General features: G+C 44.5%; 1 protein-coding gene and 1 pseudogene across 1 annotated transcript; both read left to right on the plus strand.

Moving 5' to 3' along the window:
- Window positions 1–19,060: 19,060 nt before the first annotated feature.
- LOC146202031 (histone PARylation factor 1-like) lies at window positions 19,061–45,240 on the plus strand. Its single transcript, XM_084600051.1, has 6 exons — window positions 19,061–19,335; window positions 19,401–19,437; window positions 19,536–19,760; window positions 20,065–20,254; window positions 41,015–41,069; window positions 44,603–45,240. The coding sequence occupies exons 1-6, from the start codon at window positions 19,216–19,218 to the stop codon at window positions 44,948–44,950; spliced, it is 975 nt and encodes a 324-aa protein (XP_084456177.1). The 5' UTR covers window positions 19,061–19,215; the 3' UTR covers window positions 44,951–45,240.
- A 20,524-nt stretch (window positions 45,241–65,764) lies between these two features.
- LOC146202032 (uncharacterized) lies at window positions 65,765–66,957 on the plus strand (annotated as a pseudogene).
- Window positions 66,958–72,089: the final 5,132 nt, after the last annotated feature.

Raw genomic sequence — 72,089 nt, forward strand, 5'->3', positions numbered from 1 at the left:
AGAGTTCTGAAAGTCTAATGCCATTACGTTCAGTACATTCCCGCACCGATTCAAACAATTCTAAATGCGGCACCGAATAGAACAAATCCTCTACATCAATAGAAAAAAGTACCCAAGATTGGTTTGATCTTTTAAAAAATTAATCACTTCAAAAGAATTCTTTGTAGCAAAGGGATCATCAAACTCCAAACCTTTTAAATCTTTAAGAAGATACCGGCTGATCTGCTGTTGCCACGCATCACATTCACTCACAATACATCTGAAAGGCGAGTCCGGTTTATGAGTCTTAACAGTTAAAAACACATCCAAGCAAGCCTTCTTGCAATCACTGTTCCCCTTTGTCAACCTGGTTAGCTGCATATCATTACTTAACGCAATAGCTTTTGTTCTGCTAACTTTCTTCTTCACTTTAACAAAATTTTTCTCAATTGCAATTGTCGCCTTCTCTTCAAAGAGTCCAGCCGGTAGCACAGTAAAACCCCCTTCTTTGTTCGTTTGAAGTTAATCGAAGATTATTCCTTTCAAAAAACGTCACCACTTCTGCAGTACATTCCTTCGGTACCAGGTTCTTCTTCCAAGACGTCCTCAGGATACCATCAAGCCCACCCAGTAAGCATCGGTCCTGATCTTCACCAGCTTTATCTGCTATCTTTCTGTTCAAGGACAGAAGCTCACAAGCTGGAATCTTGGGCGGTACACTATATTTCGCGCCCTTCTTTAGGGTATCAGCAACTTTTTCTGGAATAGAGATATCCCCCAAAACAACCAGCTGTTTAGGCTTTGCATTATGCTTTTTCATTTTTGTTGGCAACAAAGCCACATAACGTAGCCACAAAAACTCTGTTGTCTGGGTCACTAGATGCCATGTCTCCTTCAATTTTCTTTCCGCAACCCACGCAGGGTGTAATATGCGTAACATATAATACGAATCCAGTCTTTAACCAGAGTAGCTTTGACCAGAGTTTACCTGAATATTGTTGCTACTGTAAATTATAAAATACGGTACCGGATAGAACTTTGGGGATGTTTTGTAATGCCTGTTCCCAAGTACACTGAAGCAATTAAGCTTACGCGGCTACTTTGGCGACAGCCGTTCGCACCCTTCTACGCACAAGGTCGCGATACTGGTGCCTTTCAATAGCAGTATTAGTGTTAGAAACGGAAAATTCTCTTAGAAAGCAATGCCTAGCATCTATGGGGGCGGCCAAGGAGCGAGAGTGAGCGGCAGGAGCGCGATTTTGCGTCTGAATATCAGAGGCCTTTCAGTCACTCTAGGGATATTGTGTCAAAAAACCATCACTGTTCAAGTGAAGAGAAGAAGCACCACCTGATTTCAGCAGCCGTCTGCAGTTTTAAAGTTACTTCCAATATGAAAGGGAATACATTATCAGCATTCAGCAAACGAATGCCTCATATTAAAACAAGCACATTTTCTCGCGTGTTCTTTGTAATCATGCTCTCTTAGTACGCAAATAGCAGACAGTTTTTTTTTTTTTGTGCCTTATGATACCTGTGCATTTGCAGCATTTTGAGATTTATTTGATATATAAATTTATATAATTCATAAGCATTACATTTCTTGCCAGATGTTCACATTCTTTGCTTTAAATTTGCATAATCTAAAATTATCCATCAAAGAAAACTGCTAGTCCTAGCCCTAACAAGCTTTTCATGTAACTGTGGAATGTGAAGGAGTAGTTTTTTCTATGCAAGGTAGAAGTGCCAATAGTTCGCTCAACGAAATTGATTTTGGCCAATCATTACGCCTATTGTACTAATGAGCCACCGGCATCATTAGAGAGTACAATAGGCACGATCTTTGAAATTTGTGGCTGGGCAGTCATGAAATTATTTAATCTGCAAATCATTCAGTTCAGCTATCATGTAACGGCAGTTTGGTTAGAGCATAGCCGTGGCCGTATAACGATCCCACTTGTCCTCGGGCAGATGTGCATGTCCAAAATTGAACACCTTCCAAGACAAGTTAGCAGACAGAGAACAAGCATGCATGGCTTAGGAGGTGATCCTAAGGATACCACTTAAAGGGCTGCTAGTGTTGACCACTGTTACCCAATAACTTTAATTTGTATTTGTTTTAACCCTGTTTAGCAGGCAAAAATGTTCCATTGCAGGAGGTGGGGTTTTAGTGATTTGTATGTCCTGTTGGCTTCTTTGTGGGTGGTGTTTGGTGGTCCTACAATTTTTGCTTAGAACAGTCACTGTTTCTTAAAATGATATTCATTTCTGGAGGAAAACTTCGCTGCAAGAGCGTGGTCACTGCAATATCAAGGTGGCGAATATTAGTTGCCCATTACGTCTTGAATTGGTTTTTGCGGCATTTCTAATGCAATAGTCTAATCTGCTTTCAAGCTTTTGGTCTGACATTACTAGAACCTGTGAAGTTTGTGCAGAAGTTTAGGAAAGAATGGCTGAAGGACGATCAAGACTAGGTACTGGAAGTTTCAAATGCAAATTTGTGTAGTTAGAGTCGCCAGTGCCCGTAATGGAAATAGGTACACGTGAAAAAATTGCTGCCTGTCCAACTGTAATAGATACTTTCATCAGCTGGAACAGCCGTGGAAGCTGAGCTTTATTATTGCGTTAGCAATACTGCGCCAGGTTTCAGCCCGTCACATCGTCCCGGGAAGGGCCACGTTTGACCTTGAGAGGCTCAAGTTGGCAGCTCCTGCCAGCCCACATATAAAGCCCCGCTTTAACCAAGCTGTATGAACGTGCCTTAGTGGCCTATAGGGGTAATGTGAATGCCAGGGTCCTAGCAGGCTGATTCTGACATAGCCGTGCCATGTGAAATGAGAGACCCAAGTTGGCAGCTTCTGCCAGGACCACGGACACGGGCTAAAAAAAAAAAAAAAAAAAAGAAAAAGAAAAAAGAAAAAAAAAGGAAAAGACTAGAGAAGGAGGTACACTACATGCTGAACCATAAGCGCAGCCATGGAGGTATTACTAACACAATTCAACCCGGTTTAACCAGAGCTAAACCACAGCCAATTTTTTTTAGATGAAGTGAACTATAGTACAGGGATGCTTCCAACCAAAATCCCTTCTTCGAGCAGGCCGAATTTGCTTTCTCCATGCCGATGCTGCTCTGGTAGAACGTGACGTATGTTCAGTACCTAAAGATTATGAAATGTAAACAGGGTGAATAGAGACGATGATTCTCATCTAAATTATTCTAGCCGGACTCTGAAGGCAAAGTGTAAATTCTGCATAAACTGCCAACTGCTTGCAAATCTGCATAAAATTGCAGAGAGTACATTATAAAACTGTTGAATCAATCGAATACCTTAAAAAGCAAGCTTTTCATTGCTCAAAAAATTGGGCACTTAAAGTTCAGTATTTGATCTCTGAGATGTGTGGTGCTAGTTAATGCTCAGTGTTGCCCTGCTTTCATGACAGGCCTAACTGCCTTAAATGAATAAATTGCATGCTTCCTGAGCAGAATAGTTAGATATCCTAATTGCTACATAGTCTTTGCTAGTGCATATAGCAACACGAAATGACGACTTGGAGCCGTGTGACAAATGTAGGCTAGAGATTCAGTCCCACAAAGTCATACCATAGCTTAAAAGAGTTGATTGGTCCTATGGGTGGATTGTAGTCTCACTCTTGAAGGTCATATTGGTTGAATAATTAAGTGTATTACTTCAAAGTACGCATCACCTAAAATTTTTGTTGCGACTTCATGTGCAAGCCAGGCTGAACACTCATTTTCTGATGCACATTCACAGGGTTCCTGTATTACTTTGGCGAAACATTCTTGACTAGAAGATAACTATTCTACTGGATCTGCTGTATAAACAAATACTGAATGTGCAAAAATTGCATTTAAGAAGAAAAAGCTTCTTAATTGCAAAGACTATTCATTGGTCAGGTTGTTTCATGAAACTACAGATATCCTAGCCACAAAAAGAACTATCCATGGCAAACTATGAAAACTGTAAATGCCTAGAACGACCATGCTTCAAAGGGCAGTGCATTACCATGGTCATTTAATTTATCGAGGGAAATAAAAGGAAGTTTATTTGTGGGAAATAATTACTGGAATAAAAATGCAGCTGCTTCGATTTTTTGTGCTCGTTGCCCAGTCCATTACTTAAAATGGCTCTACTTCTACTTTGCTGCATTCAGCTTTCGCACAGCAGGTTATGACAAGTAATTTTTCCTTTAAGTTATGTGCTGCATCCTGTATTTTGCTGCTTTTGAATTCAGTGTCATGTGAAATGACCTAATGAAGCACTCAACATTTACACTGTTCCAGTATAAACGTTTTGATTGTATGGCTTCATGCTGGTTTCTTTATTTTTTATCTTCCTGCAGGTCATTCCCTCAGACATATGTCAGCAAATGGTCATCTTGGTTTCCCGTGCCTGTTTGAGAGTACCGGTTGGGTTCGGTGACTGTGGAGTCCCTTTCTACGGGTAACTGTAGCGAACCCAAGTGCAGTAAATAACATATTTTAATGCAGTAGCATCAAAGGCCCTGTTATACAGAAAATCTGGTATTGGCATTGTTAGTTCAAAATCACGGGCATGGCTCTGGCTGGTGGTAGTTGGCCGGTGACATGGTCGTGCTCTGATTGGTTGTTGGGTTGTGTGACGTTATGAGGCGACATGACACGGCTGAATTGGCAGGTGCTGCCAACTCGCTTTTGCAGGTCAGAGGAACTAGTTTTCCAAGTTCCTCTGATCCCAAGTTAGGCACGCACCCTCCTTAGACCACACCAGCATGTTCGTATGGCTGATTGAAAATGGGGACTTATGCCTACTTCGGGTGGTCTGTCAAATGATGGCATACCTTCCAACCCTTCTGGTTTGCACAGAAGACTTTCGATGACACGATCATTGCTTTAAATCTTCCAACAAGTGGTTTCTGCCTGCTTAAGAAGGCTGTGTCGGTTTGGACCCATGGCAACGTCCTTGTAGGCAGCAATTTCGGCGGCAGCTAGCAGCGGTGGGCAGTTAAAGGGCGGCCTCTTAGCGCACTTGGCGGGGAAGGGTTATTTCTGTAGCTTTGCCCAAACATGACGCCATCTGATCCTCCTATATTGCGCTCGGACGCGTGTCTCATGTTACTGAGCTGCGCTATGCTTGTCGATGGCATGATAGCTCTTCTTTCGGAACCATCACGACCAACAACAGTCACAGGCAGAATTGCGTATGAAGGGGCTAATAATGGTTTCACATTAAACTGAAACGGTGCACCGATGACACCGAGAGAAAACGGCAATGGCGCCACGCCGATCAGTTTGCGTCGACCAGCTGCGGATGTGTAGCGAGATCACTCGGTGGCGGCGTGCAGAGGTCTCTAGGACTCGCCTTTCGTGCATGCTGTTGCTGCTTGTGTTTTGATTATCACTCATTGGACGCTGTGTCCTGAACGTGCCGCCCCCCACCCCACCTTAGCGCAAATAAAAAATCTTCCGATTTTTGATCTCGCCAAGTTGTCAGATATGCGATGGGATATTTTGCGATTCTGTGCTAATGAGTGTGCATGGGATAATAGGTGCACAAATAAGACTACTGATTAGGCAAGTAGCAGAGTGAGCGAACGAATAAGAGGGGCTGGCAAATGGAAGCCATTAATCATTAATGCTGTTGCGTCATACCTTCAAAGGCTGAGCTGGAGGCCCCCCCCTTTTTTTTTGTCTGACGAGAGTTGAGATTTGGGGTCACAGGAGGCATACAAAAGCAGTGACGTAATAGCTGCGTGTTCATTTGCATGATAGACACTGATCGACTGCTGAAACTGATGACTTGCTAGTAGAAATTGAATCGTGTTATTTGGCAGAAAGTTCTCAATTCCATGCTTATTTTGTAGTGTCCTGAATCACTGAAACAAGAAAGAATGATAGCTCGAAATTTGGTGTCAACACTCGCTTAAATTAAAACAATAACATGAACACCTATGCAATGAAACAACCTGTATAGTTAAGGCTTTCTAATGTCCCAGCTGAACCTCTTTCATATCTATGGCACTACAAAATGAAGGAATGTCAGCAGTTGTTACTGCTTTACAATGAACTCACATAATGAGGCTGTGATTGCCGCCCACTAAGCTGTGCTGCATATAGGGACTTGGTTGGGGAATTCAATTTTAGTTTTAAGACGTCAATGGCTCCAACCAAGTTCTTGGTTCGTTGGTTGGAGTCATTGAACTTTACCTTAAAACTAAAATCATGACGAACGACACTAGCACTATACCTGCCGCCAGAAAACGTAAAACTAGGCAAAGCAATCTTCATGCTCCCGCTCGCTGGTAGGCACTGGAAAACTGTGAACAGCAAGTGCGAACATGCCGATCGAGCCGGTGGATGTAACTGGCTTTTTTGCATCGATCCAGTCCGAAGGTGACAAACTGACACTTTAATGAGCACTTGCCGGCATTTCCCTTCTCCCTGCTTTTTTGTATTTTCTGTACTTTTGTGTTGCTCTTGGATTTCATCATGGAGCATGCCATGAACCTGGATATGATAAGGATCAGCTACAGATGCACATTCTGTTAGAAGAAGTGCCCAGCTAGAAGAAAATTGTTCCATAAAATAGGTCTTCAGTTGACAGTAAATAAAGGTTTCCTTTTGCAAGACATGCTTACCGTGCTCTATTTCATGTGATACAGTGCTCTGCGCATGACTTTTACAATGAAGTGACCTGTATTATGAATGATTTTCGAGGTCGAAACCACTTCATTACAAAGGCACTTGATTGCACTAGCATTGTATTTACCCGAATGCATGACTACAGACATTTTCAATTCTGGCTGCTTTTAGTAGCATCACATATAAATAAGTTTATCCTTGCACTTTCATAAAGTTTTCGGCAAGATTTCAATAAAGTGACGTTCTGGCGCGGTTGCTCCATGGTTAAAACACTTGACTGCTGAACCAGAGAACCCAGAATCGAATCTTGGCTGCTGCAGCCGCTTTTCGGTAGTGGCAGTAAGCAAGGCACCCTTGTTCTGTGCGATTTCAGTTTACGGAAAAGAACCCTAGGTGGCTGAAATTTCCACAGCCCTCCACTGTGGCGTCTCTCACAGCCAGAGTTGACATTAAACCCCATAATTGAGACTAACCAATAAAGTGATACTCATCCTGCTTGTGAATCTTACTATGAATGCTATGCATCTTTAAAAACGATGGAATCATTCAGTCCAGACTTGAGCAGCTACTTGCAGTGTTTGTCGATCTAAAACTGCCCTTTCAATTTGCGTAGCTGGGACATTTGAAAGGGTGATTGTAGTGAGCCTTCACTTGGCACTCTCTCATGCCTGTATACTTTGTTAACTGCGTATGCAGATTAGAGTGTGCCATAGTAGGGTGCAACTTAAGAAAACAGCAGTTGCTAACTATGCTGCAACTGCTGGCGCATGTGTTAGCCATGATGATGGTGTTTTGTACAGTAGTGTATATCATACAACACATGGCCCCCAAGTTTTTTTCGTTTTTTTTTAAGAAAATTTTGGTGCCGGCTTGGCCCAAATTGCTCAAATTTCATAATGTGGCAGCATGGGGCAAGGTAAGCTTTGTGACTCAGTTTAGCATAGCACTCGCATCACTGCAGTCAACTTTCTAACATGTTGTGCAGAACATTCATGATTCTTACAAAAAGTGGCTTCAGTCCAGCTGGCATCTCCATTTATCGGAGCCTGTACAGAGTCTGCACCTTTCTACCATTTGTTCAGCATTTAGATTTACGCATGGTCTTGATACATCCGCCTAAAAAATCTCATGTTCACTAATTTCAAATGGCTTGGAACAATATGAATTGTATTTCTTTTTTTTACTGTATGCAGACCCCTTTTTGTTATGTTGTGCACTTGATGCATATCATTCCTTAATGACTTGGGCCATTTCCTTGAATAGATTCATTTCAACCCGTGCATTTACTATTTTTGGTAAGTACTATACTTGTGCACAGCCGGTCTCGAGGGACAGCGGACACTCTTTCCTGTGGTTTTCTCAATCGCCGCAAAAGCAGTGGGAGCGGTTCTCTTTTAATTACGTTCTCCGGCGCTGTAAGTTGTGCCACCAGCTCACCGTTCGCTTTGCACCTGTTGCAGCAGCAGCGGGTGGTTTTTCCCTAGTTTCACGCTGTCATCCACTGGTTTCGTAAAATGCGCAACACCGAAATAAAATAAAGCACAGCGTAGTTGCTTTAGCTGCATGTCACCAGTGTATTCCACATGTGAATAAAGTCCTTATAACAAAATCTGGCAGTAAGAATCATCAAAAAGACGAATCATTCTTCAAAAATATGACGTGCATATATGACGGATACTGCTTTCTTAAATGCAGATGATGGTGTATTGATCCATTCTTTGCAAATATTCATACTGGGCTGACAAGTACTATAAGTAAGCTTGTTAATGTAAGGTTAGCTTGGTGGCATGTCTATGTGGTTTAACGTTGCAAAGAACCTCTGGCTATGAGAGGCGCCGCAGTGGAGGTCCTGGAAATTTCAATCACTTGGTGTTCTTTAATGTGCACTGTGTTGTGTAGAAGATGGATGCCTTGACGATATTGCTTCCATTGAGATGTGGCCGCTGCTGCTGGGATTGAACCCGAGAGAAATGAAAACCGAAGCTTTTCAAGCTCACACTCCTAGATATCGCCCTGTAAAAACATCTAGGACGACTACGGCCACGAAATTTCGGTTTTATTGACACCATTAGTAACTTTATATTCTCTAATATGCATGCTGGCAATTGCTGTCAAAATTGACCTAAATTGAATTTTCGTGGACATCACATTTTTTTGCGAGTTGCGCATAGCTCATTCAAAAATAGCTCTATCGAACAATCTGTAGAAAGAGCAAATAATTTAGAAAATAAAGTGCCTCTGAGTCTAACATGCGTCTTCTGTTTAGAACTGGAAATGCGGTTTCTCCCGTGGTGGGTGTGTTTATTTAGATGTTTTACGTTCAATAAATCCCTTATGCTCATATGGAGACTCTATTGGCGCATTAAAATCTCTCCAGCGCGGTCAGGTGCTCTGTGCCGAAACTCGCCCCGCAGGCGAGCTACTTTCGAACCACTGTGTAATTAATTATGATTGCAACAATGCTAGAAGCAATCCCCTCCCCAAAACACACACATGTGCACACATGCCGTCCTGCCACAGATCATACTTAAGTGAAATAATGGACAGAGCTATAAAGGAATGTTCAGTTTCTTGAAGGGGAATATAATTTTCTCCTTCGTTAAATAAGTTCAGTTCAGTTCAGTTCAGGCGTTCAGTCGTGTCCGACTCTTCGTGACCCTATGGACCATGTCACGCCACGCTTTCCGGTCTCTCACTATCTTCTTAACATCACATAGCTTCATCTGCAATGCCTCGAGAATGCCATCTAACCATCGCGTTCGCTGCCTACCCCTTCTCCGGCGACCCTCAACCTTTCCCAACATCAAATCTTTCTCCAGTGACTCCTCTCTTCTCATCAGATGACCAAAGTAGCTGAGCTTTAACTTTAGAATTTGACCCTCCAATGAGCAGTCAGGGTTTATGGTCGACAATATCGACTGATTTGATCTTCTGGCAGTCCAAGGAACTCTTAAGAGTCTTCGCCAGCACCACAATTCAAACGCGTCAATTCTTCGGCGGTCAGCCTTTTTCACAGTCCAACTCTCGCATCCATACATCACAACTGGAAAGACCATAGCACGGGTTATACGGATCTTGGTTGGCAGACTAATGTCTCTGCTCTTTACTAAGCGGTCAAGGCTAACCATTGCTCTCTTTCCCAGAAGCAGGCGTCTCCTAATTTCATGGCTGCAGTCTCCTTCCGAGGTAATCTTGGCGCCCAAGAACAGAAAATCTGTCACAGCTTCCACTTCTTGTCCATTGATGCTCCAGGACTTGATAGGGCAAGACGCCATGATCTTCGTCTTTTTAATGTTCAGTTTAAGCCCAAACTTCTCACTCTCTTCTTGTACGCGCATCAGAAGTCTCTTGAGATCCACTTCACCTTCTGCCATTAAAGTGGTATCATCCGCATATCTAAGGTTGTTGATGCGTTTTCCAGCGATCTTCACTCCAGCTGAAGACTCGTCCAGACCGGCCTTCCTCATGATGCACTCTGCATATAGGTTAAATAGGCAGGGCAACAGTATGCAGCCTTGCCTCACCCCTTTCTCAATCGGAAACCAATCAGTAAGACTATGCCCAGTTCTGACTGTGGCCTCTTGCCCTTCATAAAGGTTCCTGAGGAGACAGATGAGGTGAATTGGAACTCCCATCTCTTGGAGAGCTTGCCACAATCTGCTGTGATCTACGCAGTCAAACGCTTTCGCATAATCAATAAAGCAGAAGTAAATGGGTTTCTGGAACTCTCTTGCTTTTTCCATGATCCAGGGTCAGCTTTAAAGGCGAATGATCTCATCTTGCCCGCCGCTCTCCTTACTTCTGCACAACAAATACTCATGCCCGACGTCGTGATCAAAAGTTGTGTCAGTCGCGAGACTACATACTCTTTCAGCCGATTGATATTGTTCTGAATACAACATATTCGGAACTTAGTGAAAAGTTCACTGCATTGCACAGCCGCAATTTCAACTCTGAACAAATTTTTGCTCTTTAACTTCAGTCTGTGAAGCACCAGGAATGATTGTTAATGCCGCTTTTTAGCTAGCTAAATAAAACGGCATCGATTGAGATTCCAGGATATTATTTGACTTCAGAAGCCAAGCAAACGCTTTGAGGATGTAATTCGACAGACTGCACATATACATATAAATTTTGTGTTTGCTCAAAATTTAGAGGCAGAAAGCTGTGATGACAGTAGATCAGGAGGTTCATGCAACCATGCAGTCGCACTGAGAGGAGCGCCTGTGCACAGGATTTATCAGCATTTTATATCACATAGATCACAAATCTCACAACGCTGGCTGCACACTGTTTGTATGAACTATAAAGATTGAAATGTAAGGACTTGCAGGTTGCAAGTGATGCGGGTGGGGCATGGAGTGGGGGTGCGTGCTTTCTTTGCTCGTGAACGGCGCTAGCTGAAGCGGAGCGGTGAGGTGGTGGCGACCCTACCGAGATGTGGAAACCGACCCCATTGGGGAGGCCGTAAGAAGCGCGCTTTCCCTCGAGACAGGCCATGACTTGTGCTGCTACGTGGGTAACTGGCTTGGTCTAAATAGAGAGGGCAGTGTATGCACATTTTTTATCTTGATGAAAGCTTGAATAAATTTTCATTTGAAAGTTAGCATTCATAGCAAAATTCTCCTACTTTGTCCTCTGCTTTTCACTGTGGTGTTTTCTTGAAGCGAAGGGGAATGACAGCAGAATAGTGCCTCCACTGCCAGATCAGCTTTCAGTTAATGTGTTGCTTTTGTTGCCTTACACAAAAATATGCTGTATATAAAATTTCCTAGGAGTGATTGTGGCTTTACAAAGTTCAGGTTTACGTGCCAGCCATATTGGTTTGTACACTATATATTACAGCCAATGCCAATGCTGCAGGTGAATTGGCATAGCCCTACCACTGTTCTACTGCAAGAATGAATACACAGAATGGCATGCAATATTCTCGCCATGGCAGCTATGCTGGATGTATTGAAAGTGTATCGTATGTGAAGGGTTACAAGACGCAAAAAAAATAAAAAAATAAAATAGACAAATCTTCTTTGTGCTGTGTATTCCTCCATTCACAATACACTAATTAGCATAGAGCTTTAGGCGATATTCTAGGGATCCTACAGATGGAACCTAATCGTAACTGTGTCGCTAGGCCCACTGCTGGAGTCTACACAAGGAGTAACATTGACTGGGTGGGCCACTGGTTGCCGATGCAGAGACAGGCCGAAGATAAGAAAACTCATTTATTAATGCAATATCTTACAGTCCATATGAACAGGAAAACGTGGTGTTGGCAGGAAATTTCATGCTTGGTGGAGAGGTCAGGTCATGTATATAACCAAGCGCTGATTGGTTGGCGAGGAGTATGATTTCACAAGACTATGCGTCTTGATCTCCCCAGATTGGGTGCAATCTGCATTAATTCACAAAAGTTCCATACCGTTTCTAAAAGATGTATTTGACTATGCGTTGTGCAAAGTGGTGCAGGCAAACTGTCACCGAGTCAGTGGGTACTTCGAAAAAATAACAGCAGAATCCAAGGCAGTTTGTGTGCATTAAGGCTGTTGCTGTTCCCATCCAAAAAGTGTCACCAGTTGCCTGTCAATTAAAAAGAGTTGACTTTTAAACTCCACAACTTGAGCTTTCTGTTGGCAGGCCGTGGTAGAAGAGCGATTGTCGACATTTACTGGCAGGCATGGGCAGACTAACGGGCGAAGATATAGGCTGGCTAGCATTCTTAAAACCAATCGCTACTCTAAGTGGAGGTACCACTGATGCTGATGCGGAGGACACCTTGTCAAAAGGAAATGGATCTCCGCATGTTGTATCACAAAAAAAATAATAACAATAAAGCCCCTCCCGTCTGCTACACATTCACACTGACTGGCTACATGTAACCACCATAGTCATCTAGCACATGGAAAATGTGGCAGGGAACACGGGAAACACTTTTACTGAAAATAGCATGACTACAGAGTAGTCTGCAATGGAACAAGTCAAGCAGATATTTACATGAGAAGGAGACTTGCGGGGAGGCTAGTGTAGATGAATTTGTGCAGCATGGCGTCAAATTGAAGTGCAGATGGCACAAAACCGCACTGACAAATTGTACTTGAGAATGCTCTCAACTGGTGTAAAAAGCGCAACCTAATAGAGCCCTCTGGCCAAATTTACAGGTGTGCTGGTCGAGTCGTATGGCCAAGAAGTGTGGCTGGCTCATAGATTTTAGATTGGATTGGTACTGAGGCTTCCCTTTTTTACCAGGTGGACCAGAAAGGTCCTAGTTAAGTCAATTCCCTACTGTGACGGAGACTGTCTCGCCCTGGCACAACGCCACCAACACTATTTATCTAGTATGCCTTATCCAGTTCTCAAGGCGTCGTTTGGTTGTCTCCACAGAGTCGCCTTCCATGCTGTCCATGTCTACTATAGCAGAAAAACAACTCAAAGTCCCTGTCCAGAACCTACCATAAGTGGTAAAAATTTTTGAAAGTAAAGCAATGAGCATGTCAAGCTGAAATAACAGAAACCTACAGCAAGCAATATTGCTCGAATGCTGTCGCGTTCTATTCTTAAGGCGACTTCAGAATCTCCATAATTTTTCGCCATGGCAGAAAATGAAGAGCTTTTATGTAGGACAGAGTACATGCTTTATATGCTGTGCATTGACTACGGAAGTCCTCCATTCCTTGTGGGGAACATTTCAAGATTTCAGATTGTATGCACGAAGCCTTGCCCCTTCACACGCTGACAGCTTGCGCCCTTTCAGGCCACATGTAAATCAGCTGCTCCTGGTAACTGGCGTCACACATTCCTTGGCTTCATTCTTGTCCAGCTGGTGACAGGTGAAGGCCTCAGGCTTAAAGCAGTAGCTCTCCTTTGCTCAGAAGCCCAAATTTGTGGAACTGGCTCTATGCCAATTTATGGTGTGGCAGTTTGCTAGCTTGCAGATGGGAATATGAAAAATGCAGATGTTCAGCAGGCTACCTTCATGTAGTGCATGTGATGCAGCAGATGCTAACATTTACCATTTTATGTGATAGCTTTAAAGGCCTCATTACCCAGAAAATCCTGCGACGGCATTGTGAACAAAAAATTACGGTCATGGTGCTAGCAGGTTGTACTAGCTGGCAGCTGACATGGCCGAGCACCGATAATTCTATGGTTAGTGCAACTTAACAAGATCACTTATCAGAAATATGGTAGGAGCTGCCAACTCTGGTTGCTCATTTAGGGTGGGAAGGTGGAATAAGAATCAACCTTCCGCTGTTCTTGGATGCCAAGTCAGGCACGCTCATATGGCTTGGTTAAAGGGGGGTTTACATGTTGTATGGTCGCCTACATCCGGTAGATGAATGAGGTGATAGTTTAGTACTGTATGCTAATAAGAATGTGATATATTAGAGGCACAGACCAAGAGACTGGTAAATAAGCGAGGACTACATGTATGCAAATTAACTGTAAGGGGAGCTCCAGACGCTATATAGTCGTATGCTTAAAGGAAGAGCTTAAGTGTCCCCAGAATTTGCTATCTTCTACACAGTATCAGAGATAAATTTGTTCCAGAAAAAAGCGTCAAGAGACAATTTCGTCTAAATTTTGCTTTTAGTTGGAAATTAATTTGTGGCTCTTTCCGGCTATGATGATGTTTCGCCAGCAGCAGAAAAAAACAAAGAACAAAAAAAAACTACAAGGGTTCAACGCTGCTGAACCAAATATTGAGCGAAAGCATTAGCTGCGGGTGACCGAGCGTTCTTCTCTTTTTCTTCTTCCTCAGCCCACATATAAAGCCCCGCTTTAACCAAGCCGTATGAACGTGCCTTAGTGGCCTATACGGATAACGTGAATGCCAGGGTCCTAGCAGGCTGATTCTGACATAACAGTCCCATGTGAAACGAGAGACCCATGTTGGCACCTCCTGTCGACCACTTGAGTTGGTAGCCCAGCTCTCACCCTAGTGTCACGTGGGCAAGACGTGGCTACCGGCCGAGCTACGTTGAAGGCTCGAAACCTAGAGTAGCACTGTTTTCGCAATAAAACTCATAAATTGGATTTAAAAATTTCCTTGACACTCAATTCAAGATTATGCCACCAAACTGATGACTCCACAATCACCATATGAAAGTGAAAGGTGATGTAGCCTAGCCTCAAAGGTGTGCGAATAACATTTTCTTCTTGTGGCCCACCTAGGCCACTGCTTTGCTAATATAAAGGGCCCCAAATGGGCTCTATAGCATGATACAGATTTAAATTTGAAAGTGGGACAGTATGAGGCCCTTTCCACAGTCATTTCACCCCCCCCCCCCCCAAAAAAAAAGTCCACTATTGTGAGGAACTCTGCACGTGACGCAGATGCTTGAGCCACTAGGTCATCACTGTGCACCTCAGTTTGCTTACAGGAATGGCCAGTAATGGTGACAACTGTATTTCAGTTGTAGACATTTTTATAGGTTATAAAACCCTTGTCCAGGAGAATATGCACCCATCAATGTGGGGCTCTGGAACAAAGAACTGCTTATCTATGCTGTTGATTAAACTACTAGACAGTGCTGAGGAGCAGAATTCTGAATGGTCTATAAAAAGACCATTGCGTTGTATAGTCCACAACAAGATCTCATTACTTCATTACCTTGATCACACCATGCATCACATTGTGTATTCTGCAGAACAGCGGGCGTTCTCGTTCCAGTTGCCATTTTTGTTGGAAAGTAGGTGATCATCACATCAATACTAATTCCATTATCGAAGTCATACTTAAGTTTGAAACTGCCAGGGTCGAAAAGACAAAAATGCAGACAGCCGCTAGGTGTGCAGCATTCCATGAAATATTCCAAGTTTCTTAAGATATCCTATTTCACCTAGCTGGGTATGTGGGTTGGGCAACTACAGCTAATCCATCTTTCGTAGGCAACATTAGGGATGAATACAGTGAGTTTAATTACAACGACAAGCCACGGCCAATGCCTACCATGTTAGTGACTTGTGTTTCAAAACTTGTGTAATATATTAAATATGTGGCAGCCATTTACAATGCCACATATCAGGCTTTGCCCGCTGTATCAAGCATACTGAACCTGTGCTTTTTCGATCCTGTAAGTACAGTTTTTATATGGGCAGAACCAATGCAACCATAATAGAGTTGAACGTTGAGCTAGTTGGTCACACATCTCTTGGAAGAAGGCAGCAGAGCAGGTAACAACACAAAACAGAAGCACACAAAAACACAAGGACAACGCTGCACCGACAACTACATTGACCAGAACCCGCATATCTTCTCCCTTCACTTCAACTGCACCAGAGTTAAAGGGATGTGTGTGCGGGCAACCAGGACTTCAACTCTGGATGCAAAACTTCGCACCGGACTAGGTACTCCAAGTGTATTCAGGGGATTGTTTATCAGATTCCCTTCCAATGTGGAAAGAAATATATTGGACAGACAGGAAGATGTATCAATGACAGGATTAGAGAGCACGCTATGGCAATATCGGACAAGTCTGGCACTAATCTCACGGTGCACTGCAAAGACTGCGTTGTTTGTACAGACCAAAAATGTCCAGCTGACCTTCACAATGTTAAGGTTCTGAAAAGGATGAAGGATAAGTTAGCAAAAGAAATTTATGAAGCATATGCAATCAGTGACTCGGGAGACCAATGTTTCAGTATGCCTTCAGTGTTATTGTTGAAGACGGAATTATAATTTCTGCGCAAACCAGCAGGACGTTAAAGACAAGGAAGAAGTTGGCTGCAGACGTGAAGTGAAGGGATATGATGTGCAGGTTCTGGTCAATATAGTTGTCAGTGCAGTGTTGTCCTTGTGTTTGTGTGTGCTTCTTATGTTTTGTGTTGTTACCTGCTCTGCTGCCTTCTTCCAAGAGCAATGCAACCAGTATAATTTGAGTTGCCAAACTTAGTGTTTCTCTGGCTCAGTAGAGGCTGCAAAGTGGCAGCCTCTAGAATTGATCTGTGAAGCTTACATTATTACAAGGGCACTTCAAAACATACCTCCACAGCTGAAATCGTCAATACTTCAGCACAGAAACCTAGCCCTACTTTGGCATTGTGAAGTGGCATCCATGTGGGAAAGAGTGCTCTTTAAAAAATAGGCTGTGTGACATGTTACAATAGAAACAGTATGAAGGAAATGACTGCACCTTTAGATTTTTACCCCGTTGGGGTGGTGAAGTGGTTAGGGCACTTGATTACCGTGTCGAAGGATGCGGGATCACATCCCAGCCTAGGCTTTTCGATCGAGGCAAAAAGCTAGGCGCTCAAGTGCTGTGCTATGTCAGTGCACGTTGAAGAACCCCACGTGGTCACAATTTGCGGAGTCCTCCACTACAGCGTCTCTCATAGCCCGAGCTGCTTTGGGACGTTACACCCCACAAACCTAACCAAACCAAACCTTAGATTTTCAACAAGGATTGTGGACCATCTGCAATTGTTTTAGAAGTCAAAATAAAACAAAATCTTGTACAACTTGCAAGTAGTGAAACAAGGAAGATACCAGTGTCAATGAAATATTTGGACATAACATCACAGAAACTTGTAATGCGAAGCTTCCAATATGCAAGGATTAGGGCACAGAACAATCCTCATGCCAACAATTTCTAGTAAGATTCCTTGTATCTAGTTTGTTGTGATAACTACTACTTTGCAGTGCAACATAGAGCGAAACTGAGCACGAGTGGTGATGTCATTCACTGTGTACTACATTACTTATTTTCCCGAGTACATTTCACAACTGTGTTGCCTCCAAATGTTGGAAGCCTGAGTATTTATGCTTGCATTATGCTGGTACCTAGGAGCGCTTTCGAGTAATACGCAAGTCAGTGCGGCACCCTGCAGGTGTGCTTCTGCTGTGAACTGAACAGAATTTCTTTTTTTTATCCAACAACCCATACACATACACCAGTATGACTGACCAGCAGAGCTGCACTCTGGTGGTATCTGCAGAGTGGCACTGCAGGCTATATGCCAGCACAAAAGGTATTTCCGTGCATTCCACAGATTCGACGAAGTGCAAGGCTATTCATGCTTATATGAATGCTCAAGATGATAACTTTCAGATAGCACTGCACTATCAGACAAATCCTTTCATACAATTCGCTCCACACCCCCATGGTGCAATCAAATGCAATGGAATGTATGGTTAAGTACTGCCACCAAAGTGCCCTCAGTATACTGCAATGAGAGAGCATATGTGTCAATCATGCTGGTTTCATAGCATGAACAGCAGCAAACCACATCACACACTACTGCTACGGCATGTAATAATTAATGGCTACATAAATTGCGTGCATTGAGAACCGCGGTCTCTGCTTATTCTTACTATCAGTAGCAAAACATTGGCAGTGTTGCAGAAGCAAGCAACTATAACGTTTAAAACCGACAACGTTCTCATGCGTATTAGAAAAACCGGCAATCGATACAAGTGTCGCGACCTTGAACTCTATCTACCCGTCCTTAGCTGTGAGCATACACAAAGCGACCGAATGAGCGTCGACACTGACCACTGTTTCTGTAGCACCGAAGCTGTTCATTAATATGCCTTGACACCCCAACCAGCGCGAGCAGAATTGTTGCGCCGCCCCGGCCAGTGATAATACATAAAATACGAAGGTAAAGCAATGCTGAAATATTGCAGCAGTATACTGCGCGGCACACATACCACTGTGCTCATTTTAGTGTCCTCGGCAACGCCTAGTATATCCTCAGAAGCACGGCTAGGACATTTGTTTACGATGCCGCACAAAACAGTTTATTTAAATATGCACAATTCCGACTAACTCACGGGAGTCTGCTGCCCTCTCGATGGCGGCATAAGGGAAGCAAACTGTTTCTTATGATGCTCTTAATTAAAATCGAAGTACGTAGCGGAATAACTAGCTGTAGACGAGTGAAAGCAATGTTTGTTGCAGGAATTATCGGAAGCTTCTGACGTAAGTACACTATAGTGGAAATTCCCGCACAAAATTTATGTTGTCAAAGTAAAAACTCGCACTTCTCAAATCTCTAGCAACGTTTTTGTGATTGCTTCTCACGTGACACAGTAGTGCTCTTGCTAGCATGCTGTTTGTGATGCGCGCATCGTTGCTAGCACGCCGACGCTAAATGATCCCCATCCTCCAGCCGAGGCAACTGACTCACGACCGTGAGCAATGCCGCGAGCGCGACGGCAGAACACTGTAGCGACGGCGAACATGCGTGACACCTATGCGACGCGCACGACAAATTTCAGTCGCAGCGGCGCAAATCGCAATATTCCCATTTCATTTTGGAGCGTATCTGTTGCCACGGCAACCAGCAGCAACCAAAAACGCAGGAATGACGTAATGTGACGTCTTGGCGATGGCTACGATGATGATAGTGTCTGCTCTCATATGGGGAAACGGAATTATAACAGAATGTCGCCACCCGACCGCTAGAAAACAAATCGAAACTAGTCAGGTTTAGCCAAAAGTCAGAACAATTGGCCGGTTTTGCGCGCGCTTTCGCGGCTGTGTTTGTCGTGCAGCCTTGCAGCCACCGTGGTTGCAGCGCACACGTGTGTGCGTTTAGTTTGGATTCATCGAATTGTTCTTGATTGGTTTTTATTACGATCGTATTAAAAGTGAATCAAAATGTCTGAAAACCGAAAGCGGCCTGCAGAGGATGACAAGCGAATACCGTGCAAATATGGCTCTGAGTGCTATCGTAAGAATGTAGACCATTTAAAAAACTTCAAGCACCCAGAGTCAGAGGTGCGTATAAGTTATGCGTAAAAAAGGAGGTCTTATGAATATAACCTGTCGAATTTCGCTTGCAGGAACTATCCAATGACGCTCGCACGTCTAAAGGCGCCGGTATACGTATACTTACTATTGGATGTGTTATTGCCAACCTTTCAAATTTCGTCAAGTTGCTTTTGTAATCGAAGTGGTCGTTTCTTGTCGCAATGCAGCGAAGGCTAACCAACAGCAGCGTGTGACAAATGTAACATCACCGAAAAAAGCGAAGCCGGATGAACCAGCTGCTGAAACGGAGGCGCAGGGAGACGATGTAAACGAGCTGGAAGACTCTTTTGATGTTCGGGAGTCAATCAAGCAGAAGTTTCTGGTGGAGATGCCGGATGATTTTTATCACTTCTGGGACTTTTGTAGCTCTTTGAGCGAAAATGACCCATCAGGTACGGAGTATAGTATGCTAAGCACGCGTTTAATAAGCCCACGCAGCTGTTTAATTACATATTTTCTAACATTGTATTAGACGAGCAGTTAATGTTCTTGGGCGCATTCTCACTCTCAAAATTTTATTATTGGCTCCTGTGTTATGCCACCGTCAAATTTATTTTAAGTTAACCAAATTGTTGCCCATGCATTTTTAGCCTGATCATTGATTGGTCATGTTTGCATCAAGAACACAAAACCTGTACCACATACCACTTTTTTTTGCAAAACAACTCCTCCTTCCCCCCTTCTTTCCTCTTTCAGGTGCTCTTCATGACCTCCTTGGCTTGAGGCTAGTTGGCCCATTTGATGTTCTATCTGGGAAGCTAAAAAACAAGAGTGTGAAGACATCTGATGATTTCCTTTGTCATTGGCGGTACTTCTATGACCCACCTGAAATGCAGACGGTTCTAAGCTCTGATGATGAAACGATGTATCACATTGGTTACTTCAGGTAAGCACTTAAAACTTTAACACCCCTATGTTTCTGCAAAGATAGCTACATTGGATTAGTGTGTTTACTCTCGCAGTGGACCCACTCACATAATTGTAACAGATTATACTTTAAAAAGAAAAACTCGCTTAGTTTTGCATCGTCGTCTTAGCAGTCCACAGCTCATCTCTTGGCAGATTGCCAAGGTAGGGTGCCTAGACACCAGCCCCACCATTCACTACACCAAGATGCTGCACAGATAACATTATGGCGATGAGGATGACTTACACGGCATACTTGGCAGAGTACTAGGACGCTGCGCGCCCTTGACAGGTACCGGCAGTGGCTTGGTCGGTGCGCCCAGTTGCTGGCTGCGGAACCTTGGTATTCAGTATGTTCATCACACAGTGATGGGGATGGCTGCTGTCCCCTGCCACAAAATCTTTGGAACACGTATGATTGCAGAAAACAATCTTTTGAAGCAAACGATGCTAAAAAACCGACTTCGTAAGCGGCTCACCGTGTGCTTTCACTGATGATTTATGGACGGAAGACGACAGACGTATATGAGCTTTCAGCTATTAAAAAAAATTTGTCAGCTCTCTTTCCTCACGTAATGAACCTTCGCCCAAACTGATGTCAATTTTTTTTTAAATAAAGCAGGGGTATTGCGTGAGTATATGCAATATATTATTGGCTACACTGTGGCAAACATACCTAGCAAGGGCCCTGTTCTCGACAATTAGCCATTTTGCTCAAATTGTGACGTATGTGTTACATGTGCAGCAGGGCGGAGTCAGGTTACGTAAGCACACAATTGGATTACGCATTCTGATGATAAAGAAGAAAAGAATGATAGAAAAAAAAAGCACCATTTTCTGCTGCTATATATTGGCACTAAGTATGAAACACGACAATCTTTCAGGAACCGAGCCACTGCAGTGCATTCCACGATGCGAACGCCTCTAGCTGCATTGAGTGTGAGTGAACTTTGCTGTCTCATTGTACCATGGCATACATCTTGTCGAACATTCTGGAGCACCTACGGACAGAGAGCCGAGCGAGTTTATGACATGCGAGCAGCGTTGCAGCTGAAGAGAAAATATGGCAAGGGGATATTCGAAGTGGCTTGATGCACAATGGGAGCGGAAAGTGGCATTGCTCCTCATTATCGCCCATGACATCTCGCATTCACTTATCAGTGACATTTGAATGCAGGTATTAAAATGCATGAGTCAAAACAATACAATGGAAAGCAATAACGGGAGATTTTTTTTCTGGCTGTATTAAAAAAGCAAGTACAACAAAAAGCCAACAACATCATGTGTTTAGAGTGTATCCTCAAGACATGGTGTGAGGTAGTTATTTTAGTTGTGCAAAAAATGTGCATAACCATATACCTGAGCAAAAATTTACATGAAACACATCACATGTGGCAAGCAAACATGTACTGTGTACATGACACATACATTACTTTAATAAAATAAGAGAGGCTGTCAGTAATTTTGCTTCCTTTTTCCATCGTGAAAAGGCCATAATCTCGTGAACATTGAAGTGAATGCATAGTGTTAGCAAAACCAGGCAGCTACCCTTCACGTGTGACACAAGCGCAGGCCAATGTTAAATGCAACTAAGCATCATGGGTCAGGCACAGTCCAGCAATTGCTATATGAAAACACTTATACATCTACCATAGAACCAGGCAGCTCCTTTCAGTGCATGTTAATGTGCAGTACAACGTGGTTCTTTATAATGAAGCCAGGTTTATTGCCAGGATGTCAGGAAAGGTGACGATGGCGAACAGAACATTGCCTTCACCTTCTATTCTATACTGGGGAAAGGAAGGACCATAGAGGTAGAATGGAGGACAATGCAGTACTGCTGTGAGACAGTTGCTGTGAGACAAGACACTTGCTTTGTTTGCATCATACCGCAAGTAATTGAACTAGCACTTGTAACACAATGCTTGCACTTGTGTCTTGAAGCCAAGCATCTCAGATGGTCGTGTACATAGTGTTTTCAGATACAACTAAGTGGCACCAATAATGAGCTCAAAGAGAACAAAAACAGCTAAACCTAAGGGCACTACAAATAATATAAATGTTATTGTATTGTCTATTCTTTCAAGGCCTAGAAGACTTTCACAAAGAGAAGTGGGGCAACACACAAAATTGGTGCCCGCTTTCTGCAGTCAGTCTGTAGCGACAAAGCCAGGAACAAGATTGTATAACCACAAGCAAGCACAAGGATATAATAAGAAAGAAAAAGGCAAGAGATATTCAAGGCTGATGTGGCCCGCAGCACAGTATATTTTGAAGGAAGGAATGAAGACACCAGGAGTATCCTGGCAGCGGTACTACTGGGACAGAAATCTTGGCAGGCAGACAACAGTGCCACACCCTTGTTACTCACGCAGTTAACGATCAGTTCAGGGAGAACGTATATTGACAGGCTAGAACTTAAACAAATGGCAGCCCAGCCTTCACCACTGCGATCACGCTGTGAAACACCGCTCATCTGACCGCTGGCTTGAACACATAGAGTCCGATGTTTAAGGCATGCCTTAATGGTCGTTCATTGCATCGCACCGCGATGTTCTTTGCACAGCCACCATGCCATATCACTCTTCAGGTTGCCGCACTCGGGAAGGGTGCAGACAGAGAATTTGAAAGCATCGTGGTGCTCTCTGAAGTGCCTCTTCTCGAGCAGCTCAACCATTTGAGCTAGTCAAGGTGGAGTTAGTAGACCGCCAGAGTGAGGCGTTCATAATGAAAGGACAGCTCGTGTCCTTGTGCAGCTGTAAATTTGCTTCTTCATTACTAATCCTCTGAATGGTTGCACAGCTGAAAAGTAGCGTTATGATATAATTTCAGTGCTGTCTGCAATTACAATAAGGTGTCTCAGCCTATTTCACCACTCAGAGTAACTGTCTACCAAACTGCGGTGAACTAACAGCCGCCTTTTACTCCACGTCAAATTCACATGTTTTTATGCTCTGGCCTCAATGTAGTCCCAAATGTGGTGCCCAAATTCTGCTGTTTGCTGCAATGGCAGCGCATCCTTTATGTAATGAAGCGTCATTCTGACATCACCGTATGATGTGTATGCATGACATATTTCCAACTACACAACGTCAGCGAATTAGACTTAAGGAACTGCCTCTTGACAGTAAGCAGTGCATTTCACCCCATTCATAATACAAGAACAAGTGCTTTCCTCTCTACCATTTATACTTTTTTACCTCCACAATTATTTCTATTTGCCATCCAGGCAGCATGAATGGTTCTGCTAAAGACCCGTTTTCAAGGTCGCTTCTTTTTCTGTCATCGCAAAAAGCCATTTCGACAGCTCACAATTTCTCACCACAAACTTGAAACGTGTGACTATTCCAATAACCAATATAGCGCCAAACGACAGCCTTGCATGTTGAGAATAGGGCTCCAGGTGCCCCGGCTAAATGTGGCCAACCATTTAAGAAAGTTGGAGTGTCCTAGCCCAGTGAAATCAATTGTGAGCTACAATTGAGGGCTGTCGAGGGTTGCATTGCCGAGTCCACAGTATTTTCTTTTTCGTTCTACAAAATTAATGAGGCGGTAATAATTAGCTAACTTTTTACATTTGGCTTGAGAATCAGATTGTCAATTCAGAAACTGTAGGTCATCTTGAAGAACTGCTGGCCACAGTCTTTGCATTGGGGTACCATTTATGCAGCTTTACTTACCAGCCTTAAAAGAAATTCATCATGTAAGCAGCTGCTAGTGTGTATTGCTCTTAAAATGCACACACAAAGGACCATTTAGGAGAACGTTGTAGAGAAGTTCAGATATTGTTTCCTGAGGCTCATTTTGGGATGCTTATGTAGCATCGCTGTCACATGAAAGCTTTTTTATTATGCAAGTTATTTAAGTAAAAAATGGCACAAAGTACTTTGGGTTGATGGTAGTGTGATTCTGCTGTTTTTTGAGACGATCTAAAACTTATGAAGTCATACTGAATTCCTTGGCCAGAAATGAAAATATATCTTATTATTCCTTTCTACTTAATAAGCCTTGTAAAAACATTGAGCAAGATAGTGTGGTCTAGTTCACACGGCTCTCAACAGCCCTCTGTTGGTTTCACTGGGCTAGGGCGCTTGTTTTTTAAACATTAAAGGAGTATAGGTGTCAATAGTTGAAGCGTCAGGAAGAGTACAATTGCTTTCCTGGTTATACTGAAATGCTGCCCGAGCAATCCTAACCTCTCTCTTTGCCGTGAAAATATTTTAATTTGGTTTTAACCCTTTGACTGTTTTTGCCGTAAGGGTACTGCGGCCATATTTCGTCCCGCGGCTTTTTTGCTGTATGAGTACTGCTCTAAACGCGTAGTGCTTGAAAAAAATTTGCCACTGGGGCTGAATTTTTCTCGGAATATTCGACAGTCAAAGGGTTAAATATGCATTAGCCAGGCAAAGAATCCGTTTTTGAAAACCCATCAGCAGTGACATCTCTGTGACGAAAACGTGTACACAGACAAACAACATGACGTCATCAAACAACTGTGACATTGAGTCAGCAGAGTAAAGAGCAATGACAACGCAGGAGAGCTCAGCCTGTCTGTGTCAATTGGGCATCCTTGGGAAAGTTTTGCGCTTCTGCTCACTTGACTTGATAGCCTTTGACGTTTAGTTGCTGCACGTTACAATTAGTTCACCTGGCGTTGATTCCGCAGTTGGCCCTTTTTCAAGCACAAAGCTTAGGTATACTTTGTGCGTGCATGCAGACATACATATCGGATTCCAAAGAAGGGAAGCAGAATTTACTCGTTCCAGTTTATGCTGCACTTGTACAATCAATGTATCAGCATGGGAGCCTGGTCTGGTCTCTCCATAGTCTCTCCACTTTTGTGCATGACTGTACATCCCTGCCATCAGTATTTGTGGCATATTTAATCTTATGTTACAGTTGTCTTAAATTATTCTCACCAGAACAGTGCCATCTCAGCCCCATTATACACACTAGATGTCATCATCATGCAAATCGATCTGATGCATCAAATGCCTGCGCCCACCTTTCACGTCACAAACCAGTCATAAGGTGGTATATATCTTCTGGCCTCGGAAAAAGCTCGCTTCTCTGCGTAGCTTGCTTTTCTCGTTCTGGTGTGCATCTCACTACGCTGAACTCTTTGCCACATGCGCTGGTCCCCCTGCAGGGGCATCTGTTAAAGCACATGTTTGTACTGGTTTGTACTGTACGACAACACGTACCCCGAGCACTCACGCTTAGCCGTGCGCGGCATTGCCGTGTCTGGAGAAAAGGGGATCCTGGTGGTTGAGCCGATGCCGAGTGTTTGGACCTTTAAGGCCCCTCGGGGGAGGCAACACACCACTTTGGCCCACGCTTCCCATAGACGGCACCTCCGGGCTGACCCACCTGGGGGAAATCGGTAGTCGCCTCTTCCTGTCCTTCCCTCCATCTTTCACTTTCCTATCTTCGTTGCTTCTTTGCTAAAACTCTCCTGTCCTCTACTCTCTTCTGGTTTTTCTTTACTTCCCGACGGCAAGGGTTAACCTTGTGTGGAGTAACTACCCTGTGTTGCCCCATATTAGGTTACAGTTATGGTGTACAGCTGGCGGAGGCAGGACTTGTTCGCAATTTCCTGTCCCGTTCCCTTGTTGGACTCCGTGGTGGGCGGCTGGCACCGTGGCCATACAGCATACTTTTTTATGGCATCCCCTGCAAAACCAAATGATCGCCTTAAAAAAAGGGGGATTGATGTAGCAGCTGAATTTTCTACCCCGAAACCAGAAATCTTCCCCAAGTACCATGTCATCTTAATGAAAACACTGGAAAACATGCCCGTATAATTTCACCTTTCAAAGTCCCTAACAAACATCCTAGGCCCTAGATACAAAGTAAGCAAACTAGTCAGCGGGGATCTCCTGCTCGAAATTCCAAAGCAGAGACCAGTACACAAATATTTGTAAGCTTGTCACATTTGGGGACATACTGCCCACAGATCGCTGAACACTGTTCAAGGTGTGATCTCATAGGACTTGCTGTCTCTTACTGAGGAACTACTTAGAAGGCCCTCCCAAACAAAATGTAATCAGAGTGCACGGGATCAAAATCAGAAAAGACAACCAAGATGTGCTGACAAAGCACATAGTCCTAACCTTCAACTCCAGCAAGATCCCTGACTCCATAGAAGTAGGCTATTTCAGAGTAGACATCCGACCCTCCAGTGTTGTGGAGCCTAGGGGCAGCACACCACAACAGGACCTAGCCTCTGCACAGGGACAGCCTTGGGCAGGACCATCCCCACTCCAGGCTGAAACAGCAGGAGCTGTCCTGCTATCATAGAAACAGGGCCCGCCAGCCTCTCGGGCGGCAGCCCCCACGGCTTCCCCCCAACAAGAGAAGCCAGAAACCCACACATTCGCGTCTCATTCGTGGACCCCCATTGCCTCTGAGCAGGCAATGGATGCAACCCCTCCTCCGCCACTGCTGCAGAGGTGGAATAGCTCTCTCGAACGAAAAAAAATGATTGAAAAACATAATAACTGGACCACACAAACCACGAACCTAAGTTTTATTTATTTATTTATTTATTGATACTGCAATCCCAGTGTTGGGATTTTAGCAGGGTGGGAATACAAACTATGTAGTTTAACAAAACAGGCAAAAAATAAACAATATTTACAGTGCAAGTTGAAGCTCTTCTGAACAATTAATAATAAAACCAAACATATACAACACAGCAGTGAAATAACAAAAGCAATAAAAAGAAACTAGGTTATATGTTGCGAGAACAACGTCAGTGATGGCTGCAGCACTTCGTTGTTAGTGAGGTTATTCCAATCGGAAATAGTTCGTGGAAGGAATGAGTATTTAAAGCAGTTATTTCGAACGCGAAAAGGAGTTAAAGTTAGCTGGTGTCATCGGGTTGCGTATCCGGACGAAAAAACAAGCAAATCAGTGAATTCTGGTCTGTAGTGTCCTTTAATTAATTGGTACAGAAATTTAAGTCGTGCACAACGATTTCGCTCAGTTATTGTCGGAAGGCCAGCTTGAATTAAAAGGTGTGTTACTGATGTACGCCGGTAATTATTATATATGTATCGTGCCGCCCTCTTTTGAACTTTCTCTAATTTATTCATGTTAGTTTGCGTGAATGGATCCCAAATGATTGAAGCATAATTTAAGGTAGGCAGAACAATAGATTTGTAAGCAAGCAGGCGTACAGATGGGGTAGACAACCGCAATGCCCGTCTCAAGAAAAAGAGTTTACGGAAAGCGTTACACATTATGAGATCAACATGTTTATTCCAACTAAGATTGTTACTGACCCAGAGCCCTAGATATTTATATTCTGCCACTTCAGTTAGTGTCATGCCGTTAATATAATAATCGATGGGTAAGACTTTCTTTTTGTGAGTGATTCTCATTAGTACAGTTTTTTCAGAGTTAATGCACATTAGCCATGCTTCACACCATGCGAAAACTGTTTGTAACGCACTATTAAGTAGTTGTTGATCAGACACATTCCTCACTTCTGTATAAATAACACAGTCATCAGCGTAAAGTCTAATTTTTACAGGAATGTTAAGTTTTTAATCAAATCACCATAACTTGTTAAACATGGCATTCCTCATTCATTGGAACTGTCATGGATTCCTTAAAAACTACAGTGACCTAAAAGACCTTATAGGCTCATTTTCCCCAGTATCATTATGTATACAGGAGACAAACTTAGGATCCCAACAAAAAGGTGTTATGAAAACTATAAAGTCTTTTGGTGCGACCGGAGCAGTCAGGTAGGCTCTCTGGAGGCGTTGCTATTGTAGTCAGGAGTGATGTTGCATCTAGCGAAATCAGCCTAAAAACAAAATTTGAAGCCGTGGTTGTTACCGTCGTCCATTTAAAACATTAACAATATGCTCTTTGTATCTGCCACCACATTTAACCATAACCCTTGGTGACTTGGAAGAACTTCTGCGACAGCTTCCAGAGCCATATCTTATAGTCGGTGATTTTAATACCCACTCATCATTTTGGGGAAGTGAACTAACCGAAACTAGAGGTCGTATTTTTGAAGATTTTATTTTATATAACAAAATCTGCCTTCTAAACACTGGAAAGAAAACATACTGCTTGCCAAGCTCTAGAAAAATGAGCTGCTTAGATTTATCATTCTGTTCACCCTCCATTTTTAGCGATGTTCTAGAAAGCCCTTATGGGGAGTGATCACCTGCCTGTGGTTATTAGCCTTTTATGCTCCCCAGCAATCATCTCTACTAAACCACGCCATTGGAAATTGCACCTGGTTGACTAGTCATTGTTTAAATGAGAAGCTCATTTGGAGGAAATATTTTCAGTGAAGATAGCCTCAGTGTGGATGAACTCAATGATATGATTACATCCCGTATGCTCGCTGCCGCTCATCTTGCCATTCCGCAGAGTTTGAGACTGGTTAGAAAAAATAACAAATATTAGTACACACAAGAATGCAGGGCAGCAAAGAAAGAAGAAAATAAGGCATGGGGCGTTTTTCCTAGATACCCAACATACGAGAATCAAATACTTTTTAAAAAGGCCATTGCTAAAACCATATCCGTCGTAGGTCTGAAAAAACATCCTGGCAAAATTACATATCCTGAATAAATAGTTCAGTCACATCCAGAAAAATGGGAGGGCTGGTACATAAGCTAAATGACACCTACTCTCCCTTCACTCTTCCCCAACTGACAGCCCCAGGTGTACAAACCAGTATGGAGAAGCAAGCTAATATATTGGGGAAACATTTCTCTACAATTTCAAGTTCCTCACACTACACTCAACCTTTCTTAAAGCACAAAAAAACAACTGAGAAACAAAGACTTCCAACAAGTGGAAGCCAAGACGTGTACAATAGTCTAATTACAATCCAGGAATTGAAAAGTTTTATCTGCAGGTAAAAAAAAACGCACCCGGTCCTGACCGAATACATTATAAAATGTTCGCCAATCTATCCGAATGTTCAAAAGGAGAACTTTTGAAATTTTTTAACAAAATATGGAATGGCGGAATACTCCCAGAGGCTTGGAAGAAGGTGATAATTGTACCATTCCTAAAACCAGGAAACCCACCGACATCCCCAGGCAGTTATAGGCCTATTGCCTTCACCAGTTGTCTAGCCAAATCTTTTGAAAGCGTTCTTAATATCAGAATAATGTTTACTCTTGAATCTCATGAACTTTTGGACATCAATCAATGCAGTTTTAGAAAAACATGTTCAACCACAGACCATCTGGTTCGCATCGAAAACATAGTCAGAGAGGCCTTTATGCACAAGCAACACTGCCTCACCGTTTTCTTTGACCTAGACAAAGCGTACGACACAACCTGAAGGTTCGGGATCCTACGCGACCTAGTAGACTTAAAGATCTGTGGCCGAATGCTGAAAGTTCTAAATTATTTTCTATCCAAACGTACATTTCAGATGCGTCTTGGTACTACATTGTCAAAAACCTTTACCCAAGAAAATGATGTCCCACAGGGATGTATTTTAAGCACCACACTGTTTGTAGTAAAAATGATTTCCATTTCCAAAGTAATACCAAAATCTATTATGTACTCGGTCTACGTTGACGATCTTCAAATAGCTTGCACTTCCTCTGACGTAGTAACATGTGAGAGGCAAGTACAGCTAACAATTAATAAACTAGTGACGTGGGCAGACAAAAATTGATTTCAGTTTTCTCCACAGAAAACAGTGGCAGTTATGTTTTCACTCAGACGTGGAATACAAACTGACCCCACTCTGCACCTGAACGAGACCAAATTACCAGTTAAAAATGAGCACAAATTCCTGGGGATAACTTTTGACACAAAACTCACATTTTTCTCTCATATCAATACAGTTGTGCCCCGTTAATATGGACGACCCGAATTATGGACAGTTTTTCTGGGGACGAAACCTTTTCAATGTATTTATGCCTCGTGAATATGGAAACTCGCTGTTTGGACAATGGACAGGGGAAGAATGCACACAGCCCACTTGGGCCCATATATGTTTGTCTCGTTAATATGGACAGTGCTTAAAAAAAAGCAGAGGAGTCCGAACAGAAGGTAAAGAAGGGCGCGCCGCCCGCGAACCTACGCGACAACCGATACGCTGGGATGCCTGAACGAGTCCTGTGGGGTTGGAGAGAACCAAAGCGGCCGTGGCGCTGTTTTAGGGAAGGAGGGGAGGGGGGGGGGGGGCACAAGAGCGCAGAGGAACGTCCACAGCAAACCGAGGTTCAGCTATGTAAGAAAGACCCCGAAAGGGGGAACCAGGAGATTTTTGGGTGTAGCGGAAGTGCCGCCGAAGTCGGGAAAACAGCAACATATAGTTGCAATAAATTCTGCTGAACGTGAACAGAGAGGCCGGTAAAAGCGTAAGAAAGAAATGACAGGAAGAAAGACAAGTGCCTACAGTGGCGGTGGGAACTGAAGTTTTCTTTCCCAAAGCGCAATATATGTGTTCCATGAAGCCGTTAACGCTTTTCGGTGAGAGTTAAGACACACTCACAAAGTAGAGCGACAAAAAAAAAGGCGACGTACGAACACGCAACCGTGACCGGGCGTCCCGTCCTGGATGCGCTTCCCTCTCATGCTCCTGGTTTTCCTCCCTGTTGCGTTGCCGAACTGCCACACACCAGGCGGTTCGCATGTCGGCTTCGCTTTGAGTCAATAATGTGGCCTTGACAAGGTCTAAGCTATTCGTAGTCGGCCAGCCGTCGTTATAAACTGTACGTCAGCTTGCAGTGTTTGTTTTTTAGGAACACATAGAAACGGCGCCAAGAAAATGGGATGTTCGATAGCCCTCTGCATAGCAGCTTGCCAACTTGACTCCCTTGCTTCCTTACGGAAGCAGTACAAGATAAAAAAGAAAGAATCAGAAGAACAGAAAGGCAGAAAGGTTAACTAGGCAAAAAAGTGCAAAGCATCAGGAGCCTATAACCCTCAACTTGAGTCTGGCTTTTGGCATGGTGGGAGTTAACGCAAAAGAACAGAGCTGCACGTTAGCGTGAAGAAATCTGTGAATACAAGCGGCAAAAGCCATCTCAGTCAATCCAAGCCGTGAGGGAGTAGTATTGACAGCTCAGCTGTTTCCTCCTCACCTCAGGAGAATCTCAAGCAGCTACTTAGCAGCTACTTTGCTCATCGACGAGGCCATTTTGGAAGTGGCGGTGAGTAGAGAATCGGACGCTGATTGATCGGCCAGTGAGGAGTTTGTGTTCGAAAGTTCGACCAACACAAAGCCCACCATCACGGGTGTCATGGTACTCGATTCGCTTCAGACTGCACTACAATTTTTCAAAGACAAGAATGACAAGGATAATGCACTCAAAATTGCCGGTGTTCTGTGAAATTTTCAGTCCAGTGCACACCGTTATGTACAAAAGCAGTCATTAATTACAATTCTTTTTTCTCAATAAAATCCTTTTTGTTTTTATTCATGACTCGTTATTATGGATGACTCGCTTTATGGACAGTTTTGGTAGGAAACCAAAGTGTCCATATTAACGGGGCACGACTGTACTCTTAAAAAGAAAGCTACCAAATCCCTAAATACACTCAAGGTTCTTTCAAGAAAACACTGGGGGTCTGATAGAGCATGCCTTTTGCGCATTTATCACTTTGTTGTACTGTCTTGTTTGGATTATGGTTGTGTAGTGTATGGGTCTGCAAGAGCATCATACCTAGAACGACTGGGCCCTGTGCACAATCTCGGTTTGCATCTCGCATCAGGTGCATATAGAACCTCTCCCATAAACAGTCTCTATGTTGAAACAAATGAACTCTCCCTCAAATACAGAAGAACCATGCTTACATTTTCATATCTTCTCAAAATAAGTTCGTTGCCAAAACATATATGTATGCTACCCTCTTGTTACAAAGTGCGGCTCCAGAGTGTTGTTCAACAATAGACCCCAGTTAATCAAGCCCTTACTACTCCGGTTCGAGGATAAATACCAAGAACTAGGAATACTGAAGCCCCTCCATGATATTGAATCAAGGCACGATCCTTTACCACCATTGATACAGCCCCCCCCCCCTTTGTTTGTGATTTCACATTAACTTAGTTTTGTAAAGAGAAAACACCACATGAACATATTTTACAAGAATTCTTAGCTCTTAAAGAAAAGTATTCAAATTGCACGCAGTTTTATACAGATGGCTCCAAGACAATCAAGCATGTTGGAAGTGCAGTAGTGCAAGGAAAATGAGAAAAAACAGTAAGACTTCCTCAGTGTACGAGCATTTTTACCGCCGGGTGTTACGCACTTGCTATGGCAGTAAGAAAAATAGCCAATAGGAACATCACAAACAGTATTATTTACACAGACTCTCTAAGTGCCTTGACAGTTCTTCACCACAAAAATGCAGTTGCTCTACTACTTGGAGATATCATTCATAATACAGCCTCTGCTCAAGGACATAACATTTTGTTGGGTCCCGAGTTATGTTGGAGGCAGTGAGAGAGCAGATGTTTGTGCTGTTCAAGCCCATGACAAACAGATCAAGAGCATAAATATTCTATGCAGAGACTGCATGGTGCTAGTGCGCTGTAAACTGCAGGAAGAATGTCAGTCTTCATGGTGTAGCGAGGTAAATAACAAACTGCAGTTGGTGAAGCCGATTTTGGTGGAATGGATATCATGTCATCGTCAAGAATGTTTCATAGAAGTGATTTTGAAACACAAAACTCAAGATACAACCTTATGCCTGGCGCATGATAGCCTGAGCCGCTTATACGCCATTAAACCCAATACAATACAATATATGCACTGGCCCTCTCCACATGCTCTATAAAATGGCCTGCACCACTGCTGCCACGATGCATCCTGGGAGTTGTGGTACGCTGTCCACAGGTTGAGCTGGTTCAGAGCACCCATTGAGGTTTTACCACGATGCATCCTGGGAGTTGTGGTACGCTGTCCACAGGTTGAGCTGGTTCAGAGCACCCATTGAGGTTTTACGGGGCAGGTGTGTTCATTTGATGGCTGCCACATGCTGCGACAGGTGCATCAAGTAAACGGCACAAGGTTTATTGTAACCTTGGAAAAGAAGGATGGTCTATAAATGGAGCACGTAGCAGCTGGTCAGAGCTTCTTAAAGCTGTTGGGAGCAGGACAGAGCCTTAAGTGCTCTGTTAAACGCTTTTATCAGTTTAAGCTGACTCAGTGTTGTCGTCAAGTACTTTTGAAAGCTCTTAAATTGTTTCAAAGGCTACAGTTGGTCTCACAGGCGTGGGACAGCTGCACCAATTGCACCATTTTGATAAATATACAGTCTCCTGTACTATGCTGTGCCAAGAGCATTAAATTGACCAAATTTGCACTGGCTAGCACGAAAAAGGCCATGCCAGTGCAGCACGATTTTTCCCCTTATGTTGCGGCTTTCAGGGGAGTGAACATTCGAAATGGTTTGCGGTAGCTATTGCTATTCCATTTGCGCCGAACTTATTTTAGTGTTTGATCATTGTGAAGATTAGAAAATTAGAGAATTTTTCATGTCTGAACTGGTGGCCAGTCATCACGAGTACCAGACGGTGCTCACTGGCTGCAGCACAACTGTCACATCAGTTAACTGGCTTATCTTCCATGGAATCAACATGTGTGGTAACGGTAGATGGCAAGAAAGTGATGCTTTGATGGCATCGAGAGCCAGTGTGGTGGCACATCATAATGTTGGGGCATGGCGCAATCAACGAGTGGCGATGAACGGCGAAGAAGGCAAACGAGTGCCAGCACTGTGATCGTTTCCGGTCACTGCACCACGATTACGCGGCACCTGTGGAGTACGTCTTGGGAGTATCGCTGAATGGGCAAGGCATGTATGCATGCATTCCTGCAGTCCCTTCGCAGCGACCGCTTCAACCTTATACAAGGTTTTTAAAATCTTGGTAATTCGACCCTCGTTAATTCGGACTGGGACATGCACAGTACTCATGCGTGTAATAGCAGGCACGACGATGATTGGAGCCTTCCACTTCCAAAGTGCAGTGCTGCGGCTGCAATCTGGTGCATGCATTGGCCAGTTGTGCCATTTCGAATGCTGCTTGTCACATCAGTAGCCTTTAGTTTTATTTGGGGATGGCGTGACGCGTTCTAGCTCACGCCTACGCATATTCCCCTTGCTTCCATCCATGTGCTTCTTCCAGTACTCTTGTGCTTGGCGCATGATAGCCTGAGCTGCTTATGCGTCATTAAAACACAACACTCTTCCAATACGCTGAAACCATGCCGATCATGCACTGTTTACGGCCCGCTCTGTGAAGTATCCTCAAAACATGACGATGTCGTTTGTAAGCTGGCAGTACAGTCGTGCCTCGTTAATAGGAACACTTTGGTTTCTGACCAAAACTGTCCATAAAGTGAGGCATTCATAATAAGTCATGAATAAAAAGGAAAAGGATGTTATTGAGAAAAAAAAATTGTAATTAATGACTGCTTTTGTACATAATAGTGTGCTCTGAACTCAAAACTGGACAGAACACCGGCAATTTTGAGTGCATTATCCTTGTCATCGTTGTCCTCGAAAAACTGTAGTGCCGTCTGAAGGGACTCGCGTACCATGACACGCGTGATGGTAGGCTTTGTGTTGATCGGACTCTAGAGCACTAACTCCTCACTGTCCGATGAATCGGCGTCCAATTCTGTACTCGCTGCCACTTCCAAAATGACCTTGTCACTGAGCTGCTTCTCCACGTCTGCTTCGTCATCCGCGGCGAGGAGTTGTTCTGCGGCGCTCTCTGGGTCAGGTGCACCTGCCTCTTTTAGGGGTTCTTGAAGACTTGCCAGGGGAATGTCATTGTCCGAACTACAACTTTCTTAGTCCGACTCCTGATGCAGTAAAATACCAGTGTAGCGCCAGTAGTTAGTGATGGTTGTTACACTTACGGCATCCCACACAAGCTTAAGCTGCCTCAAGCACGAGTGGAGATCTACTATCTGCAGCTCTTGCGTCTCGGCACAATGAAGGTAGTGTCGGACCAAGGCAGCTCAGTAGTGTGCTTTTGTTGCCCTAATTATGCCGGCAGCATGTGGCTGCATCTTAGCAGTCATGTTTGGCGGGAGAAAAATGAGGTTGGTATTTTTGAACTCTTCAGGGGAGATAGTGTGGCAGCCAGCATTATCAACGAGAAGAACCACTTTGCGACCGCTTAGCTTTAGTTCTTGGTCAAATTTTTGCAGGAACTCTCTAAAAATATTTGAAGTCATCCATGATTTTCTGTTTGCTTCATATGTACAGTATATAGATGGGGAGAATGTTTTTCCAAAGCATCGGGATATTTTTGATTTGTTTACTACGATTGGCTTCACCTTGTCCATCCCACTCGCATTGCACATGAGGCCTACCGTAATTCGCTTCTTATTGCGTTTTTTTCCTGTTGCAGGGCCGCGAGCAAAAGTTGCAGAGGGACTGAGCTTATAGAAAAAGCCGGTTTTGTCAAAGTTGTAGATATTGATACGGGATATTGATATCATCTAGGAGATAACCGCTAAGTAGCTGCTTGAAATTCTCCTGAGACGAAGAAACAGTCGAGCTGTCGATGCTACCCCTCTTCTCCATGAATCCGTTGACTCGAAATGCCATGTCTGTTCTTAAACCTTATCAGCCATCCTCTTGAATAGCTGAAGTCTTTCACGCCTAGACAGAGCGTAGAATAATTTTTCGCAGTAATAATCACCCTGCTTTACTGAACAAAACATTCCATTAGTCATCACAGCTAAAACCTATCAAGACGGAGAAGAAGGAACGGTACGTACCCATAATGTTGCCGAGGCATCAAGCCTTCTCTTGAAATTCGCGTGCACATTCCCGAACTACATTAACAGAGCTGACTCCATTTCTTCGATCTGCGCTGGGCGCTGTCAGACTGTGGCTGACGCTGCGGTGCCAAAGTTGAGCCATTTATCGGAGTCCTGTAGTATCGATGCTACCATCGACCTGGCGAGGCTGAGGCCTAGTTTAACTTGGGCCCAGTACCTCACAGCTTCAATTGACTGAGATGGCTTTTGCAGCTTGTATTCACAGATTTCCCGCTTCGTGCCAAAAGTCGGACTAAAGCTGGGGGTTTCAGGCTCCTGATTCTTTGCACTCTTTTTGCTTAGTTAACCGCCCTGCCTTTCCGTTCTTCTGATTCTCTATTTTTTGCCTTGTACTGTTTCTGTAAGGAAGAGGGAGTCGAGTTGGCAGGCTGCTATGCAGAGGGCTACCGAACAGCCCCTTCCTGGTGCCATTTGTATGTGTTCCCATGAAACAGACACTACAAGCTGGAGTACAGTTTAGAACGACGGCTAGCCAACTACGAAGAGCTCAGACTTTGTCAAAGCCGCATCGTTGACTCAAAGCGAAGTCGACATGCGGACCGCCTGGGGTGCAAAATATGCAGTTTGGCAGCGCAACAGTGACGAAAACCAGGAGCATGAGAGGGAAGCGCGTCCAAGACGGAACGTCCGGTGCCGGTTGCATGCTTATCACCTTTCTTTTGTTGCTCTACTTCGTGAGCGTGTCTTAACTGTGACCGAAAAGCGTTAACGGCTTCATGGAACACGCATTATGCTTCTCGCCACCACGTTAGGTGCTTGTCTTTCTTTCTGTCATTCTTTCTTACGCATTTACCGGCCTCTCTGTTCACGTTCAACAGAATTTATTACAACCACATGTTCCTGCTTTTCCAACTGCGGCCTCTCGTTGCGGCGCTTCCGCTGCACTCCGAAATCTCTCGGTTCCCTCCTTTCGGGATCTTTTTTAGCTGACCCTCGGTTTGCTGTCTGCGTTTTTCTCCACTTTTGCATCCCTCCTCACCTCCTAAAATGGCGACACGCCCGCTTTGTTTTTTTTTCAACTCCACAGGACTCGTTCAGGCATCTGGCTGTTGCGTAGGTTCGCGGGCGGAGGGCCCTTCTTTAACTTGCGTTCGGACTCCTCTGCTTTTTTCAAGCCCTGTCCATATTAACGAGACAAAAATACATGGGCCCAAGTGGGCAGTGTACATTTTTCCCCTGTCCATTGACCCGACAGCGAGTTTCCATATTCACGAGGCATAAATACATTGAAAAGGTTTCGTCCCCAGAAAAACTGTCCATAATTCGGGTCGTCCATATTAACGGGGCACAACTGTATTGATATGAGAGAAAAATGTGAGTTTTGTGTCAAAAGTTATCCCCAGGAATTTGTGCTCATTTTTAACTGGTAATTTGGTCTCGTTCAGGTGCAGAGTGGGGTCAGTTTGTATTCCACGTCTGAGTGAAAACATAACTGCCACTGTTTTCTGTGGAGAAAACTGAAATCAATTTTTGTCTGCCCACGTCACTAGTTTATTAATTGTTAGCTGTACTTGCCTCTCACATGTTACTACGTCAGAGGAAGTGCAAGCTATTTGAAGATCGTCAACGTAGACCTAGTACATAATAGATTTTGGTATTACTTTGGAAATGGAAATCATTTTTACTACAAACAGTGTGGTGCTTAAAATACATCCCTGTGGGACATCATTTTCTTGGGTAAAGGTTTTTGACAATGTAGTACCAAGACGCATCTGAAATGTACGTTTGGATAGAAAATAATTAAGAACTTTCAGCATTCGGCCACAGATCTTTATGTCTACTAGGTCGCGTAGGATCCCGAACCTTCAGGTTGTGTCGTACGCTTTGTCTAGGTCAAAGAAAACGGTGAGGCAGTGTTGCTTGTGCATAAAGGCCTCTCTGACTATGTTTTCGAGGCGAACCAGATGGTCTGTGGTTGAACATGTTTTTCTAAAACCGCATTGATTGATGTCCAAAAGTTCATGAGATTCAAGAGTAAACATTATTCTGATATTAAGAACGCTTTCAAAAGATTTGGCTAGACAACTGGTGAAGGCAATAGGCCTATAACTGCCTGGGGATGTCGGTGGATTTCCTGGTTTTAGGAATGGTACAATTATCACCTTCTTCCAAGCCTCTGGGAGTATTCCGCCATTCCATATTTTGTTAAAAAATTTCAAAAGTTCTCCTTTTGAACATTCGGATAGATTGGCGAACATTTTATAATGTATTCGGTCAGGACCGGGTGCGTTTTTTTTTACCTGCAGATAAAACTTTTCAATTCCTGGATTGTAATTAGACTATTGTACACGTCTTGGCTTCCACTTGTTGGAAGTATTTGTTTCTCAGTTGTTTTTTTGTGCTTTAAGAAAGGTTGAGTGTAGTGTGAGGAACTTGAAATTGTAGAGAAATGTTTCCCTAATATATTAGCTTGCTTCTCCATACTGGTTTGTACACCTGGGGCTGTCAGTTGGGGAAGAGTGAAGGGAGAGTAGGTGTCATTTAGCTTATGTACCAGCCCTCCCATTTTTCTGGATGTGACTGAACTATTTATTCAGGATATGTAATTTTGCCAGGATGTTTTTTCAGAGCTACGACGGATATGGTTTTAGCAATGGCCTTTTTAAAAAGTATTTGATTCTCGTATGTTGGGTATCTATGAAAAACTCCCCATGCCTTATTTTCTTCTTTCTTTGCTGCCCTGCATTCTTGTGTGTACTAATATTTGTTATTTTTTCTAACCAGTCTCAAACTCTGCGGAATGGCAAGATGAGCGGCAGCGAGCATACGGGATGTAATCATATCATTGAGTTCATCCACACTGAGGCTATCTTCACTGAAAATATTTCCTCCAAATGAGCTTCTCATTTAAACAATGACTAGTCAACCAGGTGCAATTTCCAATGGCGTGGTTTAGTAGAGATGATTGCTGGGGAGCATAAAAGGCTAATAACCACAGGCAGGTGATCACTCCCCATAAGGGCTGTCTAGAACATCGCTAAAAATGGAGGGTGAACAGAATGATAAATCTAAGCAGCTCATTTTTCTAGAGCTTGGCAAGCAGTATGTTTTCTTTCCAGTGTTTAGAAGGCAGATTTTGTTATATAAAATAAAATCTTCAAAAATACGACCTCTAGTTTCGGTTAGTTCACTTCCCCAAAATGATGAGTGGGTATTAAAATCACCGACTATAAGATATGGCTCTGGAAGCTGTCGCAGAAGTTCTTCCAAGTCACCAAGGGTTATGGTTAAATGTGGTGGCAGATACAAAGAGCATATTGTTAATGTTTTAAATGGACGACGGTAACAACCACGGCTTCAAATTTTGTTTTTAGGCTGATTTCGCTAGATGCAACATCACTCCTGACTACAATAGCAACGCCTCCAGAGAGCCTACCTGACTGCTCCGGTCGCACCAAAAGACTTTATAGTTTTCATAACACCTTTTTGTTGGGATCCTAAGTTTGTCTCCTGTATACATAATGATACTGGGGAAAATGAGCCTATAAGGTCTTTTACGTCACTGTAGTTTTTAAGGAATCCATGACAGTTCCAATGAATGAGGAATGCCATGTTTAACAAGTTATGGTGATTTGATTAAAAACTTAACATTCCTGTAAAAATTAGACTTTACGCTGATGACTGTGTTATTTATACAGAAGTGAGAAATGTGTCTGATCAACAACTACTTAATAGTGCGTTACAAACAGTTTTCGCATGGTGTGAAGCATGGCAAATGTCCATTAACTCTGAAAAAACTGTACTAATGAGAATCACTCACAAAAAGAAAGTCTTACCCATCGATTATTATATTAACGGCATGACACTAACTGAAGTGGCAGAATATAAATATCTAGGGCTCTGGGTCAGTAACAATCTTAGTTGGAATAAACATGTTGATCTCATAACGTGTAACGCTTTCCGTAAACTCTTTTTCTTGAGACGGGCATTGCGGTTGTCTACCCCATCTGTACGCCTGCTTGCTTACAAATCTATTGTTCTGCCTACCTTAAATTATGCTTCAATCATTTGGGATCCATTCACGCAAACTAACATGAATAAATTAGAGAAAGTTCAAAAGAGGGCGGCACGATACATATATAATAATTACCGGCGTACATCAGTAACACACCTTTTAATTCAAGCTGGCCTTCCGACAATAACTGAGCGAAATCGTTGTGCACGACCTAAATTTCTGTACCAATTAATTAAAGGACACTACAGATCAGAACTCACTGATTTGCTTGTTTTTTCGTCCGGATACGCAACCCGATGACACCAGCTAACTTTAACTCCTTTTCGCGTTCGAAATAACTGCTTTAAATACTCATTCCTTCCACGAACTATTTCCGATTGGAATAACCTCACTAACAACGAAGTGCTGCAGCCATCACTGACGTTGTTCTCGCAACATATAACCTAGTTTCTTTTTATTGCTTTTGTTATTTCACTGCTGTGTTGTATATGTTTGGTTTTATTATTAATTGTTCAGAAGAGCTTCAACTTGCACTGTAAATATTGTTTATTTTTTGCCTGTTTTGTTAAACTACATAGTTTGTATTCCCACCCTGCTAAAATCCCAACACTGGGATTGCAGTATCAATAAATAAATAAATAAATAAAACTTAGGTTCGTGGTTTGTGTGGTCCAGTTATTATGTTTTTCAATCATTTTTTTTCGTTCGAGAGAGCTATTCCACCTCTGCAGCAGTGGCGGAGGAGGGGTTGCATCCATTGCCTGCTCAGAGGCAATGGAGGTCCACGAATGAGACGCGGATGTGTGGGTTTCTGGCTTCTCTTGTTGGGGGGAAGCCGTGGGGGCTGCCGCCCGAGAGGCTGGCGGGCCCTGTTTCTATGATAGCAGGACAGCTCCTGCTATTTCAGCCTGGAGTGGGGATGGTCCTGCCCAAGGCTGTCCCTGTGCAGAGGCTAGGTCCTGTTGTGGTGTGCCGCCCCTAGGCTCCACAACATTGGAGGGTCGGATGTCTACTCTGAAATAGCCTACTTCTATGGAGTCAGGGATCTTGCTGGAGTTGAAGGTTAGGACTATGTGCTTTGTCAGCACATCTTGGTTGTCTTTTCTGATTTTGATCCCGTGCACTCTGATTACATTTTGTTTGGGAGGGCCTTCTAAGTAGTTCCTCAGTAAGAGACAGCAAGTCCTATGAGATCACACCTTGAACAGTGTTCAGCGATCTGTGGGCAGTATGTCCCCAAATGTGACAAGCTTACAAATATTTTTGTACTGGTCTCTGCTTTGGAGTTCGAGCAGGAGATCCCCGCTGACTAGTTTGCTTACTTGTATCTAGGGCCTAGGATGTTTGTTAGGGACTTTGAAAGGTGAAATTATACGGGCATGTTTTCCAGTGTTTTCATTAAGATGACATGGTACTTGGGGAAGATTTCTGGTTTCGGGGTAGAAAATTCAGCTGCTACATCAATCCCCCCTTTTTAAGGCGATCATTTGGTTTTGCAGGGGATGCCATAAAAAAGTATGCTGTATGGCCACGGTGCCAGCCGCCCACCACGGAGTCCAACAAGGGAACGGGACAGGAAATTGCGAACAAGTCCTGCCTCCGCCAGCTGTACACCATAACTATAACCTCACTAATTTTTTTCCTTTGGTCATGACTGTATTTCATGTGTAATTTTTTAGTTTACTACTATGTGTGAACTTTTGATGTAGCCAACCCAATCCTTAGTCCTGAATAGGACTGATGGTATTTAAATGATACTGCTTAAATGTTTCGTAATCACAAACCAGGATTTAAAGTTTAAGAGCTATAGATTACAGGAATTTTAAATATGGCTTCTTTTTAGCAATTAGCTCTTGGGGCATGTTATTTGTTCAATCACACAGACTGCCCCTGGCAACTATGCCACAAGAACCTGTGTTTGCAAGGGCAGGAGAAAAGGAAACCTACATATTCTTGTGACGAGTTCAATGCCACACTCTGCATCTTCATGGAGACGAAACGCAATACACCTGTTTATTGTGCATGTATTTGTGTTTGAATGCACGAAGATTCCTATTGTTGTACGTGCTTATTCAGTGCCGTTTATCGTAGCATAGATATTTTTTACGCAGCGCGGTCGCCTGCGTTTACCTACGCTTCCATCCCTCTCCATGTTACCGCGCTTTCTGTTCACAGCAAGACGTAACAGCAACTTGCCTGGCAGCATGTGTGGTGCAATCAGTAGTGCAATCGTACTCGATACAAGCTGTCCGAAGATATATGATTTGATGCTGTAGCATAACGTTCGCATTTAAGCACCATTCACTGATTACGATAATCAATACAGACGTGCATTTATATTAGTCATAAGCTATCTAACGATGCAGGATTTGGTGCTGCAACATGAAGATATATATTTTAATCATGGATAACTAATTAATGACAACTAAATGAGTCCTAAAGTTAGTCCAGCGAAAGTATACTTTAGAAAGCAATCCAACAATACATTACTTAATGATGCAGCATTCAGTATAGACACAATTAAATGGACAATTACACTTAGTCGAGTGCAGTCATAAGCTACACAGCCACTGCAGACATTCTGTACGCACATTCCGTACACGACAGGTAAGAAACAAATAAAGCTACGCATTAAGATTGCCCATTGATCAGTATGCATGCACGCTCATTTCATTTCGGATTACTTAACCAACAATTACTAAAGCTGGGAATAATCCCTATTTATTCTGCCAAATTGCACGACCGGCAGTTGCTCATGCCACTATTCTGATGTGCTTCACTATTCCAATTGCCAAGAGTGGTAGGAAAAAAATTGCAAAGCCTGCTCTTGAAGCTTTTTGACACATAGACAACTTGTCTTAATTAAAGCATGCACACACACCTAGTTTCTCAAAAGTAGGCGTGGGCGTTTGATTGCTCGCACAAATCGCGCGAAATATACCAGAAAAATGTAGTCTTCCCTGTTGGTGAAAACCAGACAAACATCCCGCGTGCAGGCTGTTGCACCGCAAGAATGGCTACTTGCAAAGTTTTACATTAGTTCCTAACCGTTTTGCGACTATGAAGGCTGCAGCTACTGAAAAAAACCGAACGCCCGCATTATTGCTTCGGAAAAAATTACTTCTAAAATGCTTCCCTTTGCCCATCGAGCCCCAGCATTCACTGCTGCTCTAAGGTGTTAGTCAGGGGCCGAATTCAACCGCTGTGTCATACCCCAGAAAATGTCTGGGTGCCGCTGCAATGTACAGCAAAGGCGGATTATTTTCAAACTGAAGCTAGTGCTAGTAACGTTTATTGAAGCCACGTCCTAGGTACTTATGCCCTCAATAGTACACAAAATTTGGCTAACACTTCCAGATGGTCAGACACTTCGAGATTTAATGCATACCCAGGGTCCATTGGTTGTGCACTTTTAATGTGATACAGGTGTCAGAAAGTGTAGCTGATAGGAAACTTTCTTTCTAAGAACATTTATCATACTTGCCAGTAGGTAGGACTGGTGGTGTAGTGCCAGCGAGACATTTGCCTGGATGCACTGCTGCACAAATATGCAGCAGGGAAAATGAACACTGTGCAATGAATGCATGCAGTTATTAGCCATCCTGGATTTAGTGGCACTATCCCGGCTAAACACAAGAGTCCAGATCCCAACTTTTAACAAAATGAGGTGAAGTTTATTGACATTGCGGGTGACTAATGAATTTTGCACTTTGTTTACTACAGTACCAAATATTTAATGTCAAGAGCAAGTTGATGGAGTTTTTTAGCATTTAACTCTCACTATGGAAAAGAAAATTGTAAGACTGATGTTAAGAGATGGCTAGGAAGTCAATGAGTCAAGGAACAAATATGAGTTCATAATATCCTCTAAGTGGATGCGGCCAGGATGTGTAACACTGAAAACAGATAGCAAAGGGATCCTAAATGCAATGTAATGGGTTCCAAAAGAAGGTAAACACAGCACGGACCAGCAGAGTGCTAGGTGGGCAGATGAGATTAATTTGTGGTCATAGGGGTAGCCACAGCTGACTCAAGACAGGGCTAAATAGAGATCAGTGACCCCATTGTGGACACGGCTAAGCTGATTTTGTTGATGAAGCATCCTCAAACTTGTGCTGTTTTTTTTTTTATTTTTTTTCTTTCAATACCAGTCTGCACCGCTTTATTGGAATGTTCTCACTTATCAAAAATATGCAGAGGAAAAGAGGTTTGATACACATGGAACTTATATCTCCCTTAATTATGCAAATTCCCATTATTGCTAATGTAATAATTGCAAGCAGGAAGCAAAATGAAGTACCAGTTTAAGAGGCCACAATAATGAAAGGCAGATGGCACTGTTCAGGTAGTCTCTAAGAGGATTGCACTGTAAGCGGCTTGCATATAGGGAAATATTGCAATGAACTACATAAAATAAAAGTAAATTATATGGCCTTATTGGGTGAATATTTAGTTTTGTTGCAATTTGAGCTTCCCAGTTCTTTCATCTTTCCAGGTAACAACATCAATCCTTGGAGAGTTGGTAGCTCTATGGATGCTGCAAGTGTTAACCTAATGGTTTTCTTTACAGTGGGTGCCATCCACTGAACAACGATTTTTCTCCATTTACTTTACAGCTGAGCTGAAGAAATTTTTGGCAAAGTTCTCAGGCGATGATGGTGAGGGGACAGGACCCCACAAGGACAAACTGCTGGGGTTGGTCTCTTGGGTCAACATTGCCAACGACGAGTGCGACTATGGCATGGGCCTCGAGTTTAGCCTTGCACTCTTCTGCTCTGGCCACACCAGTCTGCATCCAACCATTGAAATGCTGGGCACCATGGCCTACCAGCTTCTTAACAGAGAACCATTTGCTCGCATTCTAAAAGCCCACCTGAAACGCAGACGGAAAACTTCTAATGTCAGTGTTCTGAATTAGAGTGCCACTTCTTACTTTGCTCAGGTGCTCCTCAGGTTCTGTATAACGGGACAAGTGAATGGACATATTTTAGTTTACACCTGTCATATGCATAAGCTGGCACACAAGAAGTGTGTTTTCTGCATGTTACATGTTTCTTTCAACTGCATTTTTTTTTCATATCTTAATGTAATGCTATACTACCATTTATACTACTTTGAAAAATAATACTAAGCTTGAGTATGTGAACTTGTTTTGTCTGGAGTCTGGATATGTTTCAGCACTCATAATAAAGTTACTTTTTGAATTAACTGGGTGGCATCCGGCTGCTTTTCTTACCACAGAGCTTGAAGTCACATTTTTGAGGCAAAGCTCTTTGATGCCAATGAATTGCAACTTAATTTTTTTGTCAGAGGCATGGGACAATCTGGCTAGTTACTTCATGGTGATAGCAGTAGGCATTAGCACTCTTATTTGTAGCAACTCTTTTGCACATGGCTTATTATGCACATAGCCACATGATCCACAAATTCCATGCATCTCTTGTAGGATAAAACCTAAGAAGCAATAGTTTGTAACTTCAGTCATGTATGGCACTCTATTACTCTGCTAACCAATCATTGTAAGGAGATCAACATTTTAATGTTTTGCTTGGTTAACTAAGGTGTGGCATCAAAACTATTGTGCATATAATTTAATGTTGTGGTAAGCTTTTTGACTTTGTAATAAAAAAGCCTTAACAGATTATGCAAATAGAGCCCAGTTGAAAGCAATGTGTAAAAAAATGCCATTTGCTACCCCTCACCACATTACTCCCAAAGAAATGTATGCCAGAATTTGTACAATGTAATTAAAGTGATTTAGAACCATGCTGGTGCCCCTGTTACACCCTTAAAGAGGCATATTCGACAGAAGGTGGAGTGCATGCCAGTACCCATTGTATTGATTGGACTTGGCATAGGAGATGACATTCCATGACAGGGGGAGCTTCACATCCTTGTTTCCTCTGCAACTACTGTAAATGTCATGGTCATCGTCTAAAATAGCAGTTCCAGGCAAAGAGGTGCTTGAAATGATCTAAATCCTTGAAAATTTATTGCGCTGTGTGTGGCGCAATTGAAGCTTTTTTTTTTGTTTGTTCGAACAGGTGTCATAAACAGTTGTCACTTCTGAATGCAGATTCCACCTTGACAGTTAAGTTGAATTAACCTTAAAGAATGTATACAACCATATCCTTGCCTTTCCTTGTGTAGCCATCTTCCCTTAGCACTGGTCTGGTGGGTATAATGGCTGAAAGTGCAAAACTGACAATTCTGTGGATTCTTGACATCCAGCTCATGCATCAGGCTCTTGGCCGACGGGGTTTAACGTCCCAAAGCTGTAGTGGAGGTCTCCAGAAATTGTAACTATTTGGGGTTGTTTAAATGTGCATTGACATCGAACAGTACTTGGCTGCCGCAGCTGGGATTGAACCTGCGCCCTTGGGATCGGCAGTCGAGCACCCTTACCACTGAGCCGGCGGGGCAACGACTAATGTTTGAGTAAAGGACAAACCAGATGGTAAGTAGCTAGGCAAGGTACAAATTTCCAACTGTAATTATATTTGCACAGTCTGCGTTGTAATGAAATGCTTTTAAGTAGCCTTCCGCTTGCAAGAGGTACCGTCTTTGCCGAAAGCAACCAAGCTGCCTCGCCAACAGGCGGAGCAGGCACGGGGCTGAGTGGCGGCGCTACAGCCGCTGGCTGCTGCTCTTCAGCAGCGAGCGTGAGCGTGCTGCCTTGCTCTCCTTTCCGAGATGATAAAAAGGAAACGAGTTACCGTGTGCGGCGTCTGATCTGGCTTCAGAGCATTGTGTTACTGAGGAAGGGCACTCAGCACAGCATAACTTGCCCAACGCTCCGTTTTTTACAAGAATACTTTGCGCATTTAATATTAGTCTGCAGCAGTTGCAACGATAAGGCATTTACTTGCTTTACTGTTGGTTTGGAATATCAGGATAGTAAGGCATGGAACGAATCTCCAGAATTTGATACACTGTTGCCTGGGGTTTCCAGTCTTCTTTTTGGACCAATCATGTCATCCGGTGGGTGGGGTAATGTTCCGCAGAAGTCTGCAGTCGCTCTCTCAAAACCTTCGCACTCACAAAGGCCTTTCAACGCGAAGATTGCTTTGAAGTAGCCTCGAAAAATGCGTTCAAGAGAATTTGATACTCTGTTGTCTGAGGTTTCCAGTCTTCTTTTTGGACCATGATTACGTTTGTTTTTGTGCTTCGTTAAGCTGGAGGGGAGAAAAAATGAAGCAAGATCTCCAAGAGTTTTGTGCCCTTGTTGCTGTATACTGTACATAGTGGCATTTGATAACATACAAAAGTGCATAATACATTTCGTATTGGCAATCTTCTTGAATTGACCTGCATCAGTCATTTTCACAATACGTGAAGCAATGTCACTCTCACATCTCGAATACCACTCATGCAATTTCACTATAGTATGTGGAGCAGTTCCTTTAGGGAAACATGTTCCGAACCTAATAGCAATATGATCTCGAAATGAGCAGAAAATCGAACACGTGGCATTAGGACTACGAATTATTTTTGTTCTGCTCGCTATCACTGAGCAACTTGGTTGATAGTGCAATGCCCGTTTGCAGAATGGTACCTTCAGTAACTCATTAAATGATCCACTGGATGCAACCTTCAACTGCCACGAATGATCACGTTCGGAAGCTGAGACTGCCCATCCTTGCTGAAGTCCTTGGCCGCAACATGGTGAGAGTTCAGCGGGAGGCTGAATGCAACTGAAAAGCCTGCACCCTTCATAACAGAGAGGCATCCTTGGGGGATCACACATTAAGGAGCATTTACATCGCACATTTGCTACATTGCCAAATATTTTTGCGGAAGTTCAAATCCTTACTCCAATTTGTGCCGTTCACGGCATACAATCATCAAAACATTACTGACATGTAGTTAGCAAGCGGCCGCAAATGCGGCATTGGCAGATTTGCGTCTTTACATAACTAGCAACTTCCACACTTGAAAGAGCCAGAAATATTTCCCAATTTTTCTCTGTCCAGCTCAATGAGGTGTCACAAAAACCAAACAGATTTTTTGATAACCTTTCCCAATCTTACTTGCAAACACTCCAAACTAGAGAACAGTGTATTTTCTAACTCCTTGCAATTACATATGCTGCATACTGGTATTAAATGTGCAAGATGTTCTAACAAAGAGCGCATGCTTAACTGCGCCTGTGAAATACAGTAGAATCTCGATGATACTATTACGGCTGGTACGAATTTCGGGACGATACGAATTTTAAAACTGCTTTGAACAGACTACATTGTATAGAATACGTTAAGATTTGGGGTGATACGAAGAGTTTCTGAACCCGCCGCGGTTGATACGAACGTGCAAACCAGTCGCGCATGCGAGCAGGCCGGCGCGGCTGGCCTCAAGAGGGTAACATAACCCACGCGGCCGCCGCTAACTCCTCCCCGCCCCCCCCCCCCCCCCCGCCGCGAATGATACCAACGAACGTTGTACAAACACACAAAGCCACTGAGCAGCTCAGCGCAAGAGCTCACAGGGGGAGAGGGTACCCACCGCGGCCGCTGCCTCTCCAACCCCCCTCACCCCACCAGCCACCCTACCCCCACCTCCCTTTCGTAGCAAACCGACGAGCACGCGCCCAGTCGTGTACGTCATTCACTCGCTGGCAGCTCATTCATCATCATCATCATCAGCCTGATTATACCCACTGCAGGGCGAAGGCCTCTCCCATATTTCTCCACTTAACCCGGTTCTGTGCTAGCTGCATCCACTTGACCCCTGCGAACTTCTTAATCTCATCCGCCCACCTAACTTTCCGCCGGCCCCTGCTACGCTTTCCTTCCCTTGGAATCCAGTTTGTTACCCTCAGCGACCATCGGTTATCCTTTCTTCGCACTACATGTTCTGCCCATGTCCATTTCTTCTTCTTAATTTCCACTAGAATGTCGGTAACTTGAGTTATTTCTCTGACCCAATCTGCACGCTTCCTATCTCTTAATGTTACCCCTACCATTGCAGCTCATTGGTCTATCGAAAAGTTGTCTCGCCGGCTGTTCCCACGAGGCCTGTGACGCTGGCTGCCGCTGCAGTAGTTCTCCGGTTCTCCGTTTGCCGCTTCTTTCTGTCGTTCGCTGTGACGTGAAGTGCCCAAACGTTAGAAAGACGCAAGCGTTCACTGCTGCCGAAATGTCGCGGAAGCGTAAAGCCCTTTCTTTTAAGGAAAAGCTTGAAGTGCTGAAGAGGGTTGATGAAAACCCTAAGAAGAAGCGTGTCGACTTAGCAAAAGAGCTAGGGTTGGCACCGTCGACGCTCTGAACCATTGTTGGGCAGCGAGATGTCATCTTGAAGAATGTGCAGCACTTCGATGCGAACGTGAAGCAGGCTAAAACAGCGACCCATGTCAAGCTGGAAAAGGTTCTTCTGACTTGGTTCCGCGAAGTGACAGCGGCCGGCGTCAATGTGGACGGCAAGGTGCAACGTGAAAAAGCCGATACCGTCGTGCTTTCGCTTGGAATTGAAAATTTCCAAGTGTCTGGGAGATGGCTGCACCGGTTTAAGGGGCGGCACGGACTTGTCTACCGAGTCGTCTCAGGTGAAGGCAAGAAAGTGGACCAGTCAGCTATAGATGAGTGGCTGAACACGCTGCCGGCGCTGATTTCGGAGTACGCGCCACGCGACATATTTAATGCCGACGAGGCGGGCCTCTTTTTCAACCTTCAACCGGAAAGAAGTTTGTGCGTGAAAGGCCAGGCATGCCAGGTCGGCCAGAAAAGCAAGGAGAGAGTAACAGTACTATTTTGCTGCAACTCGGTTGGATCTGAGAAACACCAGCTTACCGTCATCGGTAAGTCGAAGAAACCGAGGTGTTTCCGATTGGCGGAGCGTTTGCCTGTCTTTTACAAAGGTAACCGAAAGGCGTGGATGACTGGAGATTTTTTCCGCGAGTTCTTGACAAGCCTTGATCGAAAAATGGCGTCAAGAAACCGGAAAATTTTGCTTTTCGTGGACCAGTGCTCTGCCCACCCAAAGGAAATGACATTCAATAACGTGAAAGTCAGGTTCCTGCCAGCTAACACTACCAGCCATCTTCAGCCACTGGACGCTGGGATAATTAGAAATGTGAAGCATCATTTTAAAGGACTTCTAGTGAGGTGTCTGCTGGCGAAAATTGACCGTAAAGAAGCAAACTTGCGGATCAGTCTCTTAGATGCTTTGCACTTTCTAGCCATGTCGTGGGATAGTGTAACTTCAGACACAATCTCGAACTGTTTTAGAAAAAGCGGATTTGCCATTGGACTTGCTGCGGCTTCGGTAGGAGATTGTCAAGAGCCAGATGAAGACCTCACGATTGATGGCTGGGACAATCTGGAAACTGAAACTTCGGCCTGGGACTTCGTTACCGCGGACGACAACGTCGCAACCTGTGGGCTGAGTTCTATTGAAGACGTGGTCAACGAAGCGAATGATTGCGAAAATGAGCCTGACAGCGATGGTGACGTTGACGATGAGTGTGATCAGCCGCCGTCAACGGCAGATACTCTTCACGCTTTGGACGTTCTGCGCCGCACCGTAAGTGCCGGCAGCGTGAGCGACGAAACCGCGGCACGGTTTTATGCCTTTCAGGCGGAGCTTGTCCGCGACATTAACAGCAAAAAAGTGCAGACAAGCATTACGGACTTCTTTGGCCGCAAGTAGTTCGCCATAATAAAGTTTGGTTCATTTTCGATTCATTCCCATTTGGAAGTTGACTTGTTTTGGATCATACAAATTCGGGATGATACGAATATTTTGCGTGCTCCCTTGGAATTCGTATCATCGAGATTCTACTGTATTGAACGTTGAGTAGGTTTTGCTGTGCGCAGTGCCCTCCCTCAGTAGCACAGCCCTCCGAAGGCACGAAATTGGAGCCATACATGCTACCTGCTTACATTTTATTAGCCCAGGAAAGTTAGCGAGGGAGCAGCCTAACATCATCCACTTTACGCTCACCGCTAAATAGCAGCAGCCAGCAACCACCACGCTGCTGCTCAGTCCTGCGCCTACTCAGCGGGGCTGCTCGGTTGCCTTTGGCAAAGACGGTACTTCTTGAGCTACATTCTGATCATGAGTCCAGGCTCAGACCAGGATCTGTGTTTTCATAATGAGGGTGCACCTTTTTTCATCATTTACTCACAGCGGAAGGGATGCAACATTTATTATTATCGTGACAAAGAACACTTGTAGGCGCAGTAGCCTGGCAACATCTCTCGGTGACCAGAAGGGAGAAGTTTCTAATATCTTCCTGCGTGTGCTCCCTTGTGCATTTTGTGCATTCTGAACACGAATGTTGCCACTGATATAAAACTTAATGAGGATAGGGGCCTAGTCAAGCCCTTTCAGATTTATGCCTGCTGACAATCTGTGATATGAAGCTTTGTGTTTGGTAACAAAGTAAAAATCAAACGTGGTGCTTCACTTACATAAAAATCGATCATCCAAACTAAAGTAGAAAAATTGAAGTTTCCTGTCTTCCCCCTGATCAGTGGGCCCTTTGGCATCCAGAGTGGGAATGTGCCCTATGTAAACAGAAGTTTTAAATGCATTTTTTATGATTTCACAGTGCAAGCACGTTCTCGTCTCTTCATGAAGAAACGTATAGCTCACCCTAAAGCAGTCTGCAATGTTACGAAACCTCATTTTGAAGGCGCTGTATCTTTAAGACACCGCGATACGAGTGCATGGGAGTGTTGCTAGGTTGCATCGATGCGTGCACCCCTGCTTACGGTGAGGACTACTGCGTCGTCTGCTACTGGAGGAGAACTGCTCGCTTAGCGCTTGCCACGGGTTCGTAAATTGAGACAAATAAGAAAAAAAAAGTATCACAGTGCATTTTTTTTAAGAGAATTCTTAACCTTTGTTGAAACAAAAATTTCAAGCATATGCTAATCCTTTTTCGGTGCAAACAGAAAGCTGAAAAAAGATGGCCATAATCCGCTCAGTGGGCTGTAGAGTTTATTAGTGCAAAAGCGCTATAACGGATGCAACTTCCCTAAGCCAAACCTTGCCTTTAGATGGTGGAGCAATTAACACTGGTGAAAGAGGACTGTAATGTCGTCACTTGGCATGCTAATTTTTATTTATTTTTTTTTATTGTGTGCCTCCATTTTAATCATGTTAAAATCAGTCCATTTTCTTCTCAGATGGTTTCCGCCTTTGGAGAAGCTATCTAGCTGAAACACATGGGGCAACAAATATGCATGCCTTGTTAGTATTTTGATAAAATTTCAGACACAGATTTCTCGGTGGAAGCAACTGTATCTGATTGATTAAAAATGGAACATATGCAAGCTATGTTGGAAGAACATATCTGAAAGAGTAAATATATGTAAGCTGTTGCCTGTTTGTTGAAGTTTAACAAGCTTGCTTCTAAAGGGGCACAAAACTCGAACAAGCAAACATGAAAGTATTTCTTTTTTAGGAACATATTTTCATTTTGTGATTAACGACAATGTGAACAGAGAACAATACTTCGCTTTTAAATTTGATATGAATGATAGGCATTCACGATTAGAAAATAATTGTGACAAGATATGTACACAGGTGCAGAGAAATCAGACAGGCAAAAGGTTTCACAGAACTCCAAACTTCAATAGTTTACATAAGGTTGACTCCTGAACAAAAAGTCTTGCTTCCGTGACCACTCAGTTTGGTATTTGGAATCTGTCGAAGATGAATGCATAGCCTTACTCTCGCATACGAAGCAATTAACCGTTTGCTTCTTCATTCTTTGTGAGCTGTGCATGTCTTCATGCAGGGTTTGTCAGTTTCTTTGAGATAGGCCATGAAAGAACAAAGCAGCGACTTCTTGGTCAAAAATTTGTCGGTGTACCATTCAGGGGTGGAAGCAGGTTTGGGGATTTTGGAGCAGTTCAGGGAACAGTAATAATGTCATTTTGGAGCAGCTTTGGAGCAATGAAACTAGAGTTTTCGAGTATTTGAATTTTGTTTTGAAGCACATTTCTAAGGTCAAACGCCTTTGATAATTGCTGTTTTTTCTTCTGACAAACAAAATTCCCAATCTGATTCCTTTTTATGCAAATTAGATGCTTTTCCAACTTTGCAGTCATCTTTGACAAGACAAATGGCCAAAGCATGTAAAGATGTATGATATAACACAGGCTGACCTGAGCAACAACTTGGAACAGACTAGCAGCCTGACCTAAACTGCTTGCCTATTTTAACTTGATAGATTTAAATGTCAAGAAATCCGTCATGTCTACCACTTTGATGCCCTCAAGCAGCGCCACTAATCGAGTTCAAATATTTCTGCTCTCTATCTAGTGCATACCATTTTTGATCCTATGCCTGTACTGATAAATTCCTGAGCACTAGTCAGTAGGGCATTCAGGAAAGATAGATGGCACTGAAGGGTAACCTTTTCAACCGTCAGCTTCCTCACTTCACTGCCTCCTGTCAATAGTTAATAATTTCTTGCTTGAGCAATGCTAGAGCTCATTTTTAGCATCTTTGCGATAGGCCCTGTATGGCTTTCCAACACCCATGGGTAGCTCCCTAATGATTGACACCTTTGGCATACCAACCCATTACACTTCAAGTGTGATTTTGTGATTTTGTCTGCCATATGCCTGACATGCTTGTCACTGACAGAGAGGCTCAGTGGTGAAGTACCTGCTTGTTTTCACCGCGAAAGCATTAAATAACTGATGCAGTTTTTGCAGTCGGGCACGTTTCCTGACGGCTCACAGCAATTTGTGCTATCTGCTTCACTTGCTGCTCTTGCTTCTCTCTCCACCGGCGATTCAAAAGGCTGGAAGGAGGTGCTATATACTACATGCACAGTGCATCTTTTTAGAAATTAGTTCCCTCCAATCATTGTGGCCCATACTAAATTTACTTGCAAAAAAAGTTTATTATGCTCCATGCTTCCTTCCTTTACAAAAATTTTATTTCTATTAAGCCCAGTGCAAGATGCATTGTATCTTTGCCCCCAGTGCGGTGAAATGTTCCTGTGTTCTGCTAAATTTGATGGCAGAACATGGAGGCAGAGAGTTTGGAGCAGTTTTGGAGCAATATTGCATTTTGCAGCAGGATAGAGCAGGGAAAGCAGTCTGAAGCAGACTGTAGCAACCGCTGCTCATGGGTAATGCACAGGTAGGACAGGAGAGGCGAAGCATCACATTTGATGAAGACATTTTCAGTGCTAGTGAACAGTGATAATAATAATTGGTTCACAGGAAGGGAAAGGCACAGTATCTGTCACACTTGCTCTGTGGACACCTGAACCGCCCCGTAAGGGAAGGGACAAAGGTAGGAGTGAAAGCGGAAAGAGAGAAAGGGGAGACGGTAGTGGAAGGCTACGGAGAATTTCGACCACCTGGGGATCTTTAACGTGCACTGACATCGCACAGCACACGAACGCCACTTAGTTTCGCCTCCATCGAAACGCAGCCGCCGTGGTCAGGCTCCAACCTGGGAACTCCGGCACAGTGGTCGGGCGTCTTACCTGTCGCTGCCAGACAGGAGCAAAAGAAGACAAACAACAACAAAAAGCCAGCTGCAAATAAACCAGTCAACATTTGACGCTCAATAAGCAATAAATGAACAGCATGGTCGGGAGGTGATCTGGATTAGAAGGTGGTTTTCCACTCTATGCAGGGCAAGGAGACTGCAAAAAAAAAAAAAGGAAAGCAAGAGCAGGGAGGTGGGGCGGGAGGGGGTATCATCACAGTCCTCATCATTTGCCTTACTCACACATGCCAACAAGGTTCCCCACTTTAAAAGATTTGACCTGTGCTGTTCTGTTGTGTAGAGTAAGCATTTTAAACCTCAGTATATACCTGTGATCTCCTATGCCAATGCAATGAAATGGAAATCTATTTTTGGAGCAACCATTGTAACACTGTTCAAAAAGTTTGGTACTACAGCCACTAGAGTCACTTGATCCTTCATCTTTGCTAAACCAAATGGTGAATACAAAGCAGCGTAAGATGAGGTACTACACTCAGGGGTCACTAATACATATAAGCTTTGAACAAAGGAATAAAAAGAACCTTAGCTCGGTTGCTTCAACGGCTATCGCAAGAGACTGTGCATGTCTCCAGGTTAATATTATCACCAGCATCCTTCGCACCATTAAAATACAAAAAGTACATGTCAGATGAATGCAGTATCTACACGGTGCTTTCACAACTGCCGAAATCTACAAATACACGTGGGGTATTTTGCGACACTGCAAACATTAAAAGACTGTGTTAAACTGTGCGCAGCGAGAGAATACCAAGCATATATGAATTGCTGACTTGTTTTATGTTAATGCTCTTAAGCTTGAAATTCTCTCGTAGTTCCCAAACCTAAGTTGCAGCTCTCATCTCGAAACTTTTTGCGGCATCACTTATCATGAAAAACGAATTCTCTACCTATACTGAATAAACCAAAGCTGAAAGTGCAATGCAAAAAAGAAGATGCATAGACATGCCTTAAGGAATACTGACTGTTGGATTGCTCATATTTTGCACTACCTATGCCTTCAGGCCACCTTAACCAAACTCTTCATCATATCCAAGTTTGTAGCTGACTTGAGGCTCCAGGATTAGCTGTGGAAAATAAAGGAAGGAGCAGAGGAAAATAATAATAATGATAGTAGCAAAATTATTGTTTATTGCACAGAATTCACATGGTTTCACAACGAAGTAGGTTCGTCAAAGCCAATGAGAGAAATGCTGGCCTTGGCCAGAAATAAAATCGTTTCAGATGCAGCATAAAAGAAAAGTAATCAAGGTCCTATTTAACATAGCGGGCTTGGATGAGCCAGGCTTATTGCAAGCCGGCTGCTGTTCCTGGCTCCTGTTGAGCCCAGCTCATCTTTTATTTTGTGGCACTCTGTGTACGGCTCACTTGGAACGAGTAGTACCCATCCAATTCAAATTTTAGTTAGGTCAAGAGATGCTTATATAAACACTAAAAACTGTTTTGGTTAAAATTTCATTTTAAAGAAGTGTCTGTTAGGTGATTAAGCGATGAATAAAAGAACTTTGACAAGGAGAACAAGACAAAAACAGAAGGAAAATAAGACAACAAATAATAATAATAAATTAGAAAATACACTGACATTGTGCGGAGCTGCCAAAGCCTCTACATTACTGATTGTATGGCAGAAACCAGGAATGGTACAGAATCAGTCAATATCAACAACAGTAATAAGATTAAGAATGATAAATAATAATGCCTTTATTTTTCATTCCAAGGATAAGAGAAAAAGCTAGGATCATGCCTTGACAACCTCTGAATACGCTGAAGAAAAATGCACATTTTATTGAAAACAAATGAAAAGTATCACCATATGAGCAGAGACAGGCAGTCACATACAAGCAGTTGCAGAACAATGAGAGGAATATAACAAATGTGCAGCATTGCAACAAGAATGACAAATATACAAGTAAAACATATTTCACACTATTGGTTATACCTGTTCACATGCAGCTGAAACAAAATGACAAATAGTTTCGTTGTATGGCTCCAAAATAAAATTGTGACTGCGGCTGAAGTTGGAGGATTGTGGAAGACTGTTTCAGGATACATTATCCATAGCCTGTTCTGCACGAACACGTGAGCCAAATGTTGGCGTACTGCCAACTCATCCAGCTCATTAGTGATGGGAATTGAAGTGACTAAGATCTTTGGATCCTGAGTCAGCTATGCTACCCCATTTTTTTCTGTGTAATGAAAATAACTGCACAATAAATGAGATTTTTGTTTTTGAGCTCAGTTATGTATATTTCAAATAATTTCAGGGATGCACTTAAGTCTATTTACATGCATTAATGCGGAACCACTGCAAGGTCTTTCATGCCTCCTGGTGGATTCTTGCGACACTCTGTGATTGGGCCTTGGCTGCACTCGGCCAGAGGGCATATGTGTATGGCATATGTGCCTGAATGAAATGAAGGAGCGCCGCAGATGGAAATTGATAAAGACGGTGATGTTAATTGCACAGCGGGAGTGTGTGTTGCAGTTGGAACTTGAAGATGACTATGTTTACTGCACAACATGAGAGTGTGTTGCAGTTTTACACGAGGTGTGGTCAACTGTGACTATAGTGTAATGCTCTTGTGCATGGACCAAGAAAGCTGAGCCGATGACTGGATATACTCTGATGACAGGCTCAATCGACTGACATCTCTCATATGCCAAGAAATGTTTTCGCATTATGTGGTGGTACATACAGATCATCAACTGCATTAAGCATAATAATGATGCAGTGCAAGCAGACAAGGACGAACACAAGACAACAGGGCTGGTGCTGTCTTGCATTCGTCCTTGTCTGTAGTGCTGCCTCTTACTATTATGCATTCTAACCAACAAGCCCAAATCAAGTTTCTAGTTAATGCATTAAGCAGCAGCCTTACCCAAGGAAGCCAAGAAATGCTTCTACATTAAAATAAGCAGTATATAGCTTTGCATCTCATGACGTTAATCGCTTCAAAATGCAGAAACTTAAGGCCTTGAATCCTTGCTAATGTTCTGCTTGAGGAGAGAGGATAGACCATCTTTGTAAGCATTTCATAACTGGTCGTGTCACAGGTAAACTTGATTTGTAAGTCTTGCTTCACTGTTTGTGCTGACCACAAGCTACCTTGATGGTTGGTTTGAGTAAGGGCCCGAATTTGGTACTTATTTAAGTACTTTGCTGTTGCGAGAGACGTTTCCTGCCTCTTTCTGAAGGTTGCGAACTTTTGACTGCAGGTTTATGACACTGCTTGTGGACATGGCGTGATCTTGCTTAGACCTGTTATATGCTGCTGTAAGGTCTGTGATCTCAGAATCAGATCGATGGGCCTTGCCAGCTTTCCAGGCCTTTATACTTCCTGAATCACAACAGACTCCTTGTCTGAAGAGCAATCACCAGAGGGCACTTCATGCATATCCAAATAAAGTATATCCTCCCCTTCTTTTTGGTTTGGTTTTAGCGTTTAACGTCCCAATGAGACTCAGTCTATGAGAGACGCCGTAGTGGAGGCCTACGGAAATTTTGACCACCTAGGGTTATTTAATGTGCACTGACATCGCACAGCTTACGCAAGCCCAGCTTTTTGCCTCCATCGAAAAGCAGCCACCGAGGCCAAGATTTCATTCCGCATCTTCGCCACAGTAGTTGATTCATTGTTATATAATTTTAATGGTTCAAATAACAGACAAACACATAGAGAGACGAGACAAAGTGCTAACTTTCTACTGGTTTTATTATATGCATTAAATGTACATATAGAGCTTTGTTACATGCACAGACAAGTCACCGAAATATCAGGAACGACGTAATGAGGCACGCTCTGCCAATTTCCACCGTTATACAATGAGATCGATGTGTCGTTTACACATAAGTTGCCTTTCTTTTTGGTAAACAATGCTTCTGTCGACTCCCTTGATGTAGTATATTTACTTTTGCCCAGAATGCGTACGTCAGTGAAACATGGCTCACAATTCTGAGACAATGACTTTTTATTGTGCTTAGATGTATGTATGCCTTCCTTCATCTGTTCTACATTTCTCTCATGTTCCCTCTTTCGCTAATTCACGCACCAGCCAGTGTGACCAATGTAGGAGTGGCGGCACGACAGGGGGATTTCGTAGACTACCCCTTCGGCACATTTCACGAAGGATCTCCTGTGCTTTGTTCTGCAGCCTCATTCCTTGCTGTTTTCATTTTTGGCACAGTACAAGCAAAAGCCACCTAGCTCTCTCAGTGCAGAAAAAACGAGCCGTACTCCATGGCGTCTGGCAATTTTCTTCAAATTATGAGCCACGCAATGGACGTAGGGCACCACCACTGGTCTTACCTTTTCTCCAGAGACCTCTGGCCTAGCTCGACCAGTAACTTTCTTTGTCTTGCTTAGGAGGCTTTCAACCACCGCAGTCACTAGCGAATGGGAGAACCCGGCTGCAAAGAGCCTAGCCAATTTGTATGAGGGCATGACTTTCTGAGCGCCGATTCGATGCAAAGCAATCCCTCTTTTTACAAGTTTTCAATGACTGCAGTCAAAAAGTAGCAGCTGCTTCTTTGCATGCGGGGAATACGTCCAACACATCCAATCACCACAGAACTCAAGCTTCAAGTCTAAAAGCTATAAAGAATTATGATCAGGTAATTCATGCATGAACTCCAGACCTTTCCCATGCTCTCTAAAGGAAGATACTATCCACTGCTTCCTTAAGATTGTAAAGACCTTCTCTGCAAAGACCTTCTTTTGCCTTTGCTTGCCTTGCCATCTGCCACGTCTTCCGACGCAGCAATGTCGGGCTTTCGACGGTCGCTTAGTAGTGTTAATGAATTGGCCGTGTGTATGTGCATGTAGTACGTAATGTTCAGGTTTTTTTTTCACGCCGATTGGCAAGGCAGATACGACACACCAGCGATACTATAATACTGAACGACTCCCACCCACCACACGCAAAAGCGATAAACCACTGAATCCACGTGCAACGCTGGAAACACGAGGAGTTGGTTGGTCTCCTCTTCCACTTGCCCCGCACCAGTCACAGAAGCCTCCTTTTTGTTTTGGTTCATGTGTTTGAAGCCCCAAAGCGACTCAGGCTATTAGAGACGCCGTAGTGGGGTGGCTCCGGAAATTTCGACCACCTGGGATTCTTGAATGTGCACTGACATCGCACAGAACAAGGGTGCCTAGCTTTTCGCCGCCATCGAAAAGCAGCCGCTGCCTCCCTTCTGGGTCTCTTGGAAAATCTAAAGTCCTCTAACTATTCGAGATATGGTTGGAGGACTGAGGAACGCAACATCAAGGCAGTCCAAGTTGAAAAATGCTGCGCGAAAGCAGCCGCGCTTCGCGTACTCCCGCAGTGCAGCACGGCGAGGTTTACATGACTTGGGGAAAGCGATCTGCGTCAATAATGGCGTAGGGACGAGGGAGCGCGCGAAAACCGGTTTTGGCGGCATCGATGATGATGCTGATGCTGATGCGGCCATTCCCCTTTGTATCGGGGGATTACATAGTTCTGGATCAGGCCAGGAGAAACGGGTAGAAAAATTGAGGAGTGAGAGAAAATTCTATTCTAAATGTTCAGTCAAGTAGTCCGAAGAAGTAAGAAAGAGAGAGAAAGAAGAAATTTAACAGGCTTCTCTGTTGCGCCACCAGTCCTCGAGGCGACGCTTTGTCGTCTCCACTGCCCTCATGATTACCCTAGTCTCTTCGGGTAGTGACGTCGACTGTAGACCGAGTGCTGTCAAAAGCGCCTCCGTTGGTGTTGTTGCTGTTGTAGTGGGGGCGGGTCGCAGTCTGGGCACTCGATCACTACATGTTGGATGGTCTCGTCGGCCGCGCCGCACCTGGGTCACCGGGTATCCAAGCCCTCGGTGTATTTGGCTCGTATTGTCCTTGTGCGCAGCACGCCGCTCCGTTCCTCGCAAAGCAGCCCGCTACCTCGTGTGTTGTCGTAGAGGTTTGCTTTAGTGATGGTATGTTTGGCACTGGAGTATACCGCCATAGATGACTTCGCCTGTGTTTCTCTGAGCCATCTCTCTGTTTCCGCTTCCCGAACCTGGTTGCGGATCTTCTTTCTCCACGCAGGCTGGGGTACCTCTGACAGGCCGGCTTGCGAATTCCGTACTTTTCGGCCAGCCTCCGAGTTCGGAGCATCCACTTGGTGTTGGAGCATTCAAGTACTATGTACTTGTACACCTCCCTGGACCATCTACCGTCGGGCAGAGCACTCAGGCGACGCTGCCTGGCAAGTTTGGCAGTGGTCTCACGCGCTTCAAAGGACGACCATCCGAGGTCGCCTGTACGGCCTCATTCGTGACATATCCATGGACTCCCAGCGCAAGACGGCCAGCCTAACGTTGGCGGACCTCGAGGGCCCCCCGTGTAGCTGAAGAGATGCACAGTACGGAGTTTCCGTAGGTGAGCCCAGGTACGGCCACCAACTTCCACAGGGCCCTAACAACCTCGAAACGGCTGAACGTCCACAGCGCCCTGGAGCCAAGGAGCGCTCTCCTCGCCAATGCCTTGGCGCGGAGCTTTGTTTCATAGTCCCTCAGATACGCTCTCTCAGCAGTGAGTTCGACGCCGAGGTACTTGCATACCGCTGTCCAGGTAATCTCGGTTCCCTGGAGTCGCATGGTTGGCTTCTCGCCTCCTGCTTTAATACTATTGGGCTCCAGGAGCGCCGATTTCCTGGCATTGAAACTCATGCCAAGGTCTGAACCCTCCTCCGAGCATATATCCAGCAGGGTCTGGAGGTCCGGGACTGAGTCCGCCATCAAAACGATGTCGTCAGCATACAGCAGGGCTGGGATGCGGCGATGCTGGGAAATACCATTTTCCATGTATGTGAGGTCAAAACCCACACCACTGTCTGCAAGTCGTTTTGCCATACGGGACACATAGAGCATAAAAAGTATGGGCGACATGGGGCATCCCTGCCTAAGACCACGAGATACGGTTGCCGGCTCCGACACCATGTTGTCCCACTGTATGACAGCCCAATTTCGTGCATATATGGCTTTCAGCAGCTGTAGCCATTCTTCCGGCATCTCGATACTCCTCAGCACTGCCCACAGGGTGCAATGGTCAATGCAGTCGTATGCCTCGGAGATGTCAAGGAAGCCCAGCAGTAGCTGCCTGTCCTCTTTAGCGGCAATCTCGAGGGCCTGGGTGACAATAAAAAGGTTATCTTCGATGCAGCGGCCTTGTCTGAAGCCATTGTGTAGCTCCCCAAGCACCTCCGCGTTTTCTGCCCATCTGTGGAGCCGCGAGTTGGTGATGTGGGCAAAGAGACGGTAGAGTACCGGTGTTACTGTGATAGGGCGATAGTTTTTCAGATTTCTTATCTCCACCTCGCTTGGGCACAAGCCGGACTCTAGAATGCTTCCATTCTTCAGGGATGGAGGCTGATGTCATCACTACGTTAAGGGCATCTCTCAGGAGCTCCCTGGTCTTGGGCCCTGCTTTTTTATTAACTGGATGGGGATGCCGTCCAGGCCTGCTGCTGTGCGACCATTCATGCGTTTTATGGCCCTGTCTAGCTCTCTCGGCGTGATGAGGTCTCTGTTTCCGGGCTGGACTGTCGACGCTGTTTCCAATACAGACGTATTGGTTTGCTGTGACTAGTTCAAATGATGATGATGATGATGATGTGGCCACCTTAAGCGGGGGCGCGCGCATTGAGGCAACCACAAAAAAAAACGAAGTGGCGTTTGTGTGCTGTGCGATGTCAGCGCACGTTAAAGATCCCCAGGTGGTCTAAATTACTCCGTAGCCCTCCACTACGGCTCCCCTTTCTCTCTTTCCATTTTCACTCCCACCTTCATCCCTTCCCTTACGGCACGGTTCAGGTGTCCACATAGCAAGTGTGACAGATACTGCGCCTTTCCCTTCCTGTGAACCAATTATTATTATTATTATGAGGCACCCACAGAGCATCTCAATAAATTTCTTGGAAGGGCAGTTACCGTCCCTGGTCCTTACATAACCACTGAATTTCGCACCGCATGTCCTCATTTGTTTTCGCAAATCAGGCTAAAAATATTAAGGGTGTTATAAAAACATTAATTAAATGCTCGCATGGCGGGAAACTCATGAGCGCCGTTTTATCCAACGTTGTTTTATCATCGTAATCTTTCGTTGAAAGGCTAACAATCCAATCGTCATCGCACACACATTTTTCCTTTGTCTCAACGTTTTTAGATTAGGTTTGCTTTGTCTGCGGAAGGTGCATGGTGGCCAGCGTTGGCGGCAATCATGGCGGACAACGAGCGGAATGAAGTGCCTTGCTCGGACGCCTTTGCTACAATGAACGAGGTGGACATCTGCCTGCCTGACGATTCGTCGAACTCATCTGATGACGGCTGGAGCACTTTCGACGAAGGCTGGAGCTCATCCGATAACGAGCGTGAGCATAGCTTGAGACCGTCGTTGTGTGTCGACGACGTGCGCTTTCCTGACAACGCGGCGGCCTACGGCGGGGAAAAGTTGGAGCCGCAGCTGACAATTCCCAGGTTCGAAACGATCCACGAAATGACCCGCAAGTTTTTCCATTCCTTCACTGCCCTGCATACCGAACGCGAATGTGTCGGCGGCGCCTACATTTGCAGCGTTTGCCGTTCGGCCCAGCGAACTCCTGTTGAAATTCGGCTCGCCATCCATAAGAATCCCGAAGGTCGCCTCATTGTGCTCAACAATACCAATTTTATGAGACTTTTGGTCAAGCTCTGCAGCTTCAACTCGCTTGGGCAGCCCCGCATTTGCACAGTCGGCTCGAGGCAGCTGGATGAGTACTACGAGATGCGCGGGTCTTGCCGGAAGCTTAAAGGTGGGATAAGCGTTCTGAACGATCAAACCAGCAAGAAGGTCTGGGAGAACTTTTGGGCGATGCTGCGAAGCGTATCGAAACACTAACCTATATACAGTTTCAAGCTCTTTTGTGCGTCTACTCCTGTTGATCGCGGCAACACTCCGGAACTGGAGAAAGCAGGTAGCAAAGTGGAGCAGCCTAGCGAACATATGCCCGCGGTCAATGCTAACTTTGAAAAAGGGTCGTTAGACATCGCACGCTGCATCGATGCCCGTCACTTTGTTGTTTACAAGAGCTCGCAGTTGAGCAAAGACGTCCGCGCTTTGGCCAAATTCAACAAGAAAGTGGCTGATCGCGACCCGCGAGAGGATCCTCCCGATATTGGTGACGTAGCAGGCCTGATTGTATCTAGCGGAGAGCTGGTGAGGGTGCTTGTGCTGAAGGTGATCGAAAAAGTGGCAGCCGTTTGGGAGATTGACTATGGCCACATGCATCGCGTCCACTGGGCCAACCTCGTCGACATTCTCCCAGCTTTCAGAAGAATGCCGCCTGCCATAGGTCTAGTTGTTGTACATGACGTACAGGCCATGCCATTTCTGAATCTGCTCAGAGAGTGTGTGGAAATTCTAAGATCCATCGTGGACCCAGATGAACAGGACAGTGGCGTTCACGCACTCATGGTCAACAAGTTGACTGATTTCGGAGTCATCAATGTTCTGTACGACCTGATATGCTGCCCTGACTACAAGACAAGGATGATCGCCCTCGCCTGTTTAATTCTACTTTGTCACCAGCATCGCGGCCGCCAGGCTGTTGCAAACACTGACTTTGTGAACAGAGTGGTCTGGCAGCTGGACAAGTTGAGCAAGCGGCAAGAATGTGTTCGCCTCAGTCCAGAAGAGGAAGAAAAGAAAGCCCTGCTGGAGCTCTTACGCTCCATGTTTTTTCGCAATGAGAGGATCCGTTTGAACAGCGCCGACTCGGATTTAATAGCTGTTCTATTGAAAACCCGTGAGAGTACACTTCCCGGAAACGATGCATTTCTCCAGGTGGTTGACCAATGCCTCCGTTCAGTCCTGGGACCTCCCCCGCCTCGCGGAAACCAGTGTTCCTTCTCTGCCCCTGCTCACCGCGACCGGCCGCCGTACGACCATGTCGAAAAGTGCTCCACATCCAGGCACTCGTTTCTTCAAGGTGCGCAGGTTGCTCTAACTCCGGACCGGCTGGAAAGCCACAAGCACACAAACAAGACGCTTGAATGTTATGACGGGACCAAGCCTCTGTGCCCAGCCTACTTCAGACGGGAACTGATCGTGTCCTCAAGCTCTAACGTTTACGGCATCACAGCGCCGCCGACGCTTGGAGGCAGCGGCCGCTACTACGTCCGCAACATGCTGGTACCCATCCGTTCAGATGAGACGCATGAATTGTGCCCTGTGCAGAACATGCACCAGGTGTCGGCACGCACACTGGCCAGCTTTGTTTGCTCCTTCCTGAATGAGTGGAAATTATGCACCATCTACTATGGCATCAGCACCGATGGCCTCGTACGCGGTGTTTCCCTCAACAAGGAAGAGAGAGACGGCGTGTGCACCGGTATCGACTTCATGGTGGGCGACCTGCAACCGGCACTGACCTCATCCAGCTTTGGGGTCGAGTTTGTGCCCGTGCTGCGCAGCACCGCCGACCCAATCGAGGATGCTGCCCGCTTCGTGGTCGAGGTCTGGGTGTGTGGCATGCCTTGCACCGTGTACACCACTCGTGCGGGTGACCTTTACCTGCGCGAGAATGGCATGTCATACCAGGCCTTCACCAATGACCTCCGTGAATGGGTCGCCAAGATGGAGGAGGCCCGCTACCGGAACACAGAGGAAGATGGTGAATGCAAGGGCACCGGAAAGTGATGGCAGTCTCAGCTGCCACCCCTCCTATTGGAATCCGTAAAGAATGCCCAAACCAAAATTCTAGTTAATGCACGGATGAGCCGCCGGCTCGCTGCCCGACCTCATGGCGTGTTCGTGTGGACCTTGACATTGTATTCGAGTGGACATTGTATTCTCGTGGTGTCTGTTTCTTCTGGTTAGTGCCCCAGGTACCAAGGAGCATTTTGTGATGCATGGTCATCGGCTTTGCTCGTTCCTGTTTTCTCCATTTCGGGTGCCTATCTCTGGGAGTGTGTCGGACTGTACTTCAGCTCTTTCCTCTTGGGTGGATCAGGCTTCAAGTAATCATGGAAGACCAATATGAAGTCTTCCTTGGCATTAACTGCTCACCGCAGCCAGCAAGTGGAACCATTGTGAAATGTCTCAGGCGAGCAGGGCTGCAGAATGTTCCAAAACGGATGCACAGGTAGGGGGCTGCACGAAGTGCTTTCCTTATCTGAATGCTTGCACTTTTCATCAGTTGATTCAGGCTCTTACCTACACATGTGGGATGACTGACACTTGTGAGGAGCCCTGTTTTGGTCAGTACACTCGAAGACGCCGAGTCGCGAGGCCGCTCTTACGGTGAGCCGCATGACTAGTCTTGTATAGCCGCGGCAACAACTATGCCAAGATGGGGTCCCAACAATTCTGCCTGAAGTGGAACCACCAGTTGAACATGCTGGCCGTGTTTGAGCAGCTGCTCTCCAACGAAGCGCTGGTGGACGTTACGCTGGTGTGCGAAGGTCTCTCGCTGACGGCGCACAAGATGGTCTTCTCTGCCTGCAGCCCCTTTTTCCAAGCGTTGTTCGTCGAGAATCCCTGCAAGCACCCTATTGTGATCCTAAAGGACATGTGATACGTGGACCTTAAAGCGATAGTTGAATTTATGTACCGTGGTGAGGTGAACGTGTCTCAAGATCATCTCACTGCGCTCCTCAAGACCGCCGAGACGTTGAAAGTGAAAGGTCTTGCAGAAGTCACCAATGAGAACAAAAATGGTGGACTCGTAACAAGTGTGGACGGTGTTGCAGACGCTAAGCCTGTGGGTATGCCGAATCCGAATCTCCTCCGCTCAGCAAACGAAAAAGAGGTAGGCCTTGGCGACGCTCGCCCAGCGACTCAAACAAGAGCGATTCTGAAGACGCTCCACCGGCGACGCGTATTAAAGGGCCTGAGAGCCCCGAAATTATTGAGGACGGTAGTTTGTCTAGTGATCGTGTGGCGAATCTTCCCGCCGAGTCTCTGAGTCGGACTTCCATTGTGGCGACGACGTCTACTCCCGTGCCTTCAGGCGCTCGGCTCGGTTCAAGCGTTCAGGCAACGCCATCTCAACATACTCGGGACTCCATTGGTGATGACATGAGGGGGGGGCGACGATGCGGACTTTGATGTGGAGCCTTTGAACGTTATGGAACAATCTATGACGACCGAGAATGTTCCAGTGTTCCCGGACGTCGCCTCATCATCACAAGTACTAGGGGAGGAGTCGCAGCAGTCACATCACACAGGGTCCACATCAGACAGCTCGGCACTTGTTCCTGTTCATCCTTCATTGCCTTCAGACATTTCCATCACAAGTCAAGTAGATATCAAGCCGTCGCGCTCTAGTTTAATACCTTACGACGACCAGACGATATTGCCTGTTGTCGCCGCCTCTCCTGTCGCCACACTATCCGGGGATGGCGCGTCCACGTCTAGAGTCATGGACGCCCCAAGGAAGCCAAGAAATGCTTTCCCATTAAAATAGTAGGCAGTATACATGCTGGTCATGAACTGCATTAAGTAGTCTTACCAAAAGAACTTGTTAGATTTGTGGATTGTGATTTGTGGATTGTGCTACAAGTAAACTTCCTATCGTTGGTTCTTCGAAGTTTCTTCTTTTTTTTTTCTTGTCGTTGTTGGTGGTCCCGTCTCTTTGCTTTGCCTAAAGAAAACGCTCCAATTCGCGATTCCAGCAATCCATGCAGCACCTGGCGGTGAAACCATGCAATGAGCTAAAGATGTCCAGTTGCAGACGCCCCTCGCTCGCGCTATGGAAACCCCCTAGAACAAATACTCGTAGCACCGCGTAAAAGGTAAAAAAAATCAACAGAAAACCAATTCTGCAGTGTTCCGCAGTGCGTGTCAGCACAGTGGCACATCATTTCATGCATTTCTTTCTTGCTCTAGAGATCGGTGCTAGAGAATCGATGCATTTCCAATCTCCGCGGAACGCACACCGTCGACAATTTATATATAGCCTTGTCATCGTCATCATCATTTATTAACCCTTATGGGCCCGTTGGGGTATTACATAAGGGGGAGCATAAACAAAAATAGGTACAGAGCAAAGGTCAATATAAACACAAAACATAAAAAGAAGCAAAGAATGCGCTAGTCATGAACAAGTGCTATAAACATCGCCTTAGGACCAAGAGCATCACATTCGTTGGTGAGATGTCCGGGTAGCAGGGTGAGAACACAGTGGGTAACAGAAAAGGTCAGTATAAGAAAAAAAATTACATCAACATGAATTGAAGCATAACATGTCAGTCCAGAAGGCAATTTAACAACATTGCTCTAATATTGGTCGCGTCAGTCTCATTAGTGATTGGTTCGGGCAGCAGATTCCATTCTTCAATTGCGGTTGGAAAGAAAGACTTATTAAAAGCGTTAGTGGAACCATGAAGTCTTTGGACGCTATTGGAATTAAATAGGCGGCGTGATGTACGAATGGGAGGAGTTAAAAGGGAACCACGAAGATAGGAGAAATTGAAATATAACTTATGAAGTAAACACAGGCACGCAACTTTGCATCTGAGAATTAAAGAAGTGAGGCCAAGTGATGATTTGATTGAGCTTATGCTGGCATGAAAATCATAGATTGACGAAATGAAGCGGGATGTACGGTTCTGAATGGATTCAAGCATGTTAATTAGGTAGGACTGATGGGGACCCCAAATTGCGGATGCATGTTCAAGCTTACTGCAAACAAATGTTTCATATTCCAATTTTCGTATTTAGGAGGGGAAGTGGAAAGTGATCGTCTAATAAAACCAAGTATACGTGAAGCGTCAGACGTGATTTTTGTGATTTGGTCTGCCCAAGTGAGTTTGCTATTAATAGTGATGCCAAGGTAACGATAAGATTCTATGTGTAATAACTCGTTTTGTTGTACAATTTCTTTCCTGGTATCAGCTGCCTTCTACAGGCACAGAACAGCTACGGACAAGTACGAGTTTAAAATACGTACTACGCAGCTCAGCTTCTCCCGTCGCGTACATAAGTCGATATCAGCGCACATATCAACAACTCTTAGCTGTGACAACTTGATCTTAGTGCTTTTTAAGCTCGTTCTGCTATGAACGTCATCACCAAATGCACGTAAGGGAGCAGTATAAGACGATCGGTTGAATTCTTTGCCGCGTCAAGCAGGCGTCTCGAGAACTGCAAGCCATGCAGCGCGTGACACTGCGCTTGATCTTGTATGGCAGACTTTATGAGAATTGGGCCTGTTGCGTGATCGTTTGCCTATGTGGCCATTCACTTTCCGCGTCGCAGCTTATCACACATGGAATATCTCTGAATTGGTATAGTTTTGTCGGCGACAGATCTGTGACGACTACCGTGATGAATCGATCGAGCCGCGGCATCTTCTTTTATGTATTCTCAAATAAACGGTAATTCACCACGGATAAACCTCGCTTGTAGGACGCTCATTTGGTCAAGTGCTCGCATGCGTATTACACTTCGCCAGTTACCAAAGCAGCACTGAATGTAGTCATACATGCATATACATACACAATTCGAGTTCAGAATTAGCTTAATTATTATGCTAATCAAACAACCAAGGGATCGTTAAATTAACTCAAAAAGATTTTGAAATTAACAGTTTATCTGTGCTCAAAATGCAACTTAGATGAGCTCATCTTTTGAACTCAAGTTCCCGATGGCCCTTCATACGTGCCTTTCATCCGTCTTGCCCCAATCAAGTTTAGTTCTAGGATATTTCATACATGTGATATACGCTGAAGTAAACATTGCACATTACAAAAAGGATATCAATAAAACAATGAATGGTTTTGCAGAAATATCCATACATCACCTCGTCAACTGCAGCATAAATAAGTGAAAGTGAATGCAGATTGGCCATACAAAACTGATGCACACAACCTTCCTTGCATATACATAGAGTGTGCTTTCTTGGACACCTGGCAATCAGTTGCAAGATATGATTTGCGGCTGCTCTAAAGGCTGACTCATAAAGCAGCTGTCAAGTGGAGCTTTATAGGACGAGGCCCATCAGCTCTACGAGCAAGCCAACGCACTGATTAGTTTTTTGTGCTTGATGACACAAGGAAAGGTGATGACCTTCTCCACAGCAGTTAATATTTACTTAGGTAATCCCGCAGCTTCTTGAATGTTTTTCTGCATATGTAGTGCGCAAGAGTATTACAAGTGTGCATAAGCCCTCACTAGAATGAAGGGAAGATGTATACACAGTATCAAAGAAAACCAAACAAGGGTTGAGCATGAGCTTCAGTTCACAAGCAGTCTTCACCTGGACGAAGAGAAGTCCTCTTACTGAAATGTTTGCTTGCGAACTGAGCCTTCCCCTCAAACCTTTTTGGGGGGTAGGTTCTTTGCCCATAATAGAGGAAGTTGCATAGGCGGGTACTGGAGGCATGCATCTGTATGTGAGTGTAGACCTGCAGAATCACTACTGCACAACAATAACATACATATTAACAGGCAAAATATTATTGCACTCACCAAAGTATTGTTTTACAAATGAACACCAATCTCCATCAGCAAAAGCCATGCAACACTTGTAAAAATCCATGCACAAAGAAATGTCAAGAGGATGAACTACAGTGTAAGAACTTCAGTCAAGCGAATCTTTGCTGGGCTTAACAAAACCAACAGCAGAAGGTTTGAAGGAACTGTGCTAATTATTTGAACGATATATGAAATGTAGAAGAGGCTGGCAATAAACTGATGGGCTTGTATAAAGACGCATGAAGCCTGCTCGTCTTCATAAATTATTTTTAAGTTAAGAAACCAAGCTTAAAACCATAAGCTACAATGTGTGGGGTACGTGAGGTACTAGAAAATGTTTAACTGCAAAATTGTCACTGTATGTCCTGCAGATTTAAACCTTAATTGGAGTGGGGCTTTAACAGGGTGTCTAGCAGACCGCTATTTTTAAAATCCTTGACTTTTCCAGGTTTTCCCTGATTATTTCAGGTCAAACTCACGAGTGAAGAGGCTTAAAGGAGTATAGACACCATTTTTTGAAGGGTCGGAAGGAATACGATTGCTTTACTGGTTATACAGAGATGCTCCCCAAGCAATCCCAACCTCGCACGTTTCCGCGAAGATATTTTAATTTGATTTTAAAAACAAGCCAGGCAAGTACTCCGTTTTTCAAAACCCATTGGCATCGACATCTCTGTGACGAAAACGTGTACATAGGTAAACAACATGACGTCATCAAACAACTGTGACGTGGAGTCGGCAAAGCAAAGAGCAGTGACGACACATGGCCAGACTCGAACAGCGCCGCCGCCGCTTCCGGCCGTGCCCCGAGAAAGAACTCCGCTTCTGCTCGCTTTACTCGATGGATTCTTCGTTGGTGCATGTTACAATTACCTCACCGGTGTACGTATGGAGACTGCCTGCTAAACTCAGGCCCCAACAGCATGCCTGCACAAGTGCAGGGCTTACGGCAACGGTGCCTGTCGATGGCGCGCCGGGAACATACTGCGCCGCTCTCCGCCTACCCTAGACGTCGCTAGCCCTAGCTGGTTTCACATCGAAGCGCCAGCGAAAGGCGCTTCGGAACGAGCTAACGCTGTAAAAAACGTCGGAGTTTAGCGCCGCTTTACTGGCAAGCCCATCTCGTAAAATAATTTCTTGCTTTGCGCGACGCCTTCAGCAGCGGAGCTAGCTGACATCAGGTGCGTCGCACCGGGCAGCAGCTGTCGGAAAAAAAAAGTTCGCTTGTATCACTGTAAATATTTCTACCAGGACCTCTGTATTGGCCGAATAATCCTCGCAATTTAATCGTGACTGATTGTCCTTTGTGCAAATAGCTATGTAAGCGAATGAACAGCGATCTGCGATAGCTAGATTACCGATAGCGGATGCTCAGGCAGCTATGACTTGGGAGCCGATCGCGGCGGCCACGGCTTTACGCACCCAGATTGCCTTGACTGCGCCAGATGGCGCCACATGCTTGGACGGCGGCACGCAGGCCTGCCGCATCGGGACCAATCAGCGCGTGAACAGGCGTGAGCACGGGAGCCATCGGGAGAGCTTACGGGTTACGGTGGCTGATCGCATCATTACTAAAACATTTTTTTAGAACAGCTTGGCTCACAGCGTTGGCCAACCAGACTGATAAAGCAGCATTTTTACGGTTCCTTTGTTCAACATTCCTACCAGCTGACATTTCCTGCGCGTCGACCCACCAAGCTTTCGTGGCTGCTGCTGATTCCTGCTTCGTCGCATGAGTCGCAGGCGAGCGGGTCGGGATTTAAGTGCTCGGCAATGTTAGTAACATCCACGCTACTGGGCAAAACAACGTCGCAGTACTAATTATGCTACGCTGAAGCGCTGCTCGACGACGATATTATCGTGCACGTGCGACAGCAAGCAGACGAAAAACGCGACCCGAACGCGTCATCAGATTTTGTGTTTACGCGATCACCAACCTTGCCAGTAGGGAGCGCTCGTGTGGCGTTCTCGTATCTTTGACGTCATCGCGCGCTCGTGTCCTGAGAGATCGAAACCGAAACTGGCCCTGATAAATGCACTGATAACAAATTAATTGATCTGTGCTGGGGCTTTTTGGGTCGCAGTCCCTCTGTTTTGGACCACTGTGGATCGATTAAAGCA

Source organism: Amblyomma maculatum, chromosome 1 (assembly GCF_055883805.1).
Source record: "Amblyomma maculatum isolate TAMU_Amacu chromosome 1, ASM5588380v1, whole genome shotgun sequence".
Taxonomy (NCBI): domain Eukaryota; kingdom Metazoa; phylum Arthropoda; class Arachnida; order Ixodida; family Ixodidae; genus Amblyomma; species Amblyomma maculatum.

Coding starts and splice junctions, on each gene's coding strand:
- LOC146202031 (XM_084600051.1), top strand. CDS start 19,216: ATGTCTGAAAACCGAAAGCGGCCTGCAGAGGATGACAAGCGAATACCG. Junction 19,438..19,535: donor TCGCACGTCTAAAGGCGCCG/GTATACGTATAC, acceptor GTCGCAATGCAG/CGAAGGCTAACCAACAGCAG. Junction 19,761..20,064: donor GAGCGAAAATGACCCATCAG/GTACGGAGTATA, acceptor TTCCTCTTTCAG/GTGCTCTTCATGACCTCCTT.